At 35.8% G+C, this 72,089-nt stretch overlaps 2 long non-coding RNA genes and 1 other non-coding gene across 4 annotated transcripts; 2 read left to right on the top strand and 1 right to left on the bottom strand.

Annotated features, from left to right (window-relative positions):
* The first annotated feature begins 41,798 nt into the window (after nucleotides 1-41,798).
* Nucleotides 41,799-47,316, top strand: LOC145576702 (uncharacterized). Of its 2 annotated transcripts, none has more exons than XR_014098526.1 (5): nucleotides 41,799-42,117; nucleotides 42,197-42,244; nucleotides 42,510-42,588; nucleotides 42,888-43,004; nucleotides 46,671-47,316. It is a non-coding gene; the product is annotated as an uncharacterized LOC145576702 (long non-coding RNA). The 2 variants fall into 2 exon arrangements; XR_014098525.1 differs by having other exon boundaries at nucleotides 42,878-43,004.
* Nucleotides 47,317-48,731: 1,415 nt separating this feature from the next.
* LOC145577210 (small nucleolar RNA R71) lies at nucleotides 48,732-48,840 on the bottom strand. Its single transcript, XR_014098680.1, has one exon. It is a non-coding gene; the product is annotated as a small nucleolar RNA R71 (small nucleolar RNA).
* Nucleotides 48,841-63,630: 14,790 nt separating this feature from the next.
* LOC145576701 (uncharacterized) lies at nucleotides 63,631-65,810 on the top strand. Its single transcript, XR_014098524.1, has 2 exons — nucleotides 63,631-63,790; nucleotides 65,583-65,810. It is a non-coding gene; the product is annotated as an uncharacterized LOC145576701 (long non-coding RNA).
* The last annotated feature ends 6,279 nt before the right edge of the window (nucleotides 65,811-72,089 follow it).

Raw genomic sequence — 72,089 nt, 5'->3', positions numbered from 1 at the left:
TGCTTCTCTCTTTTAAACTCTTTTTTTGTTTATATTTTACTCTCTCTTTTTGCTTTTACATTTTTTATTTAGATAAGCGTGGAAAATCTCGATCATGCGGTCTATCACTCACTTGACATTCATGTTTCTCAGGCACGGTATTGAGCACTCAATAAGAGATGTAATCTGAGACGTGTTCATATCCAAGATATGTTCATATTGGAACAATTGCCCTTTTTCACAATTTATTGCTATTTTGCTATTTTAATCTTTGAAATTTTTGTAAAATCTCTCAAGCTTTTGTATTTTTGAAGATTGCATAATTTGCACACCGTCCCATCCCAAGGTTAGGTAGATGTGGGTTACAAAAATATGAAGGTCTATCATTAGACGAGGCTCAAAGTGTTTTATCATGAAAGGATTGTATTTTTGAAAGGTAAAAGTGATATGATATGGCTACAAAGGGTGCCTAAAATAATAGGTATACCTTGTGCTTAGTCCAGCATGTTTTTTTTTTTTTTTTTTTTTTTTAATGCAATGTAATGCGATGATCATATGCAAGAAAAAGAAATTCTCATTTTATTAAAGGATAAAGAAAAACCTATGGAATAAATCTAAAGAAAACAAAAGGTTCCTATGTTAAACTTATTGGGGAAAGGAAAATCAAAAAGAAGAAAAGAAGTCACGAAATCTTTTTGTGGAAGCTCGTCTTACGCTTATCATCACTCGATCTTCTTGCCAGCTGGAGGGAATGGAAGCTTGTTTGCATCGATGAGGTCTTGAATGAGATTTTGAAACTTGCAACATTGATTTGTAGTATAACCGTTGCTTTGATGTTACTTGCAATAGGAGTCTTGGTTCCATTCGGGTGTTCTCCTTTCAAGGGGAGGATCTTGTACGGGCCCAATTGGATTTATGATTCCTTTAGCAAGGAGTCGATCAAAAGCAATATTGTAGCTCATCCCAATTGAGATGAACTTTCTTTCTGGTTCTTGGCCTTTAAAGCATTTTTATTGATGCGACTTCCATTTTGATAGGAAGAGGCGGAAGAAGGATTGTCGTTCTTCCTTCTCTTGCCATCATCGTTATTGATTTCGACCTTCGTGTTGTGTGGAGGAACACAAAGGCAATTTAAATCAACAAGATCTTGAATGCGATCCTTAAGGGTGAAGCACTTTTCTGTGGTGTGACCATGGCTTCTATGATATCTGCAATAAGAGTTTGGATCCCGATTGGGAGACTGTTTCTCAGGTGGTGGGTCTTGACTTGGACCGATAGGAGGAATAAGGTTTCGACCGTCAAAATAGTCAAAAGCTTCATTATAAGTCATTCCTATTGGTGTGTATTCTTCAATAGTCCGTTTTGCCCGTGGCTTAAGAGCATTGAATTTTTCCTTAAGTTCTTGATGGGAAGAAGAAGAAGGAGGATGCTGGTCTTTTTCATTCTTATGGTCCTGGTGATGATAGAGTTGTTCAATGACTGACATCCGATTTGCAAGGCTTTCCACCATACTAAAGAGCATGGCATTGGTATCTTACAGTTTTCGAACGTCTTCTTTTAGACTTGACGAGTTTCCCTTGGTATCATCTAAGAAAATTCCTTCATCCTCCTCAATCATGGACACGTCATCGATAGAGGTTATATAGACTGCCTTTATCATGGGCTCACCTACAAGTGTTATAAGGAGCGAAGGATCAAAGGATATTTGATCTTCTGCGATGGCTAGAACTTCGAAAGTTTTATCATCATCGATCAGGTCTTGAATAGCTTCTTTGAGTTTCCAACACTCCTCAGTATCGTGACCCTTTCCTTGGTGATATTTGCAGTGTTTATTAGGATCCCACTTAGGTGTTCTAGCTTCTTGAACTGGGTCTTTGATGGGTCCTATGGGCATGACTAGTCCTTTGTGCTGTAGCTTTTCAAAAGTTGTCTAGTAACTCATACCAAGTGGAGTGAACACTCTTTTCGACCTTTGGATTCGTTGTTTAGAGGTGTTTGTAGCATGTACTTCATTAATGGGAGAGGAAGAAAAAGGATGGTCGTTCTTCTTTCCTTTCGCATTATCAACTTTCAAAAGGTCGTCTTCGATATCAATGCCTACATTGTAAACAACTTTGAAGGTATTTAAATTTAATTGTTATTTCAAGTGCTTTTGGTATTTGTCTTGGAGATTCTTAATGAACATCCTTACGGACTCTTTTTTGGTAGGAACATCGACCATCTTAGCTGAAGTTTCCCTCCACTTGTTGAAGAAGGAAGTAAATCCTTCGTTTTCCTTTTGCTTTAATATCTCAAGTTCCCTATGGTTAATTTCAACTTGAATGTTGCATTTATATCTATCAATGAAAGCGTTTGTTATAGAATCCCAAGAAAAGATCTTCTCTTTGTCTAGGAAAAGAATCATTGTTGACAAACGGTTTCTAGAGATAGTGAAAATAACGAGTGGAAAGCTTTCCTATCGATTCCCTTAATATTCATTATGGTTTCGAAATCGCCCAAATGAAAGTAAGGGTTATCTGTTGGCTTCAACTTAGGGATGTCATTGGCATTGAACTTCTGCGGAAGAAGTTCCTTGTCCACCAAGACCCCTTGTCAGCTAATCCCTTGAAATTTGTAGTCATTGGAGATTTTTCTCAAGCTCTTTTCCTTTCGCTCAAACTGTTGTTGTTTCGCAGGGTCATTGAATTGAAGAGCGAGAGTTTTAATCATCTCGGTCAAGCTAGCCACGTTTTTCCTTAGTTCATTAACTTCTTCTTGGGATGCCATTTTCTTAGCTTTCCTTTTTTGTCGAATCTGTTTATCAAATAGTAATACTTAAATGAAGGTGTTGTCCTTGATTAACCGCCCTTCTCTCCTTGACAAAGTGCTGTGGAAGGGGAAGTCATGGATTAATTATTTGACTCAAACTCAATTCAACATGCAATGGATAGGAGGAGATCATGGAAGAATGTGGAGAATAAAATGTATGGAGAAAGCATGTAGGAAGAAGGTGATGTAGATGGAGAGATATGGAAAAATTAAGAATAGAGTGGACCCTCAACTCAAAGGACGGAAAGAGCGACTCATGCATGAACCTAAGACATGGTCATTGTGTGAAAAGAGTATGTATAAAGTGTGTGAATACTTGTGAGTGTAAGTGATATTTTCAAGACTCATGTCATGACCATGTGACCAGACTATGTGACTAGACTCAATTAATGGACTAACTAAAGCTTTAGTTATCAATTAACTGATTAATTAGACTCGGCGTGAGGACTTAAGCAGAAAACTAGACCATCGGTGAAGCAACAGAACTGTCGCAAAACGCTAGTGGCCATCGCGGCGCGATAATGTTATCGCGTCGCAGTGGACACTTCCGTGTCGCGCCACAGGTCCAACCTTCGCATCATTACTGATACATTGGTCTGGGCCTGTTTCCAGCGTTCTACCTTAAAAGGACAAGCCTAAAGTCGTACTAAGTCAAATGTAGTCAATTTAGTAGAGTTTAATTAACTATATTAATTAATTAATTAAGCAAAGTTTTGTATAGCCATTAAATTAGTTTATTTAAACTTATACACAAGTCAAACAAACGGTAAGTGTAAACACATATAGGTTATGCACAAATAGTCAAGTAAGCACAACATGATGCAATGAGTTTGCAACCTAACCATGGCTCTATTTCTCTAAAGTTGAAGGATAAAGGTTAGTCAAAGAGGGTCCATGGTTATGAGTCCGAATGCATCGCGTGAAAGCCTTACCTTTGGAAGGGTTGGCGCGTATGGATGGGACCCCACAAGTTAAACTTGTTTCCATGGTTTGGTGAATTCACAAACTCGGATGTACCCTTCGTTGTAATGAGCGTTCAATTGGGTAGATGGAGCGTGAATTCCTAGAGGGTTATGGCCATATGTAGAACACATCTGGGTTTAGAAAAGTGAGAAAAACTCAATCCAAAAGTAGAATCGAGCAAACAGTACTAGAACTGATCAAAACAAGAACGCAGGTTTCTGGCTCGGTATTAGAAGAACTTAGCGCGAGACAACAGGGACCATCGCGAGACGATACCCCTGTCCCGTCGCGATATTGCTAACGCGCCGTGTCAGAGCCATCGCGCTGCGATGGGCACTGTTTTCTCAGCACCAGTTCCAACATGCCTCAGCAGCTCTCTTTGTTCTTAGAATTTTCTAGTTTTCGCGGCGTTTTTTTCGATTCTAGTTGTGAAAGATATTTCCTAAATTTGCTATGTGTAAAAATCCTATGTTTTTTACGCATTACGGATGGTATATCCAATGCGGACCTTTTTATGCTTATGTCAATAATGTCAATAAAAATTACGCACATGAATACTTAGAACTTTTCGAGTCTCATCCACTCATTCTAAATTATTGCCAAAATAAATTTTAGGAATTAAAAAAGAAATCCGTCCCGGCGGAGTCGCCAAAAAAATGTAGGGAATATTTCAAGCATCCCACACTTGAGCCCCACTGTGATCATACACTCAAGTATGGTGGCGTCCAAAGGGAAGGAAGCTAGAGTAAAAGAGTCGCCAACGAGTTTTAGGAACTTGTAAACCGTTCACAGGGTGAAGGTTACACCCCTTCACGATCCATGAGATCGCTAACTTCATAGTGGTCTGGAACCATGAATGGATATTTAGGGATGAAGGTAAAAATCCAACCTAAAAGAGATTGAACCTGCCATATAAAATAGGCCTTTACTTTATTCTTCTCATATTCATGTGTGCTTTCTGACTAACATGCAATCATTATATTAATCCTAAACCTGTTTAATCTATGTTGGTTAAATATTAATGCATCTATGTTGGTTGAATATTAATGCACAAACAAAACTATTATTGGCGATCACTTGAATTAAAATCATATTAGCCTAAAAAAGATTATTAATTATCTTATTAAGCGTGATTTCAAGTACAAATTCCCTTTAAACCTGCAAGAGAGGGGCGTGATCAAGCAATAACAATAATATATCAAGCAATATAATAATAATAATTAATACAACAAATCATCATCATCATAATCTCAATCTTAACAAAGCATAATAATATTAGCAAGATCCTAGACATGATACTAACAAGATTAGTAAGAAATCCTAGCATGTCACTAAAAAAATCAAATCTTTAAACTTAACATGATATTAACATGATAGAAGAAATAGAAAGCAACCTAAACATGATACTAGAATGCAATAAATAACATCCTAATATGATACTAGGAATTAATATAATTTAAGCATGCTTTCTATAAAAATATAGCAATAAAACAACTTACTTTATTTTTCCTCGTATCTCTTACTATCAAAACAATACACACGTTAGTAATTTCAATGAAAATATTAAATCAAACAATTAATTTAAATAATTGAAATAAGGATTTGGGACCAAACCCTCAGAAATTATCAACCTTTCACATTTAGGGCGAAGGCAACTTTGAGCTTGGCTAGGTGTGTCTAAGTCTCGTGAATGAAGAATATTGTATTTTAAAAAGGTTTGGCTTAGAAACCAAGAGAGAAGGAAAGAATAAGCTTTAGCTTTTAGAGAGAGAAGAGATGATGATTGTTGATGATTTGAAAATGGGGAATATCGATCCTATTTATAGAGAAAAACATCTGAAAACGATCAGAAAAGATCGAATTCGATTCGGAGTAAAATTGGTTCTGTCGTAGAGCGATGGCTCCATCGCGATGCGATGGGGCCATTGTTTTGCGATGGAACAATTTTTTGCGGATTTTGTTTTTATCATATCTTTTGATCTAGAAGTCTAAATAAGGCATATAATATGTCGTTGGAAATATGTTGAAGTTTTCTTTCTAACCCAATTGGAATCAGATTAAAATATTTTGTAGAATAAAGATATGGCCGAAATATTAGAAGGGTGTCTGTTTTGGATAGAGTTTCGTAATTTATTCATATCTTTTTCGTTATAGCTCGTAATTAATATTATAATATATCATTTAAAGATAAGTTCAAGATCTATCCAACCATATAAAATTTGGATAAAAATTATGAGGCACGAAAAAAATATCTGATCATCTTTGAACGTCCTTCATTTCGAATAGAATTGGGACTTAAAAAAGGAAAATTTTATTCAATTTCAAACTCGTTGATCTTATCTTTTCAAAAAGGATAATTAAGATCTTTTAGAAACTAATAGAAGCTTCTAATTAATCCTAATTATTTTAGGAATGTGATTAAATCCTTTGGACCCTCCACATGATCATTGGGTCATAGGTAAAATCCGGTTTGGGCTCAGGTTAGTATTTTGGCCATAACTTCCTTGTTATAACTCGGAATTGGGTTTATAATATATCGTTGGAAAGGTATTTTCAAGCCCCATACAACTAAACAATTATTGGACCTGATTATTGACTATAATTAACTGGATTGGACATTTTTCATAAATAGGATACTAAAAGAAAGATTTTGGAAAACAGAAATGAATTATTTTTATTAAAACATTTTAGAAAATAGAAGAATTCACGAGACTTTTCAACAATTCACCTTGTTCGATACCAATGACGCAAAAGGTAATCGTCACTTGTTTTGGTTTTTTGGGAGACACAATTAGGTGTCTATACAACCCTTCTCTAATCAAATGATAACCTTCCTAATCATAGCGAAAGCTACCGAAGACCGCTTCATCTCGAACCGTCCTTCTCAAATCAAATGATAACCTTCCCAATCATAGCAAAAGCTACCGAAGACTACTTCATCTCGAACCGTCCTTCTCAAATCAAATGACAGACCCCTTAATCTAGAGCATCCTGTCGAAGACTTCTTCACCTTATGTCTTCAAATTTTCTTGTCTTCACTCCGAGAAGTAATAGACCTTCCATCTTTGGAAAATCCACTACAAGAATCATATCTTAAGATTCTCCGAGCTTTATATTGATTTCCGTAGAAACCTTCCAATTTTAGGAATCCTTTGTGATCATAATCAATACTCAAATGTTTTTAATCAATAATGTGATCGTCATCAAGCCGATCGTCAATCAAAACTACAATTGGGTCGATTACTAGTCAAAGGTGTGATTTCAAAGGAGTTTGTTCAATATGTAATCAAAATGTGATTGTCATCAGGCTGATCGTCAACCAAAACTGTAGTGGAGCCGATTACTAATCAAATCATATATCGGTCAGTTACTAATCGATAATTGCAATTCCTAAATCAATTGGTCGTGCCATTAGCAATTATAATGCAATCTAGCATAATTCTCAAGGCCTAATCAAATTACACACCTACAAACTTACATTAATCACTTTAATCTCAACAATCAATCAACACAATTCCCAAATCAATCACAGTCAATCAATCATACAAATTTCACCCAATCCCTAGCCAAACAACTACTCAAGAATCATCAACTATCAACAAACAACTAAAGAAATTAAGAATCAACAAAATATGAAGAACAATTATACTAATCAAGAATCAAACATCAAAATCAAATCAAACAAACATGAAATTGAACAAAGCAATAAGATGAGATAGAGTTAGAAATGCTCATTAATAATAGAGAAGATCTTTAACAAAATTGTCACCCTTGTATCATCAATCTATCAAATCACCATTAAAATCTTTCACTTTCTCTCTCTAAATCTACTCCTAAACTAACCCTAAAACTAGAGAGAGAAACTCTCAACTAAGCTAAAATTATGATGGAAATTATGTCTAAAATTTCTTACAAAAATCGGATGTTAAAAGGTATTTATAAGAGGCGCGGAAACGAAATCGAGCGAAGCCGGAAAACAGGGAGGAGAGCCCGTGCGGGCAAGGGTGCGCGACTGCGCACGCACCATGCGCGCTCGCGCACAGGGGTTGTGTGCCCGCGCGGATGGGCAGCGTGCCCGTGCTCTTCTGGGTTTCTTCGACTTCTTCACCGCTTCGTGCACTCGCAAATGGGTCTCGTGAGCTCCACCTGATACATGTTGGGGGTGGAAGTTTCTAAGGGCCTCCACAATGGGTTCAACACCATCTTTCATGAGAACACGACTTTTAGAGCGTAAGAGCTGAACTTGGAGCATCCACTTCCTTGCATCTTGAGCTTTCCCAATGCTATGAGCTTACTCCAAAAGCATCTTCCAACTTAACGCTCCTCCATTTAGACAGAATATGTATTCCAAATTGCCTCCTTAGCTGCTTCATAAGCTGCCAAGTATTCGGGTTCAGTTGTAGAATATGCAATCATGCTTTTCTTAGAACTCTTCCAACTAAACGCTCCTCCATTTAGACAGAATATGTATCCTGATTGCGACTTGAGTCTTTTCTATCTGTTTGGAAGCTTGCGTCGGTGTAACCTTCAACAACCAAATAATTACTCCCACCATAGTGCAGGAATTTATCCTTGTTCCTTTTTACGTATTTTAGGATATTCTTAGCTGCAGTCTAATGCGCCTCTCCTGGGTCTGATTGGTATCGGCTCGTAGCACTTAAAGGTTACGATACATCCGGCCTAATATATATCATGGCATACATGATCGATCCAATAAGCGAAACATATGGAATCTGATTCATCCTTTCTCGCTCATTAAGTGTCTTTGGACACTGCTTCTTGCTTAGGGTTATGCCATGTGACATGGGTAGGTGAACCTTCTTGGCCTCCTACATATTGAATCATGCCGGTACCTTATTGATGTAAGTACTTTGGCTCAATCCAATCATCCTCTTCGATTTATCGCTATAGATCTTGATTCCCAATATGTACTGCGCCTCTCCTAAGTCTTTCACTGAAAAACATTTTCCAAGCCAGGCCTTTACAGACTCTAACATTGGAATGTTGTTTCCAATGAGAAATATGTCATCGATATATAAGACGAGGAAAGCGATGTCACTCCCACTAACCTTCTTGTAAACACAAGACTCACTTGGATTCTTGATAAAACCAAACTTGCTTATGGCTTCGTCGAATCGCAGATTCTAACTTCTGCATAATTTGACCAGTGTCAACAGATGCTGTTTGAGCACTTTACTGTCAAATTGAATTTGTTGCTCTTCCTCTCGAACTTCATCGAGTTCGATTTTCTTCCCACTTGTCATTTTGGAAAGATATTCCTTCTCCAAAAACACACCATCACGAGCAACAAATACTTTGTTCTTGGATTTGTTGCAGAAATAATACCTCTTGGTTTCTTTTGGACATCCGACAACGAAACACTTGTCAGATTTAGGGTGAAGTTTATCAGAAATTAATCTTTTGACATATGTTTTGCAACCCAGAATCTTGAGAAAAGACAACCTTGGAGGTTTCTATGTCCATAGTTCATATGGAGTATTTTCAACAGCTTTTGACGGAGCATGGTTCAGTGTTAGTGCCGCGGTGAAAAGTGCATGTCCCTAGAAAAAGATAGGAAGTTCACTAAGACCCATTGTTGATCGTACCATTTCTAGCAAGGTTCGGTTTCTCCTTTTAAATACTCCGTTCCATTGTGGAGTTCTTGGAGTTGTCAATTCTGAAAGAATACCATGTTCATTCAGGTGATCATCAAATTCATGGCTTAAATACTCACCACCTCGATCTGATTAAAGGAATTTGATTTTCTTGCCAAGTTGGTTCTCAACTTCACTCTGAATTTCTCAAATGATTCTTTGAATTTCTCAAATGATTCAGATTTGTTCGACATAAGGTAAACATATCCATATCTACTATAGTAATTTGTGAAGGTGATGAAATATCGATAACCATTCCTTGCGAGTGTGCTCATTGGTTCGCATACATCGGTGTGTATTAGGCCTAATAAGTCACCTGCCCTTTCTCCCATCTTGGAGAATGGCTGCTTTATCATCTTGTCTAATAAGCATCCTTTGCAATTATCAAACATTTGTAAATCGAATGAGTTAAGAATACCTTCATGTAGAAGTTTCTTGATGCGCTTGATGTTAATGTGGCCAAGACTACAATGCCACGAGTATGTCTGATTTGACTCAATGGTTTTAGCTCTTTGGGTTGGATCATTAACATTATAAACTTGTTCGTCTAAAGAAAGCACATTTGGATACGTGTCATGCCATAAAACATATAAACAAGAATTTCAAAACAATCACTTGTTATAGTCTTGTGATCAAACAACTCGACGTCCAACATCAAAAGATCAAAATATGTTCAACAATAAAACTAGAATAAGTTCTATTCCAAGATAAACTATGTGATTACAAGCTTGATGGAAAGATTATCTTCTTTTTTCGCTTATAAATGCACATCCACTTGTGAACCTCTTCTCACTTAGTTCCTGAAATAGGAGCATATAGTGAGTCATTTATGGTATCTAATACCTTATGAATTGCTTATATTCAAGTGTTGGATTATAAGAAGATACCTGAGGTGAAAGCTACTTTTCCCTTCTCCTCATCTTCTAGGTACTCGCTACATTCCCTGTTATGTAGCCTTGCCTATTATAATAGAAGCACCGCATCTTTGCCTTGTCTTTGAACTCCCTCTTCTTAGGCCTTAGAGAAAACCTAGTACTCTTACAAGAATTGGCTCTACGAAGCTCTTGAACAACCTCAATCAACAAGAGCTTGTCTCAATTGGCCGTTAAATGCATTTTTAATGCAACACAGCCTGAGTGGAGTGAGCTTAATTAGCAGCATATAAGCCGCTTGTTCATCCTCCAAAGGCTTCCCAATGAGCTCCAAGTGCTTGAAAAGCCTTGTCATTCGAAGCATATGAGGTTGAAGGGGCATTCCGGGTTTAAGGCCCCGTTCTTTAGAGCTGCTCTGCTCTGCTTTGCTCTGCTCTGCTCTGCTGAACCATGCTCTGCTCTGCTCAAATCAAATCTGCTCTGCTCAAAAGAAATCTGCTCTGCTCTACTCTATTTTCAAATAATAATTAATAATAATAATTAATATTTTATTGATGATAATAATTTATTATTTTGAATAATTATAATAATTATTAATAAAATAATTTTAATAATTATTAATATTAATGATAATTAATATTTATTAATCATAATAATAATTAATAATAATAGTTATCATTATTAATATTTAATAATTCAAACTTTTAAGAATTAATATTTAATAATATTATTAATTAATAATTTCTAATAATTATAACAATTCTTTCAAAAAAATAAATAATAATAATAACAATTAATAAAAATTTCTTTTATAAACATTTGATATTAGAATCACAATGTGTAGAAACATTATATGTATGTGGGTATTGATTGTTAGTTCATTGAGTTGAATTTTTTTTCAAATCTTTCCAAACAATTTAAGAATTAAAAAAAAGAGGTTGTTTTCAAGTAGTACTTTGTATATCATTATTATATTTAGGGTATAAAATATATGATTAAGACAAATTTATAAGTAAAATCATTATTACTCATTAAATCATTTTATTTTAAAATTTTTGTGAAATAAATATAAGTAAACTGTTGTCTTTTATCTTTCTACTATTAACATATGTTAAATATGGTATATATATATTTATGTTTTCACTCACCTAAATCAATGGTATATGCACTTAGTAATAGTAATAGTAATAGTAATAGTAATAGTAATAGTAATAACAACAACATTAATAATAATAACATTAATAATAGTATTAATAATAATAGTAATAATAATAATAATAACAACAACATTAATAATAACAACATTAATAATAATAACATTCATAATAATAATAATAATAATAATAGTAATAATAACAGTAGTAGTAGTAATAATAATAATAATAATAATAATAATAATAATAATAATAATAACAACAACAACATTAATAATAATAACATTAATAATAGTATTAATAATAATGTTGAAATCTGCTCTGCTCGGCTCGGCTCGGCTCGGCTCTACTCTGCTATCCTGAAATCTGCTCTGCTGAAATTTAATCTGCTCTGCTCTACTGACCCCTGCTCTGCTCTGCCCAGAAGCTCAAAAGAACAGGGCCTAAGTCTAGCATTGTAGACCTTAGTCAACACTTTATGCCTTTCCTTAGCTAAGTAACCTTCCTCCGGGATCTAGATCTTCATGTTCATAAATGACTTGGTCAAGTTATGAACATTCAACTCCCTAGTCTCAGAAGACATAGTGACCAGGATCTTGATCTTCATGTTCATAAATGACTTGGTTTAGTTATGAACATTCAACTCCCTAGTCTCAGAAGACATAGTGACAAGCTCCTTAAGACTATTAAGAAGCATGTTTGGAAGGTATGAGGTGAACCTCCTCTTCCAATCCTCCGGAAGGGAATTCCTCATCAATAGTGTGACCTTGTCACAATCCAAGGACCAAGTCTCATGAGTCTCATCACTCATGATCCCCTTGGAGAAAAATCTTGGAATGGGAAAGTCAAGAATGTAGTCCGTGGAACAATTTCGAAGAGTTTTTCGGAGTTCTTCTTCCCATTCCTTGAAATTAGTCAAATTGAGATTAAATGCCAATTTCTCCAGGAGTTCCGGGCACATGTAGTTGTTGTCGGTATTAGTTGAAGACATGTTTCTACAATTCAAAGAATTTGAAATGAAAAACCATTCATGAAACAATAAGTTTGAATTTTAAAGCATTTGTGCAAATTTCAAGCTTATTAAGCGTTTTATCCACACATTAAATTTATCCCCATTTGGCGAGAATAAAACGATTCAAAGATCCAAAGAATCAACAAGCGATTAAGCATGCTTTAGCTTGTCTTAACACTTATTATTCTAAGGTAAGCAAATCCATGCTAATAGCTCTAAGCTATTCTTGGTTCGATAATACGTCGCATCTAATGATTTATGATGTTAGTCTCCATTGCCACGCCATCTAAGGACTTCTTACTGATATCGTTGAGTTTAACCAAAATCAACTTGTATACCCGATATACCTTACATCCCTAGGAAAGTAGTGATGCCTCGCTTTAGCGTAGCCCATCACTATTCTCATTAGCTCGGTAAGTGTTATTTTGGAATGACAAATTTGACTCAATATTTTAGGGACCTAGGGTTTCTATGTTTGGTTGATTAAGTGAACTTAATTAATCATCGTAACATTTGAAATCCTAAACATGCATCTAACATATCATTCTTAAAAAATTAAACATAAATATATATCGAAAACATAAGAGTAAGATTCATTTGGCAACGAGCATGACCCCTTGAGTCCTTAAGTATTCAAGGGTCTTCATTGCAACTTTATGGCTTCGTCTTCTTAGAAACGCTGTCTTCGAGACATCACCATCATTTTTGCAACTACTAGTAATTACGACTAGGACTAATCTAAATATTAAGGTACAAACATACGCAACGGTTCGCAGACCGTATTTAGATTTACAAAAATACATAAAGGATCGCAGTCCGTATTTTCTATCCTAATCGGGACTCACTAGTTGCCATTTTCATAAATCCTATGATAGAATATACATTCCATTTATCCATTCACTATTTATGAATGGCCCATGCATTTTATAACGAAAACAAGTAACAATGCAACATTACGTGTAAACTAGTAACTAATTTAGGTGGTTAATCCGATTAACGCATCTAATTAAAAATAGTCAAATTTGTAAATCAATTATGTGATTAAACGCGATAAAATAGCTCAAATAAATAATGAACTCCCACTAAATTCCGCATCCAACTTAATTAATCCGATTAATTAAGCCTCTAAACCCATAATTTTGCCAAATAAAAATTTTGCAAATGCCGCTTACAACCTGTAAGGAATGTTCAAGCATCCCACACTTGAGCCCCACTGTGATCATACACTTAAGCATGGTGGCGTCCAAAGGGAAGGAAGCTAGAGCAAAAGAGTCGCCAACAAGTTTTAGGAACTTGTAAACCGTTCACAGGGTGAAGGTTACACCCCTTAACGATCCAGGAGATCGTTAACTCCAATAGGTCTGGAACCATGACTGGAAGTTCGGGGACGAAGGTACGAATCCAACCTAAAAGAGATTGAACCTACCCTAAAAAGGCCTCTACTTTATTCTTCTCTTATTCATGTGCGCTTTCTGACTAACATACAACCAATAAGATTACCTTAAACTTGTTTATCTATGTCGGTTGAATTTAATGCACAAACAAATCTATTATTGGTGATCACCTGAATTATAATCATATTAGCCCTAAACAAGATTATTAATTATCTTATTAAGCGTGATTACAAGTACAAAAATCCCTTTAAACCTGCAAGAGAGGACGTGATCAAGCAATAACAATAATAATCATCAAGCAACAAGATAACAATCATCATCAAAATAATACTCTCAATCTCATTAAAGCATAATATTAGCAAGATCCTAGGCATGATACTTACAAGATTAATAACAAACCCTAGCATGTCACTAAGCATTAAAGATCAGTTAGCCCTAACATGACACTAACATGATATCAGGAAAGAAATAGGAAGCATCATAATAATATACATGATATTAGAAATTTTATTATCCCTAAACATGATACCGGGAAGCAATATAACATCCTAACATGATACTAGGAATTAACAAAATAATCTAAGCATGATTTCTATATCAAAAGAATAACAATTAAATTACTTACTTCGATGCCTTGTATCTCTTTCTAATAACAAAATACACACGTTAGTAACTTCAAGGAAAAGTAATCAAACAATTAAATTATATAATTGAAATAGGGATTTAGGACCAAACCCTCAGAAATTATCAACCTTTCACGTCTAGGGCGAAGGCAATTTCCAACTTGGCTAGGTGTGTCTAGATCTAATGTGTGAGGAATTTTGTAAAAGGGAAGGTTTAGAAAAAGAAGAGAGAGAGAAAGCTTCTAGCTTTTAGAGAGAGAGAGAAGAAAGATGATGATTGTTGATTAATTTTAAAACAGGGAGATACGACCCCTATTTATAAGAAAAATAACATGGGATCGAAGAAAATCATATTCGGAATAAAACTCCTCCTGTCACAAACGACAGGATCCAGCGCCAAACGACGAGCTTCGTCTCCAGGCGATGAAGGCCAACGCCTGGCGACGACGCCGTTGTCTCGCGCTGGTCTAAAAGTCTACGCGCTTTTCCACGCGTAATTACCTTTAACACCAGTTGCAGGTAATTAAGCGTCCGAGCAGTTTTCAAAATCAGATTTAATATATTTTATTCTAAATAAAACATTCTATCTTTATTTAATAGTTAATAGGCCCTCCTCAAAATCATTGGGCCTAATTTGATTTAATCCATAACTTCCTCATAATTCATCGGAATTGGGCCTATAATATATCATTGGAAAGCGTTTTTCAAGCCCAATCCAACTACACTATTATTGGACCCTTATCATGGACCAAACCAAATTGGACTGGCTATTTTTATATAAATAGAGTAAGAAAAGAAATATTTTTGAAAACAGAAAGGAGAAATATTTTAATAAAAATATCCTCATCACTAGACCTTTCACACTTTCTCCTCGTTCGATAATCAAATGACGTGAAAGGTATTCATCATTGGGTTTGGTTTTGGGGAGACATATTTGGGTGTCTACAGAAGCCCCCACTTTGACTGAGTTTGGAGAAACGCAAGTTTCGAAAACGAAAGTCAAAGTAGCGATAGGGACGCAGAATGATTCAGAACGTTCTGCGATCCTAAATCATTCTTGTAACGCCGATACCTGCAAACTAGCGTTAGTTAAAACAGATAAGAGAGTTAAGAAACGCGTATCTTGCACCGTTGAGCACACGTCTCTAGAGTAACCAATTTTGTTGGACGATCTTCCTCAAGCTATGGGATATCGTCTGAAGACTGCTATGCTTGCAACTGCCTTCAATTTCTGTTATGTTAGTCTTCCGCAAGCTAGGGAACACTATCGAAGATAACTTCGCTTGAAGTGATCTTCTGCTGTTTTGTGACTATCTTCCGCAAGCTAGGGAACATAATCGAAGATAACTTCGCTTGAAATCACCTCCTATTTCTGACAACCTTCCATATCCTAGGGAACGTCGTCGAAGATAACTCCGCTTGAAGCCATCCTCAGTTTTCTGATAACCTTCCACATCCTAGGGAACGCCGTCGAAGATAACTTTGCTTGAAGCCATCCTCAGTTTTCTGACAACCTTCCACATCCTAGGGAACGCCGTCGAAGATAATTACGCTTGAAGCCATCCTCAGTTATTGCGATAAAATTCCGAAGAAAATTATTGAAGACCAACGCTTGTCGATCCTTAAAGATCGCTTGAACTTTGCTGCTGTGATATTTGCTGAAATTACCGCGGTGTCAGTACGTCGGCGTATTTTGCGATGAGCCAATGCTTAGGCGCTTTAAGCTAAGTGAGACGATCTTTTATTAGGTCGATCACCTGCTATGATTGTAATCGAGCCGATTACTTAATCATGTCAAATTGCTTATAGGGGCTAACTGGCGTACCAAGGAACCCAAAATTGCGGCATAAGGTCCATATAGTCATTTATGAGGGCCACATATTCTGTCGCCGTACCAGCGCACGCTGGAATGCACTGTCGCCAGGTTCTAGCTCTGTCGCCAGGCGACGAAGGTCAGCGCCTGGCGACTAACTCGTCGTCTTGCGCTGATGTCGGGTTTTCAAAATAAAACCCCCTTTTTTCTTCATTTGTCGTGACTACTGCTGCTGTTCGCTGCTTGGTTTTGCTCCAAATCTTCAACTTGGTCGTTTCCTTTCAACCAAGTCCGCTCAAGTCTTTTGCAAATTAAAGCTCTTCATCTCTAATTTACCGATCCATGTAAGTTTTGCTTAAAATCCTCTTATCTCGGAAGAATTTCATGCGTTTATATTCACGGTTTTTCACAAAATCCGGGAATGTTCTTGCTCGCTTGTTCTTTGGAAACTCTGTCGAAAACCCTATCCTTTAAGATTTTACCAAGTCCAAGTTAATTTCCGTAGAGATCTTTCATCTTGGGAAATTCGCGATTATGACCAATTACTATTCCAAACGAGGTGCTTGATCAAAATCCGGATGTGCTCAATTAATCAGGCTGATCGCCAATCTAACTGCGATCAGGCCGACTCTAGTTGATTTGCTAAGCCATTTGCGTCCTTTTGCTTCAAATCTTTTGTAAAGGTTGCTCGTACCTGCATTTATATTTTGGACTATAGGACTTTGCTCATCTTTTTCTTTTATCTTTTAGGGTTAACCTAAGGCTTAGTGTTGCTTGACTCATTGTGTAATACTCAATGTGTTTTTGACACATATGACTTGTCATGACTCGACTCAAAGCGTTTTGACATGCATAGCTTGACACGACTCAAGGTATATACGTGACTTAATGTGATAGACCGACTCGAGGTCGACTCACTTGGTGTGACTCGTGTGTGCAAAGGATTGACTCATGAGACTCGATGTGTACATGACTTATGTGTGCATTCGACTCGAAAATGCAGAAAAACAAAATTTTCTGTCATTTTTGTAGAAGGTACTGACTTTCTCCTGAAAAAGAAAGACTCGAAAGGGAAGAAGTGAAGTGTTTGATGATGCATGTTGAACGAGCTTTAACAAATGTATGGATCCTAGGCTATCACCATGGTTGATTTTGGATGAAAGTATTTAGGCAACTTAGGCACGGAGGCTAAGCACTTCATACTTTGTGATGCAATAAGAATTATGAAATGGGTGATCTTGATATAACAAGACGTGCTTCATCGTTGTGTTAAGATTTCATGACAAAGGGTTCCTAAAGGTAGGATTATTTGTCTATGTATCTGTGATGTGTGTGAAAGTGACACTAAAGCTAGGCTGCAAAGGCTAACGGTATGGAGAAATATTATTTTAAAAAAAAGTCAAATGATGGTGACTCTTAGGTTAGGTAAGCTAATGATGTAGGGATCAAGCCCCCAAGTCTAACTCTAAATGGATAGGGATGAGCATTGGAGATCCCTTGATATGATTATGCACGAATGTAAATATGAATGCATTCTTATTACGACTGCACCTCGATGTGAAGTTGTCTATGTATCCGTTAGGAATCAGGCCGAACGTAGCTCTAGCCGAACCTCATACAAGTGTGTGTGTATACCTCAAAGAGGTCGTGGTTAGGCTAAAGGTTAGAAGAAAAAGGGGGATAAAGGCTCAAGACCCTAGATAAGCCCCCAAGGTGTGTGTAGACACCCAAATGTGTCTCCCCAAAATCAAACCCAGTGATGAATACCTTTTGCGTCGAATGATTATCGAACGAGATGAAAGTGTGAAAGGTCAAGTGTTGCGGTTAGTTTTTATTAAAAATTCTTTCTTTCTGTTTTCGAAAAACAACTCTATTTTATGAAAACAGCCAATCCAATTTAGTTTGGTCCACAACAAGGGTCCAATAATAGTGTAGTTGGATGGGGCTTGTAAAGATCTTTCCAACGATATATTATAAGCCCAATTCCGATGAATAATGAGGAAGTTATGGCCAAAATACTAAACTGGGCCCGGTTTGATCTTTACATGCGGCCCAATGATCTAGGGGAGTGCCCAATGTTAATTATTATTCCTAAAGTTATTAGAATTAATTATACTCTTCTAGAATTCTCTAGAAGGTTCTCTTTAGTCCTAATAGAATTAGAATTAATAATTAGATTTTGATGAGTTTTATTTGGAATAAAATATTATTTTATGAAAAATACGATTTCGATTTTCATACGGACTTTACAAGTCAATTTTGATTGATAAGTGGACTTCGTGTTTGAAAGCGCGTAGGAGTCCAGGTTGTCGCCAAACGACAGGCCTGTCGCCACGCGATAGAGTTTGTCGCCAAGCGACAAGGTCGGTTTTGCAGCGATAGAGTGGAGTTTTATTCCTTATCAAATTCTACCTATTTCCGGACTGTTTTCTTATAAATAGGGTCCTAAACCTCCGTTTTAATTCATCTAGAATTCACAATCATAATCAACAATCCACAATCATCAATCATCTATTCTCTCTATGCTCCCAGCTCTCTAGCTTTTCATAAACAAAATTCCGCATTCACGAGATCTAGAAACACCTAGCCGAGTTATAAGTTGCCTTCGCCCTAGACGTGAAAGGTTATAATTTCTGAGGGTTTGGTCCCAAATCTCTATTTCAATTATTTAATTTAATTGTTTGATTTTATTATTTTCCTTGAAGTTCTAACGCGTGTATTTTGTTATTAGAAAGAGGTACGAGGCATCAAAGTATGTAATCTTATTGCTCTATTCTTGTAGAAAGCATGTTTAAATTTGTTTAATTCCTAGTATCATGTTAGGATGTTATTATTGCTTTCTAGTATCATGTTTAGGGTGCTTCCTATGCTTTCTAATATCATATCAATATCATGTTAGTATCATGTTAGGGCTAAAGCTTTGATTTTTATTGTTTAGTGACATGCTAGGATTTGTTATTAATCTTGTTAGTATCATGCCTGGGATCTGGCTATTATATTTAAGCTTTATTATTAACATGATTATGATTATTATGATTATTATTGTTATAATTCTTGTTTTTATTATGATAATTATTATGTTGCTTGATATATATATATTTGTTATTGCTTGATCACGCCTTTTATGCATGTTTAAAGGGAATTTGTATTTGTAATCACGCTTAATAAGATAATTAATAATCTTGTTTAGGGCTAATTTGATTATAATTCAAGTGATCGCCAATAATAGTTTTGTCTGTACATTAAATAGGTTTAGGGTTAATTTGTTGTTGCATGCTAGTCAGAAAGCGCACATGAATACGAGAAGAATGAAGTAGAGGCCTATTTAGGGCAGGTTCAATCTCTTTTAGGTTGGATTTGTACCCTCATCCCCGAACCCTATTTGGTTCAGGACCTTTTGGAGTTGACGATCTCATGGATCGTTAAGGGGTGTAATCTTCACCTTGTGAACGGTTTACAAGTTCCTAAAACTTATTGGCGACTCTTTTGCTCTAGCTTCCTTCCCTTTGGACGCCACCATGCTTAAGTGTATGATCACAGTGGGGTTCAAGTTTGGGGTAAATGCTTGAAATATTCCCTACAGTGTGCAACCTTGCTTTTGAAATCTTTATATTTTTATGCTTGAGTTCTCTCACTTTTGAACTCTTTTCTTTTATATTTTTTGCTCTCTATTTTTTATTTTTTTTGCTTTTGCATTTTTGATAAGCGCGGGCAATCCCGATCATGCGGTCTATCACTCACTTGGCATTCATGTTTCTCAGGCACGGTACCGAGCACTCGATAAGAGACGCAATTTGAGACGTGTTCTTATCAAAGATATGTTCATATCAATGACATTGGAACACTTGCCATTTTGCACACTTTTATTGCTATTTTATTCGCTTGAAATTTTCATAAAATCACTCAAGCTTTTATTCTTTGAAAATTGCATAAGTTGCACACCATCCCATCCCAAGGTTAGGTAGATGTGGGTCGAAGAAAGAAAGGTCTATCGTTAGACGAGGCTCAAAGTGGTTTATCAAGAAAGGATTATATATTTGAAGGGTGAAAGGTGATATGATGTGGCTACAAGGGGTGCCTCAAATCATTGGAATACCTTATGCTTAGTTCGACATGGATTTTTTTTTTCATCTAATGTAGTGCGATAATCATATGCAAGAAAAGAAATGTTCATTTTTATTAAAAGGTAAAAAGGAAAAAACCTACAAAATAAGATCTAAGGAAAAAACAAGGTGCCTATGCTAGACTTATTGGGGAAAGGAGGAACAAAAAGATAGAAAAAGAGGTCACGAGATCTTGTCGTTTAAGCTTGCCTTGTATCTTTTACTTGATCAACACCCGGTCTTCTTGCTAGCTAGAGGCAACGAGATCTTGTTTGCTTCTATGAGATCTTGAATGAGATTTTGAAATCTGTAACATTCATTCGCGGTATGACCCTTTCCTTGATGGTACTTGCAATAAGAGTTGGGATTCCATCTTGAAGATCGCCTTTCTGGCGTGGGATCTTCAGTGGGGCCAATAGGTTTGATTAATCCTCGATCATGGAGACGATCGAAAGCAGCATCATCAGTCATTCCAATAGGCGTGAACTCTCTTTTTGGTTTCTTTTTAGATCGTCGATTATCCATGGCTAAGACACCATAGGTACTAACATTGTTACTAAAGTGGGAGTTTTCGGAAGAAGAAGGATGATCGTTCCTCTTTCCTTTCCAGCCACTGTTGTTATTGCTACTAATCCTTGCCTTCTTGTTGCTCGGAGGAACATGAAGGAGATTTGAATCAATGAGGTCTTGAACACAATCCTTGAGGGAAAAACATTCTTCAGTGGTGTGACCATGGCCTCTATGATATTGACAATATGATTTTGGGTCCCAATTGGAAGACCGTCTTTCAGCAACTGGATCTAGAATTGGACCAATTGGGTGAATGAGACCTTAGCCCTGGAGGTAACTGAAAGCTTCGCTATAAGTCATTCCTATTGGTGTGTACTCATCAATGGTCCATTTCGCCCGCGGCTTAGGAGCATTGAGTTTTTCATTAAAGCTTTGAAGGGAGGAAGAGAAAAAATAGTGATCCTCATTTTTGTCCTTTCGGTTTTGACAATGAGAACCTTGTTCGATAACTATTATCCGGTTTTCTAGTCCTTCTATTGCACCCATAAGCATGACAACAATATTGCGTAGTTCATGAACGTCCTTTCCCAGACTTGACGAGTTTTCCTCGGTATTACTTAAGAAAACCTCTTCTTCACTAGCCATTATTACGACCCTTTTTCTTCTATCAAAGAGTGATACTTTAACAAAAAGTGTTGTTTTGGTTAAACACTCTTCTCTCATCAATCAAGTGCTGCGGAAAGGGAAGTTAGGGGTAAATTTTTTATTTTTGACTCAAACTCTATGCAACATGCAGTAGATGGAAGGAGGTAGGAAGAATGAAGGTCGTGATATGGAGAAAGCATGTAGAGAATGGAGAGATATGAAAGAATTAGGAATAGAATGTACCCCCAACTCGAATGACGGAAAAAAACAGACTCATGCATGAACCTAAGACATGGTCATGATGACATGTACACAAAGTGTGGGCTTTATTGGTGAATGTGAGTGACAAACTTTGACTCTTGTGTGAGACAATGAGACTATGTGCCTAGACTCAATTAAGGATTGATCATGATTACTGCCATTGACAAAACGATTAAACTGTTTTAGCAAATTGATTAATCAGACTCGTCGTGAAGATTCGAGCAAAAATACAGGCTGTCGTCAGACGACAGAACTGTCGCCAGACGCTAAGGGTCAGCGCCAGACGACGGGATCGTCGCTTGGCGCTAATCTCTAGCACGTGGCGCCACAGTCCAAATCTCTGCGCCATTCTAGAACATCGATCTGGGACTGTTTCGAGTATTTTGCTCTAAAGGGACAAGCCTAAAAGTCGTGCTAAGTCAAGTTTGATCAATTTAATAGACTTTAATTATTTATTAATTAATTAATTAAATTAGCAAAGTCCTTTATTCATTAATTAATTAATTTAACTCATTCACAAGTCAAAAAAACGGTTAGGGGAAAACATATATAAGATATGCACAACAAGTAATGCACAAGTAGTCACATAGTCACGATATGATGCAATGAGTTTGCAATCTAACCATGGCTCTAGTTCTCTAAAGTTCGGGATATGGGTTAGTCAAAGAGGGTCCATGGTTATGAGTCTGGATGCACCGCGCGGAAGCCTTACCTTTGGAAGGGTTGGCGCGAGTGGATGGGACCCCGCGAGTTAAACTCGCTTCCACGGTTTGGTGAATTCAACAAACTCGGATGTACCCTTCGTTGCAAGGAGCGTTCGATTGGGTAGATGGAGCGTGAATCCCCAGAGGATTATGGCCATATGTAGAACACATATGGGTTTCAGAAAAAAGAGAAAAACTCAATCAGGAAGTAACATCGAGCAAACAGTACTAGAAAACTAGTCGAAACAAGAAGGTAGATTTCTTGCTCGGTATTGGAAGAATTCGGCGCGAGAAAATAGCGTATGTTGCCAGACGCTAGCACCGTCGCCAGACGACAAGGCTGTCACCAGGCGACAGCGCCATCGCTTGGCGCTGACGCTGTTTTCTCAACGCTAATTCCTACATACCTCGGCAGCTTTCTATTCTTAAATTTTCTAGTTTTTCTGTAGCATTATTTCGACTTTATTTGTGAAAGATATTTCCCTAGATTCCTACGTGTAAAAATCCTATGTTTTTGACGCATTTGGGATGGTCTTTCCAATGCGGACCTTTTTATGCTATGCCAATAATGTCAATCAGAATTACGCACATGAAATACTTAGAACTTTTCGAGTCTCATCCACTCATTCAAAATCATTGCCAAATAAATTTTAGGAATTAAAATAGAAATCCTCCCTAGTGGAGTCGCCAAAAAAACTGTGGGGAATATTTCAAGCATCCCACACTTGAGCCTCATTGTGATCATACACTTAAGCATGGTGTCGTCCAAAGGGAAGGAAGCTAGAGAAAAAGAGTCGCCAACAAGTTATAGGACCTTGTAAACCGTTCACAGGGTGAAGGTTACACCCCTTAACGATCCAGGAGATCGTTAACTCCAATAGGTCTGAAACCATGACTGGAAGTTCGGGGATGAAGGTACAAATCCAACCTAAAAGAGATTGAACCTGCCCTAAAAAGGCCTCTACTTTATTCTTCTCGTATTCATGTGCGCTTTCTGACTAACATACAACCAATGGGATTACCCTAAACCTGTTTATCTATGTTGGTTTAATTTAATGCACAAACAAATCAGTTATTGGCGATCACTTGAATTATAATCATATTAGCCCTAAACAAGATTATTAATTATCTTATTAAGCGTGATTACAAGTACAAATTCCCTTTAAACCTGCAAGAGAGGGCGTGATCAAGCAATAACAATAATAATCATCAAGCAACATGATAACAATCATCATCAGAATAATAGTCTCAATCTCATTAAAGCATAATATTAGCAAGATCCAAGGCATGATACTAACAAGATTAATAACAAACCCTAGCATGTCACTAAGCATTAAAGATCAGTTAGCCCTAACATGACACTAACATGATATCAGGAAAGAAATAGGAAGCATCATAATAATATACATGATATTAGAAATTTTGTTATCCCTAAACATGATACTGGGAAACAATATAACATCCTAACATGATACTAGTAATTAACAAAATAATCTAAGCATGATTTCTATATCAAAAGAATGACAATTAAATTACTTACTTCGATGCCTCGTATCTCATTCTAATAACAAAATACACACGTTAGTAACTTCAAGGAAAAGAAATCAAACAATTAAATTAAATAATTGAAATAGGGATTTAGGACCAAACCCTCAGAAATTATCAACCTTTCACGTCTAGGGCGAAGGCAATTTCGAACTTGGCTAGGTGTGTCTAGATCTAATGTATGAGGAATTCTGTAAAAGGGAAGGTTTAGAAAAAGAAGAGAAAGAGAAAGCTTCTAGCTTTTAGAGAGAGAGAGAAGAAAGATGATGATTGTTGATTGATTTTAAAACAGGGAGATACGACGCCTATTTATAAGAAAAATAGCACGGGATCGAAGAAAATCATATTCGGAATAAAACTCCTCCTGTCGCAAACGACAGGAGCCAGTGCCAAACGACGAGCTTCGTCGCCAGGCGACGAAGGCCAACGCCAGGCGACGAAGGTCAACGCCTGGCGACGACGCGCACTGGTCCAGAAGTCTACGTGCTTTTCCACGCATAATTACCTTCAACACCAGTTGCAGGTAATTAAGCGTCCGAGCAGTTTTCAAAATCAAATTTAATATATTTTATTCTAAATAAAACATTCAATTTTTAGTTAATAGTTAATAGGCCCTCCTCTAGATCATCGGGCCACCTTTGAAAATCATTGGGCCTATAATATATCATTGGAAAGCATTTTTCAAGCCCAATCCAACTACACTTTATTGGACCCTTATCATGGACCAAACCAAATTGGACTGGCTATTTTTATATAAATAGAGTAAGAAAAGAAATATTTTTGAAAACCGAAAGGAGAAATATTTTAATAAAAACATCCTTATCACTAGACCTTTCACACTTTCTCCTCGTTCGATAATCAAATGACGTGAAAGATATTCATCATTGGGTTTGGTTTTGGGGAGACACATTTGGGTGTCTACACAACCCGAGGCCTAGCCTGTATTTTTAATTGAAATAATTAACTTGGCAAAAACGCAAAATACAATAAAACCGAGAGAATTATAGTGTGTCGGGTTTGCCAAGGCTAGCAGCCCGAGCCCTCGTACGCACGCATGTGCTGCGCTCTTCCTAGCAGCTCCAGCCATGCATGCCGAGCTACTCCTGGGTGCTGCTTGCCAGCCCGCACTCTATTGCGTGCCAAGGCCACAGCTACTATGCTGCTGCCGCGCCATGGCTATCTCTCGCATAAGCCTTACACACCAAGCCGCACCAGCCCCACGTACACCTTACACGAGCAGCGCACTACCGAGGCACCACCCCGCATTCGTTGGCATCCACATGCTGGCTGCGCAAAGAGCCCAGCTAGCTGAGGGGTTTGCGTGGGTTGAGTGCTTCGATTTACGTGCTCTTGCCTTGGGATTTTACCCTAATTTTTTGTGACGTATGTAATTAATTCTAAATAATTTTAGAACTAATATTGGGCAAAAATGAAAGTAAAACAAGTCTAACTCAAATAAATTCAATTTTAAGTGCATAACCAAAAATTAATTCAAGAACCAATCTTTAAGTAATTTTGGTTCAACTTGATGCTACAAAATCAAAAAGGGCTAACCTCATAATTAATTTAACCAAATATAAATTAATAATGAGTTTTGACAAAATTAAAATAGGTTGGAAATAAAATGATCATCTAATGAAAAATAATTCCAATACTAACTTGTGTTCATTTGTAAAAATTACATCTTCCAATATGAACACTAATTATATTTCTATCACAAGTTTGAAACTTTATGTCTTTAATCAACTTGGATAAATGATTTTCAATAAACAATCATGGAATTTAGTAATATAAAGTCCCAACCAAGTAAAATAATTAAAGGTTAGATATTTGATACTTAAAGCTTCAAAGTACAAAATTTTCACACTCAAAGCAATTAATTTGCAATTTTGTGAAAAATGAGTTAACCATTTACGCACTAATTATAACTTAATAATCATGCTCAAAATAGGCTTATATATGCAGTAGGTTAATTATAATAACCATACACACAATGAAAAATTAATATGCCATAAAACAATCAAGGTTTAAAGATTTAAAATCTTTCAATAAAAAGAAAAATGCCTTGAAAACAGTGTTTCCGAGCAGAATTTGGCTTCTAGACATTCCTTAAAGAGTCAAAATTGTTCAAGAATAATGTTTCCACCCAAAATTCACTAGTCTTTAGTCGAAATCTGGGTTTTGGAGCCAAACGTTGATTAAAATCAAGATTAAAATAATCAAAATGAGCTTCTAATCTAATTAGCAAGCATAACCAGAATTTTAAGTCATTTAAATCACCTTGAAAAATATAGTTACAAAAATTAAATGAGCAAGGCTCTAATACCACTGTTGGGTTTCGTGATGTCCAACACCACGCAGAACTAAAACCTGACCCCAAGACCCGCACATAAATTAATGCAACTAAAACATGCATATTAATTAACAACATAATTAATAACATAATTAATAAACAAGAAAGGGAAAGACGAAATTACCCTCGACGCGTGCTTCGCTCTGAAAAAGCTTTTACTTGAAAACTAGTCGAGCTTCGCAAATGCGAGAGCCTCCTACGTTTACACCCTCAAGCCCGACCCGTGCGCCCCATACCCCGGAGTCAGCCGGGGCTAGACCAAAAACTTAGAGTATTATGAGCGAAAGTGTTTACGCCTTTGGTGATCCTATCAAGCTTTCAACTCAAAAGTGGATTTTCTCAATTCCCAAGGTTGGGTATTTATAGAGAAAATCTCTTGAACATTCCTCCCTCCCATCAATGTGGGAGAGTTGGTAAAATCCTTTTTTTTTTAATTTAAATCAAAAATCAAAAAAAAAAAAGGAAAAACAATCAACAAACAACAAGTGTCATAATATGACCAAGGGTAGGTGGGGACCACCAAGGGGAGGGGACCAATTTCCCTTGCTCCCCAAGGCTCCTCACCAAAATCGACTCCCACATGGTACACGCACAAGCCGCCAGCTGGCCACCCGATGTAACACCCCCAAATCTCCCTCTACGAAAATATAAGTATAATACGTATAATTATACCGTAGAGATAGGCTTGGGATATTACCGCCGCGTAATTATGCAAGACTACTCAAAATACTTAACTCAATAACAAAACTTGCAGCGGAAACGCAACTTTCTTTTATTAATACTTATAAAAATAGTAACATTGTTATGAGTACTCAAAATAAAACATAAAGACCAACATTCCTAATCTAGGTGAAACCATTCCCGGGACTCCACATACTCAATCATTGAATCCACCTAAAATTAGTCAACACTGCTTCCCATTAAGGTAAACAGGATGAACCAAAACAAATAAGAAATACGGACTAGCAAATAATGCCAAGTACGATAAGTGCAAGATAATGTAAACCCAGTTTATTTGCAAACATGCTTTCAAAATCAATTCCAATAATTAATCCAATAAATTCCAAACTCATTATTCCAAAATTAATTTCAATGATTCAATATTCAAAATAATAGTTAATAAAACCAATTCCTTTATTAAGAACCAATTTCTTTTAATTCAATTACTCACCCAAGTGTGCACACCTTCCAAGCTAGTCTCCTTATATTACAAGGCTATTATTGAGGAAAGACTCAGACATACAAAGTCCAAGGCCTTATCAATAAACCAAATCCGCATAGTGGGATTATCAACATGCTTATAAAGCATTAATAGTAATAATATTTCAATGGTTCAATAAATCCTTTAATATCCAATAAATTCCAATATAATTCAAACTCCTTTTTAATAATTCCACATACTTTCAAAATCAAAACCTTTTAAATAGATACTTGAGAATAAAATCTCATATTAATAACTTTTCAAAATCAATAACTCTTCCTTGAAAAACCTTTTATTTAATTCAACAAACCTTTTAAAATCAAATCCTTTATTTAAACACCATAAGTAATTCAAACCATTCAAAACATAATTTAAAAATTAATTTTTCAAAATACTTTTATTAAAATCAATATCTTCAAACATAATTTATTTCAAAATCATAATTCAAATCAATGTAATTCAATCACCAATCAAATCATGTAAAACATGTTATTCAAATTAAACCAATCACTTTCAAAGGTATCTAGCCACCTAAACGTACCTTTATCCTTGCTAGAAAAACAACACAAAAAGAACCTCAAGAACCTTGATTCCAAATATCAATCAATACTTCGCACTTTCAAAATTCAATCACGAATACACCTTGCAAATAACATAACCATAAGGTTATCACAACATAAACTCAAATCTAATGTGCATGGACTATAAAACTCTTTTAAAATAATACTTTAATATAAAATTATATCTTTAAAATAGGTATTTGTATTTTAGAAAACTAACCATGAAGAAGACAAAGGAATAGGATTAAAGAGAATTGAATTTTCGTAGGAAAGAATAGGCAGAACTTGCAGAGGTCATAACTCCTCCAATATAACTCCGAATTGGGTTATTCTTGAGCCTAACCTCAAGGATTTTTCGAGAGGAACAATCTTTTGTGAAACATCAATACCCCAAAAACTGACTAGAAGTGGCCGAAAACTGGTTTCAAAGGTATACGGGATAATATTTGTGTAAAAAGAGGAGAAGAAAAGTATGAAAAGGTTTAGGGAAAAGAAGAAGAAGAGAGAAGAAGAGAATTGGGTTTTGGTGTGAAGAATATGAGAGGTATAAAGGGGTATTTATAGGCTACCTCATGCAAGAATTATGGCAAGAGAATGTGGGAAGAATTATGGTAAAAAGAATTAAGGAAATTACTTGGAGAAGTGAATAAAGAAATATGGAAACTTTTGATATTAAGGTGATTAAGAATAATAGAATTTAGGAAAGTGTGTTGTCATGAAAATAATATGGCAAAAGAGATTACTTGGGGAATAATCAAAGATGAAATAAGGTAGGAAAATAAGATGATCAAATCTTTATGAGATGGAAAATAGGAATTAAGGAAATAAGGAATTTGAGGAAGATAATTAAAATACAAAACTAACAAAATAATTAACCTAAAATTAGTATATGGTGGCCGAAATATTGAGCATATCTATGCTCATATTTTCTGACCTCCACTTATAGTTTTAGGGAAATATTTGCTAGATTTTAAGGATTAAAAATGACTGCGTAAATAATTTATTTTGTATACAATAATTAATTAGGAAAATACCAATTATTCACTAAATAAAATAACAAAGAAAATCATATTTTCTGCACATAGAAAATCCGAAAATCATAGTTAATAATTTAGAATTTTTTGGCCCTTTTAAATAAATAATAAAATATAATTTTGCTTAATTAAAATATCCAAAATATATATAAATAATCCGGTTTTTAAAATAAAATAAATGGATAATAAATCTTATCTAAAATCCAAAAATAATAATTAAGTTTTAAAATACTTTAGGTGCCGAAATTCAAATATCATTTTGGCTCCAAAATTCAAATAGTAAAATAAATTACTAAAATACCCCTTTTAAGAGAATACTAATTAGAAAATACGTTTGAAAAATACGGGGTATCACACCCGAGCTTGGGCACCAAGGCATGCCTAGCTGGCTTCCTTGTGCTTCGGTTGGGCCTGCCAGCTCTGCATTATGTGCAGGTAGCCCAGCAGTCATGCCGTGCACGCATACGGGCTGCTGCTGGGTGCTGCTCTTGCTAGCGAGGCCCAGCGTGTTATGCCGCAGTTGATGCCTTGCTTTGTCAGGACTGTTGCTAGCCTACCCCTTGCGCGCTAGCAGCGATGCTTGCGGCAAGTGCTTGCTAGCCACCGGACGAGCGTAAGGTACACTCGACCAGCATGCTCGGCCATGCTGAGCTTGCGGCTAAGCACTACCTTGCGGCATTAGTCTAGGCTAGTTATATTACCCTAGCCCTCGGATTTTCTTGGGGCATTCCGATGCTAGGGATATATATTTATTACTTGTTATTTGTTTTATTTTACCGTCTAGTCGTTTCCTAAATTCGACTCGACTTGAGACGCTCGGTTTCGACGCTTCTAGCTCGATATCCGACGTCTATGCTCATAATACTCTAACGACTCATTAATTCCTTTGGTTTAATTCGTTGTCATGGATCAGTTACTTGATTGGGTGTGACCCGAAGGGTTCAGTCAAGATTAAGCTGTAATATTAATTATACATTAATATTACTAATTGGAAGCGGCCTCTAGCTAGGCATTCCGATCACTTGACCTCACTGAATAATTAGCTTTCTAATAATTCCGAACCCTCTATCGGAATAATACACTTGTTTGAAGGACACCATTCCTATCACTTGAATGGGTCTGATAGGAGTGATAAATCCATTGTTTTCAAAATCGCGATCCGGATCGTAGGATTGTGCGATCCTACGATCCCATTTTAGCCAAACGATTCGGATCGGATGCAGAATCGCAAAGCAAGCAGGATCACTATAGGATCGGTCATGATCGTACAGGATCGGACGATCCTGTTTTTCGCTTAAATTATTATAAGGTTGTACAGGATCAGTCAGGATTGGACAGAATCGTGCAGGATTGGTCAGAATCGAGTAGGATCGGTCAAGATTGTACGATCCTACTTTTTACTTAATAAAATGAGCCTAAAGCAATTAAACTTTTCTCTAAGCTAGGAAAATTACTATCTAACTACTAAAACTATAAATTTTACCATTTTTATGGCTTAAAAAATGTTATCTAATTATGTAGCAACCTTTTTATTACTCTTTTTTTATCAATTTTGTAGGATATTACGATTCTACGATCCAATTTTATCGATTCGTTCCTACTTCTCTCACCGATCCAAAGTAGGATCCCGATCCTGACAACCTTGGATAAATCCCTTGGCATGAACATGATCGAAGGCGGTATCATCCCAATCAATGTATCAAAAAGCTCAAGCCACACTAAAGCGAGAAGGGTTTTACTGCACCTAGGTGCGCCTCAGTGCGCCTCTTTGAAGTGAGGTGCACTATATGGGCAGTTAAAAAAAATTTGGCTGAAATACGCCTCATGTGCGCCTCGTGCGCCTCGGGCGCTTTTTGTGCGTCTAACCCAAAACGCCTCGCCTAGACCAAAATAAGCGCTTACCCTTGATAGCCTTACGCCTCAACGCCTAGGCGCGCTTTTTGAAACACTAATCCTAATAGGGGTGAATTATTTCCTTAGTTGTTTTTTTGGCCCTTGATGATTATCCGTGGCTAAGACGTCATTAAGGTAAAAGGTACTAACATTGTTACTAGAGTAGGTGTTTTCGGAAGAAGAAGGATTATCGTTCTTCTTTCCTTTCCAGCCATTGTTGTTGCTATTGTTAGCAGCTTTCTATTTTGCGAGATCATCTTCAATATCAATGCCTATGTTATAGACAACTTTGAAGGTATTTAAATTGCATTGATATTTCAAGTTCTGTTGATATTTTTCTTGGATATTGTTAATGAATATCCTTACAGATTCTCTCTTTTGGAACTTCAATCATCCTAGCGGAAGTTTCTTTCCATCTGTTGTAAAATGCGGTGAAACCTTCATTCTCTTTTTGTTTAAGCATTTCAAGTTCCCTATGATCAGTTTCAACTTGAATGTTACACTTATACTTATCAATGAAAGCATTTGTAATAGACTCCCAAACAACGATCTTTTCTTTATCTAAAGAGAAGAACCATTGTTGACATACAGTTTCAAGAAAAAGTGAGAAAAGTGAAGGAAAGACCCTCTTATCAATTACCTTAATATTCAGAATTGTCTCAAAAGCCCTTAAATGAAAATAAGGATTGTCAGTTGGCTTGAACTTAGGGATGTCATTGGTGTTGAACTTTTGCGGAAGAAGTTCTTTGTCCACCGAGACCCCTTGAGAGCTAATCCCATGGAACCTGTAGTCATTAGAGATTTGAATGAGGCCATCCTCGATATGCTTGATGGTATTAACCGGCACTTGTCTGCTAGGGTCATTGACTTGCTAGTGAGTGCTATGAGCATTCAGTGACTTCATTGATAGTTTGTTTGAGTTCATCAACTTCTACTTGACCAGCCATTATCACAATTTTTTTTTTGTGTCGAATCGGTTTATCAAAAAGTAGTACTTGAACAAAGGTGTTGTCCTTAATTAGACGCCCTTCTCTCCTTTACAAAACGCTGTGGAAAGGGAAGTCATGGATACTTGTTAATTATTTGACTCAAACTGGACTCAACATGCAATAGATAGGAAAAGGTCATTGAGTATGAGGGGAATGATATGTATGAAGAAAGCATGTAAGATGAAAGTGGTGCATGAATGTAGAAAGTGTGAAAGAAGGAAAGTGTACGTGGAAATATGTAATGTATGGAAAAGTGATGTAGATGGAGAGATATGGAAGAATTCAGAAATAGAATGGACCCTCAATTCAAATGACGGGAAAGATGACTTATGCATGGACCAAAGGCATGGTCATGGTGACACGTATACAAAGTATGTGCATTTGACTAGTGAATGAAAGTGACATGCTTGAGACTCGTGTAAAGACCATGGGACTATGTGACTTGACTCGAACAAAGACTAAGTTAAGACTTCATCTACATACAATAAACTGGACAGGCTGTAGTATTTCAGTCATAACTTTTAATTTGTGACTCTGAATTGGACGAAACCAACGCTAAATGAAAGATAAAATCCGGGGCTATAGATCTGTAGAAGGCACGACCTTCGGCTATGATCAAAACAAGTTAACGCTTGTGCAGGATACGGGAATAAAAATTCAGGTTGACTCAAAGTAAAAAGGAACTATGACTTGATCTTAGTCATATTTATAAGTTCAAACTAACTAATCAATTAATTGAGCAAAGTCCTTTTTAGTCATTGGTTAGTTTATTTAGACTTTATTTATGAACACAAGTCAACACAAACGGTTAGTTTAATCACATATAAATATGCGCAAGCAAGAGATGTATAAATAGTCAACTAGTCAAAACTTGATGCAATGAGTTTGCAACTTAACCATGGCTCTAGTTTTCTAAAGTTAAAGGATTATGGTGGTCAAAGAGGGTCCATGATTATGAGTCCGGATGCATCGCACAGAAGCCTTACCTTTGGAAGGGTTGGCGTATGTGGATGGGACCCCGTAAGTTAAACTTGCTTCCATGGTTTGGTGAATTCACAAACTCAGATGTACCCTTCGTTACACGAAGCATTCGATTGGGTAGATGGAGCGTGAATTCCCTAGGGCTAAAGTCATATGTAGAACAAATATGGGTTTTAGAAAAGAAGGAAAAACTCAATCAGGAAGTAAAATCGATCAAACAGTATTAGAATCGGTCAAAACAAGAAGGCAACTTTCTGCCTCGGTGTTGGAAGAACTCGGCGCGTGAAAACAGGTCCATCGTGCAGCAATGACTCTATCGCGTCGCGATGGACACTGTTGTCTCGCAACAGTTCCTACACTCCTCGACAGCTTTATGTGTTCTCGGGATTTTTCGATTTTCATTGTATTTTTTCGATTCTAGTTGTGAAAGATATTTCCCAATTTTCCTACGTGTAAAAATCATATGCTTTTTACGCATTATGGATCGTCTTTCCAATGAGGACCTTTTTATGCTTATGCCATAATGTTAATCAAAATTACGCACATGAATATTTAGAACGTTTCAAATCTCATCCACCTATTTTAAATCAATGGCCAAAATAAATTTTAGGAACTAAAATAGAAATCCTCCCAGTGGAGTCGCTAAAAAACTGTAGTAAATATTTCAAACATCAACTTTGAGTCTCACTGTGATCACGCATTTAAGCATGGTGGCGTCCAAAGGGAAGAAAACTAGAGCAAAAGAGCCGCCAACAAGTTTTAGGAACTTGTAAACCATCCACGAGGTGAAAGTTACACCCCATTCACGATCCCAGAGGTCGCTAACTCCATAGTAGTCTTGAACCATGACTGGATATTCGGGGATGATGGTATGAATCCAATCTAAGAGATATTGAACCCGCCCTAAATAGGCCTCTACTTTATTCTCCTCATATTCATGTTCGATTTCCAATCAACATACAATCAATAAAATAATCCTAAGCATATTTAATTTATGTTGGTTGATTATTAATGCACAAACAAATCTATTGTGATCACTTGAATTAAAGCGTGATTTTAAGTACAAATTCCCTTTAATCCTGCAGAAGAGGCGTGATCAAGCAATAACAATAATAATATGAAAATAATCAAGCAAGGTATAATTAAAATATTGACACAACAAATCATCATCATAATATCAATCTCATCAAAGCAAAATATTAGCAAGATCCTAGGCATGGTAATAACAAGATTAATAACAAATTCTAGAATGTCACTAAATATTAAAAATCAAAGCTTTAACCCTAAGAAGATCTTAGAAATCAATAAGACATCCTAGCATGATAATGGGAACCAATAAAAGCATTCAAACATGATACTAGAAATTAAAATAACATTATAAGCATGATTTCTATATCAAAGGAATAATTAAGTAATTAAATTACTTCTTTTGAAGCCTCGTACATCTTTCTATTAAAAGAATACACACATTAGTATCTTCAATAAAAATATTAAATCAAATAATTAAAATAATATTAATCGAAATATGCATTTATGACCAAACCCTCAGAACTATCAACCTTTCACGTCGAGGTCTAAGGAATATTCGAGCTTGGCTAAGTGTATTAGTGTCTTGTGAAGGACGTATGGTGTATGTTGATGGAAAAAGGTTTATTAAAGATTTAGAAAATCAAGAAAGAGGGAGAGAGAATAAGCTATGTGGAGAGAAAGAGAAGATTGATGATGATTGTGGATGATGGAAAACGGAGAAAATCGCCCCTATCTATCTATAGAGAAAAATGACCGAAAAAATCAGAAAACAAGTCAAAATCCGACTAGGAGTTAAATAGGTTTTATTGCGGCGTAATAGGCTTATCGCGACGTGATGACTTTGTCGCATCGTGGCGCAATAGGCTTATCGCGACGCGTTAGATATGTCGCGGCGCGATAAACTCCGCACGATAAGATTTCGTACGGAATCCGACTTCCAATCAAATGGGTTAGCCGATGTCCGTAATTATATTTTCTAAAAACACTTGTTTTATTTTAAATCAGATTTAAATCTTTTGAAAACACTTGTTTTATCCGATGTAAAATTTTTAATCATTATCTTTTCTAAAAACCGGGTAATTAGAATTTAATACAAATTTTTAGAACAAATTACGTAAAACTTATTCATTAATTAACAAATTATGAAAGCTTATTTGTGAATTAACAAATTACATAAAACCTATATATATAACAACTTAAGATAAATCTTAATGGGGTTTTAGAAATATAATTAACATTAATGGACCATCCACATGATCATTGGGTCCGCATATAAAGCTCAGATTGGGCCCAGTTTAGTATTTTGACCATAACCTCTCATTATAACTCGGAATTGGGCTTATAATTTATTGTTGGAAAGCTCTTTTCAAACCCTATCCATCTACACAATTATTGGACCTAGATTATGGACCAATTTAAATGGATTAGACTTTTTTTTTAATAAATAGGATATAAAATGAATGATTTTGAAAATAAGAAATGAATTATTTTTATTTAAAACATCAAAGAAAAGAGGAAATTCACGAGACTCTTCAACATTTCACCTTACTCGATATCAAATACGTGAAAGGTACTCATCATTGGGTTTGGTTTTTGGGGAGACACAATCAGGAGTCTACAGAAGTCCCCACTTTGACTGAGTTTAGAGAAACATAAGTTTCGAAACAAAGGTCAAAGTAGTCGATAAGGACAGAGAATGATTCAGAACGTTCTGCGATCCTAAATCATTCTTTTAAACGTCGATATCTACAAACTAGCGTTAGTTAAACAAATAAAGGAGTTAAAAACGCGTATCTAATAATATAGGATATTTAGATATACAATATTGATTATGGAGTGTACTTTTTGTGCTCGGGCTATGCCCAAATTGATAAAATTTTAAGATAATATTTTAAATTGAATGTTAAATAAGGTCAAATAATATTTAATATTAAATATATTATAAATGTATCTATTTTAAAGAACTTTTTAAGATGAATTTGATAATGGAAATAGAATAAAGTAACAAGATTTTTATTAAAAGTTATGATTAATTTTGTATATAAGAAATATTAGAATTTTATCGATAATAAAAACTCTATACAACAATTTAATCTTAAAAAATTTATCCAAAAATCGCTTACTTAGGAACATATGTGTCACAATAACACCTGTTTTACTGTGGCACGACACTTGGCGAAAACCTAGAATGTCAAGTGTCGTTGTCTCGTGGCATGGCTGCGAGAGGCTTTATATATTAATGATATGATATTTAAACCCAATTCACGATCTTTTAGAGATTAGCTTTCATTAATTAGCTTTATCTTTATTTTTATTAAATTTCTTTTAGTTTAGCTTTTACGTAAGTAGTTTTAGTTTTACTTTTAGTTTTTTAGTTTTTAGTTTTTAACTTGTTTTCCGTAGCTTTTCGTTTTCGTTGTTTTTCGTTAGTTTATTATTTTAAGCTTATAATCTTTGTTACTTCTTTAGTTAAGTTTATTAATTGTTAGAATCTTTATTGCTTTTATTAATTTAGCTTTTAACTATAACTGTTTTACTTTAGAATTGTTACTGTTTTCATATGAGTTTTTATATTATTGTTTTTATTATTATTAATTCAATTGATTTGCTTAGTTTAGTTTTAATTATGTGTGAATAGTTTAATTCTAAGGTTTTTGGGGGATCCATAATTAATTTGAAGAGATAAATTATTTTGGTTGACTATTGATGTTGCATGTTAATTAATTTCTTATTGAATTGTTTTAATTCTTTACAATTGGATTATGAATTGAACATATGTGATTTGATTGTAAAAGTATAGCAATATTGAATTGATGAATCAAGAAAATATTAATTTAATATTAAAGATTATTTTCAATAGGAACTTAGATCTAGTTGTTACACCCCATATTTTTGAGCTGATATTTGTCACCGGTAATTCTCCTTGGTGATTATTTTCTGATAAATTGTTTTCTTTAATTATAAAAAAATGTAAATATTGCTGTATTTTCTCTAAATAAGTCTTAAGCTTATTTTTGTATTTAAATGATAAAAGTAATATATTATTTTGAATATCAATCGTTATAGTCTAGTTCGTCGCATTAAAAATTTTGTGTTATACACGCGAATTAGTTTAATAGAGTATTGGACCGACCAAACTATAATGCTCTATTTGTTGACAGATTCTATTAAGTCATGTAAGTGGGGAAGTGAATCGTTTTGCCTGCTCATTAATCCTTGTAACCCACACTTAAATCATCCATAATGACGATTATAACCCCCAACCCTTGAATTTTGCCTAACTCTTAAACTCCTCTCTTTCCCCTCTATTTACTCTCACGTTCTTAACCAGCTTCTTTCAATTTGCTGCTGCATTTTTCTTAATATCTAAATTCACAAAAATATACTAAGTGTCGTGTTTCCATTTGTGGGCGTATGTGTAAGGAGGGTGTGCCCATTGTAGGGGATCCTTCTCCTTTATGCCCATGACCCTTTAAAAGTCTAGGACTTTACACTTTTTAGGGTGTGTTAGGATTTGAATTCCTGACTGTTTGGGGGACCTTGAATTAGAATTGATCCTATCATTACGCTTTTTTGTAAGAAACTAGTAAGGAGTCCCCACTGAGTTTTGGGAAAACTCATAAACCTCCTTCATGTCTTTCTCCCAAGTAGAGTTCAAGGGATATTTAGCACGAATCATAAGTTTACCCATGCCCAAATTGATCTACTTGTACCAGAAATGAGTTCGGGAGTGAGGATACTGAAATAACGTTCCTTTTAGGGGGGAATCGTTATCCTAGCCCTAATGCAGCCTCTACTAGCTCTTTCTTTTTCACAATTTCATCACCAAACAATATATGCAACGTGATACCTAAAACTAAGTTAGTTGATTCTATTTACAAGCATTAATCACGTAGGAATTACATTACAAAGTCGTTATTCTTTATTTAATTCAAATTTGTGAAATGGAACAATAAATAAGCAAGGTTCGCCTTGGCTTAGGTAATAAAACAACAATTAATTATTCCAATTCTATCTTGATTAACGCAAGAAACTATATGAAATTAATTAATTAAAAGTTTATTTAAAGTGATCAAACAACACTAATTAATCGATTTAAAGTTATTTAAACAATAAAAGAGGGTGATTTATCTAAGTGCTCGGGAAATCAACCACTATTCTTTGCTAGATCTTCGTTTAGAACACTTATGGACTCTTTGTTCGGGAACCTCCACCGTAAGGACAAGTAATAAGAGGGGTGAGTGTTTAGGACAAAAGGGTTGATAGTACACAAGTTCACAAAGTTCCTACCAGCTTTTTAGGTTAATTTATGTGTCTTTAAGCTTTGTATTAAGCCCCTATTTATAGGGAATGAGTGCATTTTAGGGTTTGAGAATTCTGTCGCAGCAGGTGGTGCGCGCATCTCAGAGAGTCGCACGCGCCTGTTGCGCGCAAATGATTTGGATGCGCTGCCAAGGGTAACGCGACTAATTTTCATACGCGCGGTATTATGGTAAGATTCGATTTAGTATTTTCGCAAAATTATGAATCTTCCGTGGGCGCATCACAGGAGAATGCGCTGGGTGACACGCGCAACCTTGTGAGTTGTGCGCGCCAGGCTAGCGCAACTCGTTGAGTTGCGCGTGGATTTTCCTGCGACAGCTTGGTTTTTAACCTAGGCGCCCCTAAATCCGTCAAAATTAGGTTTTAACTCCGAGTTTAGGCCTAATTATTTACAGGGCTTAATTAATTGGACTTTGGTTCATTTCGTTTTGAGTTAGGCTAGTTATTTTGTATTCTCATGACTTAATTAGTAGTCCATAAGTATTCTTCACATTGATCCAACACAAAGATGGTTCTATTTATCGTCATAGCACTTTCGGTTGGGACAGGAGACTAAAAGTAGATGTCTAAAATATGAAGCTTTAATCCTTGTTCATTGGGCTCGTTTGCACTCGCACTTGTAGTATACTTTCATGGTAAGTAGTACTATCTCTTAGACTTGATTTCACTTAGTTTAGAATGCATGATTTAGGCTTAGAACGATTGAGAAAGTTGTATGACGAAAATCAGTACGATCATTAGTTTCCTCGTACAAAATGGATTTTATTTTGACAAAACCTTGATATGATATTAGCTTTAATTGATTTCGTATGACTTTGGTACATGTTGGGCTGACATCTTTTCTTATTTTATAAGTGGAGACCTTGAAAATTATATTTCATGTATAGATCATCATCATCTTTAGTCGTTGGTTTCGTTCGGCTTGATTATATTCTTAATGTGCGTGTCTTGCTAGAACTTGGTATAATGTGGATATACATCATTAGACCTGCTAGTTTCGTTGGGTTTATGTGAAAAAAGGGAGTTGACTTTCATAGTTTATAAGGATTAAATTTATTGCTTGATCTTAGTTTATTTGGCTCATGGTTTGAATTAGTAGAATTGATTGTTTCGTGAAGTAACGTTCAGTTTCGTGGAGTAAATGGAGCAAATTGTTGCCTACTGTTTGTGGGGAAATAATGTGAGTATAATACTCTGACTATTACTTAGAATTCATGTTAGGAGTCCATGTTGTGTGATGTATTTTCAAGTAATTAATTAATTTGTACAATAACTAGCGATTAAAATAGGTGAATTTTGACATGATTATGTTGGATTAAAATCTAAACTTTTATGTAAAGCTTCTGGTTGGACTTAGTTTAGGGTATATGATCATGTTTAAAACCTTGTTTTTGGCTCATACTATGCTTATTGTTACTTGTGTCAAGGTGAGGATCAATGTGTGCAAGATTGATAATTTTCATAGCAATATTCCAATAATTCTGATTATTAGAAGTATGTATTTATAACTTGTAAAATTTGGACAACATGTATATGTATATGTATAGTGTGCGCATTACCGATTAAAAGACTTCTCATGGTGTTGGTAACATACTATTTAACCTATGCATATTGGGGTGTTGATTTGATAATTTTTTAGTATAAGACCATATGTGGCATCTCTGCTGATCATTATTGTTAATTTTTTATTTAAAATTATATTATTCTATCGATTCTTATGTTTACTGTAAGTTAGCAGCAATTGGACAGCGGGATTCCAATGGTTAGAACATGCCAACTACTTGGCTGCGGGATTCAAGTAGTATAACCTGGGTTAATTGTTGTCGTCCGGGAGGTTCGGAGGTGTAAGACCATATTTGGCTTCTATCTGGCACCTGGAGTTTGGCCATTCTTAGACAGTCTCCGGTCAGTTAACTGGAGGTTCGCTTGACAAACCTTAGGAAGTGGACTGCGGGCTTCCACTGGCGTTCGATCCTACTTCAGTCAGATTATTATTTCTATGATATAAATATTATTTCTAAATTGTTTTGCTTGTTTGAATTATATGATCTTTAATAATTATTTAAATATGTTCTCAGGTTCTGATTTACTACGTACCTTATTTTCTGTTAAATAATTTCTTTATCATATCTTTTCTTCTAGTTTATGTCTTGTGACTTTGTTTTCTTATGCCTTTTTCTTTGTTCTTACTTTATCTTGATTCTTGCTATGTGATCTCCTTTTCTTTGGGAGAACTGCGAGTTACTCCCCACTGATTGTGGAACCTAAATGTTATTTGCGGGTGAAGAGTAGTTCCTGTTGAGTTTGGGCTGAGAGCAAAGTGTTTAAATTTATTTCATAACAATATTTAAACTTTCTTTTGTTGTCTCTACACCTCTTTTTGGGATATTCGGATTTGAGGTTATTATGCCTCGTTGAAATTTAAATTTTCTATGTTCAATTGAGTTTTCTTTCACTTAACCATTTTTTTCTATTTCAGTTATTTATTTCTTTCCTTTATTTTAAGTAACCTTTAGAGTGACATTGTCGTCTCGATGTTATTTCCGCTAACGTCTCGCCTTCTGTTTTAGATGGGGTGTTACAATAGTAAATCGCGAGAACCTGTTAGATTTATGTTGATTAATAAATTATGAGAGCCGGCCTGTTAATCATGTTAATAGTAATATCGATTGTTGATTGTTATGTTTTATCCCGCAGTATTAATTATTGGTGAACCTGTGACCTTAGGCTTTTTATAAGTGATTTCTCCCTTAGTTTAATTCATACAAATCTTATTTATTTCTTGATAATTTAGATTATAATAGTTAATTAAGAATAGAAGAACATTGTTTTCCTGTGGATTCGACCCTACTTCCCAATCTATTTTAGTTAGTGGTTTTAGGAATTACTTTTGATTAGGTGATACGACTTAAGCATGTCAGAAGTATATGATTTTGAGAATTATGAATAATCAAATGTTAATCCTACATACTTTTCTAAAAAAAAATGTTAATCTTGCTTTCTTACACATTTATTTTCCATAATTGTTTATTATATCCCTAATCGCTAAATCTATAAAAGCACCAAGACACAAAATAAAAGTCACTCCTTATGAATAGTGTACTGCCCACATTAACCCTAAAATTTGCCTTTGATTTCCTTATAAATAGTGCGTTCCCTGATTTGCCCTCCATTTAATTTACATGTGCACATGGGTATACCTTTGGTTTTATCTTTGGTCCAAATTGTTCTTTACTAACCTAAAATTTTGCCACTCTCTGCACTCACTCTCAAAGTATACCCCCATCTTCTCCATTTTCATCTTCTTCCATTCTCTCTCCACGTTCACCATTTGTCCTTTAGTCTACAATTTCGCGCTTAATTTCAAACTAATTCTATACCTCCACAACCTTGATGATGTTGCCTGTCAGAAAACTAGGGTTTCTGATTGTTTCAACAATCTTCATCAACTAATTAAGCAAATTATTCGTTAGGGTTTGTAATTTTAATGGGGGAAAAGGCGTAATGCTATTGTTGTTTTATAATACGACGACGATGATGAATTCACCACTGGTAAATTGCTCTGCTTCAAATTCTAAGTCGAATCGTCTAAATTTAAAGTCTGTATCGAATTCAAATTAGAGGAGAACTTTTTCTGCTAAAACGACAACAAAGAAGGCGCAACTTTCTCATTCTCTCTCCTCTTCGTTCGAATTGCTCCAAAATTTTGATGAGGTGAATTTTTTTTTATTAATTTGGCTGTGTTTGTTTTTCCATGAATTGAGAGTTGATTTTAAGGTAATTTTAAATGCAGTTTAAGTTTCTTTCTAGAGATTTGGCCGAGGATTTTTCTGGGTGTAAGGTATCTACTGGTATGCCTATTACATTTATTTGTTCCTTAATTTTTCTAAAAATATTAATATAATTGGTCTACTGTTTATATTGTGATTTTGCTGGAATAACACAAGTTATATAACATAACATAAAGAAGGAAATAGGTTAGATTTATGTAGTTAAGCCTTACTGTGGGATTCTTTAAATTTTTTTTTTTTTTTTTTTTTTTTTTTTTTTTTGGTCCTGGGTTTGATGTTAATTAGTTTTATATCTTTGAATTTTTGATTTTGAAGTTAGACAGAGAAAATAATGGAGTCATTCTTCCAATCGCAATTGCACCCTGGTTATGGAAGCTCGTGGCATCTCAAACAGGTACCATCTCATCTCTCTCCATTTGTGTATTGGCTTGATTAAAACGAATTAATTTGGATGGGTGATTGTTGAATTTACCAAATTATGGTATGAGATGTTAATTGTTGAATTTATGTCTTGGAAAATGTGATTAAAATGTGTCAACAAACAAAGAACAAGGAAGTATTCCAGTAAGAAATTTCATAGATTAGTCACCTAACCTAACAAAGACAGAATTAGTTCTTAAAACAATTACCAAATTTAGTTGCATTACCTTGATTCCTATTAATCCTATAACAAGGTAACTTAGATTGCTCCAGGCACTTCTCCAAAGTTCGAAGAAGAAAAAGCGTCGGAATATAGGAAGAGCTGCAACTAAGGATCATGCATTGCTTTCTGCATTATAGCAAGCTTATTTCTGAGGAGCTTACTGCTTTGTAAGAACAGAACCCACATTTCTTTTTATATTTCTATTGAATTTCTTATGTTTTCAGCTTGATTATTGAATATTGATGTCAAATAAGAACCCCACGGAAATTGTTTGATGGATTGATGTGTGCAATTGTGCATCGTGTTAACTACTACAACGGGACCATGTTGCGTATCGTGGTTCTAAATGAATTTATAATTTTTAAGGATTATGAAAACATAGCTCATATTATTTAAAATTTATGAACACGGAGTCATAGAGTTTATAAATTATAAACATGTAATTCGAGGATCATGGTTTGTCCCTCCATCTCCCCCAAGAGTAACCTAGTTGGGTTCAATCCTCACCCCGCGCCTCCTGTGAAAGGAAGGGCACTTCCTGAATCTTACCATTAAAAAAAAAATTTAATTCTTGGTGATATGAACATACGTGGGAATATGGCTTGAATTAGTTTGTCAATTTGTCACTTCAAGAGTTCAAGTGAGTCGCCACAAGGGTCTTGCTTTGATGGGACATACACATTATATTATTAGGCCACGGTTTTTTATTCAAGCTTATTTTACAAGCCTATTCTGATTCTATTTTGGAAGTACTTTAATAACTCTATAGAGTTGATTTTGTGTGTTGAAGCTTGATATTTGCTTGTTGGTGGATGTATGAAGGAATTTTCAATATCAAGGAGAGTTACTGTAGCAAAAGATGGTTTGTTCGTGGTAGAATTAGTTCCTATGGGGGTGAGGTTATTAAGGATTTGATTGTTTAATTAGGAAAACAGAATCGAGCAGCAATTTTTGGATAGATTGGCTTCAATTCTTTTGGAGAAGAATAGTTGAAGTAATTAAATTAATGTTCGCAAAATTGCTGGTATAAGTAAGGCTGATTATAGAATTTAGTACCATTGTCCTCAAGGTCCGATCATTGCTTTCGAGAAATTATAAACATAATATTTGTTTCTCAGCCTTTGTGTACTTTACAGGTAGTTAGTAGCCTGTTTTGTGTGCTTCTTGACAACTGTTTTTGTGTAGAACTACTAATGTTTACTTGTTCAAGTATATTTCTTGGCTACTCTATGTAACGTATTTGAGTTAAGTTAATTTGTGCGGCAACTTTTCTTAGCTGTTATAACCTTTTGTTCTGAATTTGTGATTTTGAGCTCATATGTGCAAATGAGGGCCAATGTGGAAATTATTCTTCTTAGAGTGTTTGATTATCATGTCTTGTGAATCATGTTAACTCAACAATCTCCTAGAAAATTCGCATACTTAACCTATAAATATTTAACATATTACACATCAAGTTTTCCATCTTATGTGTTCAAAAGTCCATGGTCTCATTCTGAACAAATTTTGACTGTTGTCTATACCATAAAAGATTAATAGGCAATACGGGAACTATTTTTTACTTTGTTTTTACTGGATTCATTGTGTTGCCCCTGGAACCATTAAACTAAATTAATAGGCAACCTTGTTGCTATACCTGAGATGTTGATTTGGACTTGATTAAATACTTGATGATATTATTGTACCAAATATAGGTTCATTGAAATCTTAGTTTTTTGCCCTCAGGTCTACAATATTTCAAGAAGACTGTCAAATAGTTTCAAATTCTCATCCGCAAAACCATAAAAGACAAGTAAGAATGAGGGCATATTTTACTCGTCTTTTATAACATAAAATTATAAAATATGCAAAACCATAAAAGACGAGGAAGAAGGGGGGAAGACGAGGAAGAATGAGGGGAAGGAAAAAAAATTCATATTGAAAAGAGGTTTTTTAACTTTGTAAAACCATAGAAGATGGGAAGAAGTTAAATAAGAAGGAAAACAATGAAATAAGTGAGAGATGAGGTAAGGTGGGATCAAAAGACGACAAAACTATCTAATAAGAGTTTTTTGTATAATCATTCTAGATTTATACACAAGTGCTTCTTATTAGATAGAAGATTAATTAGAGCTTTAAGACCTCTTTCGTAAATAGAACAAGCTATCTATGTTATAATAAAGAAAAGCCTTTAAGATAGTTGTTCAACATTTAAAACTTATAATAATTTTGATAAATCTATTGATTAGTTCGTAATCAATATGAATTATAAGCACTTTTAACAAAGACTTTGTGCTAGATTACTAGGGGGGAGACAAGAGAGTGACAGAGTGAGAAGAACAAGTACAACATATAATTTTTACATCCATTATAAAAAGAGGGAACAAGGAGAAGAAACATATTTAGTAACAAAAGAAAGAAGGAGTTTGGTCCAATGAAGGGAGGAATTTTTTGAGAAGTGAGCAAGCGTACGATTGCCTATAATTTTCAGAGAAAGACTAGGTAGAAAAGGCCATGGGAAAAGAAACACATAAAGAGAGGAGAGGTTTGGTACAATAGAGGAAGAAATAGGTGAAAACAAAGAACTTTAAAAGACCATTTTTAGTGTTATATTGTAGAAGAGACACAACCCCCAAAAAGGAGATAAATGAGAGAAATTAGGAATGTGAAAATGAAGAAAGAAAAACAAGGAGGGGATTCAAGGAAGGAAATAGAGATGAAGTGCACTTCAATTAAAAAAAGACTATATTTTTTAGAATGTAATCAAAAACAGATAAAGAGTACTGTTTGAAATGATTCTAAAATTTAATAAACTATACTACCAAAGTTTTTTTTATTTAGTTCACTCATTTTGACTTTAGCATTAATCACACACTTTCCTTTAACTGTGTTTTGTGCTTACGTAATGAAAATATAATCATATAAGATCTTGTTAGATTTGTCATGATATACATTTTCAAAGTATCAAATTTTAATAATTTTTCCTTATCGATAATTAAAGATATTAATAGTTGAATTTGTGTATAGGAAAATGTGAGTAAGGAAACATGTTAACTAAAAATTAACGGAGGAAGTATAAGTTAAGTGTAATCCTGTAAAGGAAGATGGAAAGGCAGAGGAGAGCAAGTGGAAATAGGAAGGGTGGATTGAATGCAAGATTTCGGTGCTCAAAACTCAATCTTAATGTGTCGCTTTGTGTAAAAAGTTCAATTAATTTAATAATATCTATAGAACAAAAAATTCAACCTCAAGGTAAAATTGTGACACCAGTAAAAAAAAAAAGGTAAAGTTGTGATAGAAGGGGGGGGGGGGGGAGAGAGAGAGAGAGAGAGAGAGAGAGAGAGAAAGGGCGAAGATAGAAGGATGCGTCAAGAGAGAAGAAACCAAGTTCAAGAAAGGTCGTGGAATAATATTGGGTACGGGAGAAGAGAGAGAAAAAGAGTGATATAAAAAGGGACTAAAAGAGGGGAGTTAAAGAAGGGAAAGGGAGAAATAGAGGCTAGGAAAAAAGTGAGATAGAAAAGGAAGAGTAAGAGAGAAAAGCCAAGAGAGATTGATAAAGGTCAGAAGAGAGGAATAGATAAATAAAGGGAGGGAGGAGCTGGGAGAAAGGAGAAAGATAGAGTGATATAGAGGGAGATGGGTTGAGGAATGATGAGTGTCATTTATGGCACTCATTTAGCCTCTTTTAGGATGGTTTTTAATTGCTTTTATAACTCTTTTATCTCTTTTTCTTTAGTTTTACTTGTTATTTCTCTAGTTTGTGTTTTTCTTAGTTGTTTTCCCATTTTCTTGCATTTCTTAGTCTATTTTGCCTTTTTCTCCTTTATTTGTTTGCTCCTCTTTGATTTCAGGTGATTGGTGATGTTCAAGGAGCTTAATGGCTTTTTCTCAGGGTTTATAAAGCTCAAGATGCAAGCCGGTCTCTCCCCTTGAAGCTCAAGGGCTAAGGAGTGCAAATTCCAAGTCTTCTAGACCGCGCTCTCATGCGGCGTGGACATCAAAAATGGTGTTAAACCCACCGTGGAGTCCTTTGGAAACTGCCACCCCCAACATGTATCAAGTGGAGCGCACAAAAGCATCAACGGACGCACGAGAAATCCTCCCCTGCTCCCAGGCGCGGGCGCGCATGGCCTGTGCGCAGCCGCGCAGCTGCTCTCCCCCTGTTCCGTACCCACTTCTTTGCGGCCGCGGATTTAGAGGAGAGGGCGCGCCTATTGGGGTTCTTTTTGGACGTCTAACTAACTTCTCCTTTGTTAGTTTTATTATATATAGATTTTTCTTCTTTTTAGAGAGAAAAGGAAGGAGAATTAGACTAGAATTTGTAATAGATTGGATTTTTAGAGAGAGAAGCTCAAGATTTTGGAAAACTTTGTTCTTAGATTTTAGAGAGTGAAACTTGGTAATTGATGATTGCTACATTTTCATCTTCATTCACTTTGATATTAATCAAAGTTTTGTAAGCATTATTTCCTTTTAATATAATTTTAGTGTTTGATTCTTGATATATTGTTGAATTTCTATAGTTTGTTTGATTTGATTGTTGATATTTGGATTGCAATGTTGATGATGAAATTGATGATTAGTTTAGTTATGCTTTTCAATTTTACAATGTGCATTGAGTAGTTCCTTTGCTAGGGAAGTGGTGAAACATGTATGAATGATAAGCTATTGCTATTTTGGGGGTTTTTGATTGATTGGATGATGTGATTAAATTGGTTGTTGGAATTTGTGCATGTGTTTGATTTGATGAGGAGTAGCTAACCTTGATTATCAAGCTACATTGCATAGTTTTCAATGACACGACAAATTGATTTGGAAGCTATTATTATCGATTGATCTTGTTTTGCGATTTTCCTTTGAAGTCAATCCTAAAGACATCTAGCTTGACCCTAGGAAATAGCTCTTTAAGTGATTTTGATTGCAAATATCGTTTTCCCTCGCATTGCTTGATTCATCAATTTCCCGACAAATTAGCTTGTTTATCGTGAATGCATGTGGATCCTAAATCCCTAGTACTTTGATATTAATTTCTATTGTTAGCTTTGATTGTGTTGACTTGCTAGTTTAGACCAACCCATTTTCGTAAGACTTCGGGATAACTTAACTTGAGACTTTAGCTTATACCTCATTCCCTTGGGTTCGACCTAGACTTACCCATATACTAAGGGTTGGGTTTGGTTATAAATTTGGTTTTGATCGGGGGATACTTAGAATCCAATGACCTAGGTTTTCCTCCTGTGAAAAATGGCGTCGTTGCCGGGGACTGGCATGGTTATTTGCTATTCTTGATTGAGTCTATTCCATTTTATTTGAAAAATACAAAAATATTTTTTTTCTTTTAGGCTACATTTGTAGCCGTGCTATTGATATTTTCCTTTGAGATTTGTATGCGTAGGGCATGAGATCAAAATTTAGTGCCATTTGATCCGAAAATTGAGAGGACCATAACAAGGATAAGGGTTGCTAATCGTTTCCTCAAGCTCAAGTCCCTCAAGAGAGGAAAACCATCAAGAAGAAGAAGAACGAGAAAGCATGGGTGCTAATTCGAGAATAGCATTGAAGGAGTTGGGAACTCTGGGAGCTTATAGGTTTGGAAGCGGAATTGCTCCTCCCACGACACCGGCAAATGACTTTGAGATAAGACCGGTGATGATTACTTTGATAGAGAGGCATCAATTTAGTAGAGCCAAACATGAGAGTCCCCTCAACCGTCTTAAGGAGTTTGAGAAGTATTGCAATACCATCAAGGTGAATAGGGTTACTCAAGAGTTTATTCGACTTAAACTTTTCCCTTTTTCTCTTATTAGACGTTCTCTAGAGTGGTTGGACAAATAGGTGAAGCCAAACTCTTTGAGGACATGGGATGAAGTGACTAAGGAGTTTCTATCTCAGTTCTACCTACAAAAGAAGACAGCCGTAGCAAGAGCTCTCATTCAAAGCTTCAAGCAAAAGCCAAATGAAAGTCTTTATGAGGCATGGGAGAGGTATAAGGAATACTAAAGAGTGCCCACACCATGGGATTCCCACCTATCAAATCATCCAAATCTTCTATGGAGGTCTAAGCCCTCTAGGAAAATCTTGCTTAGATGTCGGTGTTGGAGGCCCTATCATGAACAAAACGGAGGATGAGGTGGTGAACTTAATTGAAGATGTGGTAAGGTATCACATGGATTGGCAATAAGGTGAGAGAGAGTCAACAAGCAAGAGTGGTTCCACGGTGTATTCAATCGACCATCTCAATGCTATCAACAAATTGTCCTCACAAATTTCAAACTTGGGAAGGAGATGACCTCGATCAAAGCAAAGCTTGAGAGTGATTCATCACAAGCACCAATTCTTACCTCCCACAATAAGAGGAGAGGTACATCTTCTAACTCAATTCCTCCTTCTACTTCAAACAATATGCAAAATGGATGTTTGTTTTGTGATGTATATGGATCATATGACCATGATTCTTCTAATTGTTTACATGCATTTGATAATTGTGATGATATTGATAATAATGATTGTGAACAAGAGAAATTTGTTTCAAACAATAACTATGGGCAAAGATTTGATGGACAAAGGAATTTTGGGAATAGAAATTTTCACTAACAAGGGAACTTTGATAATTATAACCAAAATGGTGGTTATAGGAGCCAAGGAAATCAAAATTTCCGAGGTAACTATAATAATCAAGGGTATAATAATCAAAGTCAAGGCCAAGAGTATTGAAACCAAAGCCAAAACCAAGGCTATGGTAACCATCACCAAAACAATGGCCAAAATCAAAACCAGGATAATTGGAGCAACCAAAATCGGGGTGATTTTCAAAACAACAATTAAAGGGGACCCCACCCAAATTTTCTCCAAGGACTCAAGGTAATGGTGACAATTCTTATGCTCAAACTTCATCTTCTAGGACTACTTTGGAAGAAATCATTGAGAACCAAACCAAGATTTTGAACACTTACATGTCGGTGAGTGACAAGAAGTTCAATGAGATGATGACACACAACAAAATGCTTGAAACACAAATCACCCAATTAGCAAAAACCTTGAAGGAGAGTGTGAATGCTAGCCTTACTTCTTTACCCTCTTAAGGAGTTGATCCTAAGAAATCAGTGTATTCTATCATCACAAGGAGTGGTAAGGTGCTTGAAGAGAGTGTTTCTAGGAAGAGTAAGGAGGGTGAGAAGGTGAGTGATTCATGTGAAAAGAAAGAGCTTGATGTATCAAGGAAGGTGAGTCAAGATGCCAAAGAGGAAGAGAAAATTGATGAAAAATTGCATGAGGATGTGATCAAACCCAAACTTCCATATCCCCAAAAGTTTTGAGAAATAAGATTTATGAGCAATTCGGGAGATTTCTTGATATGCTTAAGGAAGTTCATCTTTCAATCCCTTTTACCGAAGCTTTGACACAAATGCCAAGATATTCTAAGTTCCTTAGGGAAATTTTGAGTGGCAAGAAAGAGTGTAATGAAGTTTACTCGGTAAAGGTTAGGGAGTGTTGTAGTGCTTTGATTCACAATGACTTACCCAAAAAGAAGAAAGATCCGAGTAATTTTTCAATCCCTTGCAAGATTAATGGAAAAATGTTTTAAAATGCTCTTTGTGATCTTGGTGCTAGTGTTAGCATAATGCCTTATTCGGTTTTTAAGAAGCTTAAGCTAGGAGAGCTTCTCCCAACCAACATGACCTTACAATTGGCCGACCATTCTATTGAGTTTCCTAAGGAAAGAGTTGAGGATGTCTCCCTCAAGATAGGTGAGTTTATAATTTCCGTTGACTTCATTGTGCTTGAAATTGCGGAAGATGACAATATACCTATCATCTTAGGGAGACCTTTCTTAGCTACTTCAGGTGCTTTGATTAATGTGAGAGGTGGCGTTATTACTTTGCATGTTGGTAACAATAAGGCAAGTTTTGAGCATAAGTCGATGCATGAATCTTTGTCTTTGTGAAAGGGTGTGTATCAATTCACCTCGCTCCAATGATAATGTATGCATGTTTGTGTCTTCTACTAACGATGTTCTTGAATTTTGTGATGAAGTTCCTTTAAGTGTTGAAAGCAAGATGGTTAGTGAGGATAACATGGAGCCTTCAAAGCTTGTGGATGAGGATGTGATTGATATACCTTCATGGTTTGATCTCTATCCGAGAGAGGTTGAAGATGACTCCAAATGTGTTGATGGTGAGAAGTCGTTCACTACAAGGAGCAACAAGACAAAGAAGAAAAAGAGAGCTTTTATGAAGAAGAAAATGAAATTGAAACAAAGCAAACTTGATTCGAAATTTTTAAAACAAGAGAATGCATCCAACAAGGAAGTGGAGTTGTCAAGCAATGGCATGAAGTTTGTTTCCTCTACCACTTTGGACAAAGTGGTTGACCCTCCGTGATTTGGGGTCAAGCTTAGGCCCTTAAACAAGTGGCTCCCGGGAGGCAACCCGGATTTCTAACCTTTTCTTTCTTTCTCTTGTTTTGTGTTTGGATTAATAGGTTGTTTTCATGTGAATCAGATCCCTCAAACGAGCCTGAGCATAATGGGAAGGAGTTTTGTGATTAATGATGAAAGTATGCTCGATTTTCTTAAATATCGAGTTAAAAGGTAAGGTAATCAAGGAGGTAAGAGTGGAAAATTTGTGCTTAAATGAGAAGGGAATTTGTGCTTGGTGGGTTCATTATGGTGCTCTCATTAATTTGGGATGTTGAACCCACTACCAAGGCGTTTTGAAATTGATTTATTTAGTGGGTTCAATAATCCCAAGATGATAAAGATGCATAGAGCCCAGAGTCGAACGCACCAAGAGAAGAAGCAAGCAAAGAAGGGAAACAACAGGGGCGCGGGCGCGCATCCCTGCTACGCGGCTGCGCAGTAGCCTAGTCGAGGTATTTCTTCTTCTTTTCTCCTTTCTTTCCTTATTTCCCTCATAACCTCACCCTCGTCCGCACCATTTGCTCTCTACCCTCGAAACCCTAACCTTCATACATCAATTCTTTCACTCAAATACTCATAATTCCTCACAAAATCACCAAATTCCTACTCAAATTTCATCAATTTCACCAAAATTCATACTACTTTCCTCCATTTCATCTTCTTTATTCACTTTCCTCCATTGAAGAGAAAATTGGGCATTTTCGTTTTGGTGGATTTTGGAGCTCGAAAGTTGATCAAATTTGCTTCTTGTATGGTATAATCATCTTCTCTACCTTTATTTTACATTATTACATCAATTTGTAGTGAGAATTTGATTATTCATATTTGTGAATAGTAGTAGTATTGATTTTGTTGAATATGATGATTGTATGGATAATTTGGATGTAGTAGACACCTAAAAATGTCTCCCCAAAACCAAACCCGATGATAAACAACCTTTCACCGCCGTTATTGGTTGAGCTGAATGTTGATTATTTAATTTTGGAGTGCCTAAATCCATGTTTCCATTCAATACATTTCATAAACCAATCCAATTCCTAGTTCATTTCTCTGAACCATAACTTACTTCCCACTTTTCATGTCCACATCACAAAACTGAGAGAAGCTAATTTTGTGGCCCTATAATTTTAATCCAATTATTATTTTATTGGATAGGCCTTGAAATAATCTTTCCAAATATATATCATAAGTCCAATTCCGATTTAAAACGAAGAAGATATGAAGAAAATACTAAACTCTGCCTAAAACCAACACCCTTTCAATAAAACTACCATATCTTAAAATCTACAAATAAATTTGACCTGATTCAAATGGGTTAGAAAGTAGACTTGATAAGCTTTCCAATGATATATTATATTCCATATTCCGAGTAACGGATCAAAAGTTATCATAGTTTTAAAAACACGTAAAAAACTGGAATTACCGCGCAATAACTAAATTGCAGCGTCACGGTAACTGCTGACGTGTCACGGTGCCTAGTACCGTGACACGGTATTCTTCATAGTGTTGCGGTACACATACCGTGAAACGGTGCTTTCCCGTGTCTTTTCCGCGTTTCTTTTCTCACGCGCTTATGAACTTGGACGCAAATCTAGAAAAATTGTACACCGTGACACGGCGCCATGTGCCGCACCACGATGGACATTGCCGCGTCGCGACACCCTTTGCCGTGTCACGGCATCCTTTTCCATGTCAAGGCACACATGCTGTTACACGGGATTTTTCTGTGTTTTCTCCGCATACATAACTGCACGTGCTTTATCATTTTAGGGCAAAATAGTGCACCGCGACACGGTAATCTGTACCGTGTCACGGCAGACACTGACCGTGTCACGGCGCCCCAAATTAAGGTTTTTATCTTTTCTAGGGTTCCATGTGATCCCCTACTCATTTCCTCTATAAATACGAGCCTCCTTTCTGCAGTTCGGGGCACCAAATCATTCTCTCTTCCTCTCTTCTACACCAAAAATCATTCTCTTCTCTCTATCTCTCTCTCTCACTCCAAGCCTTAAACCTATATTTGTAATTACATCATTATTTCCTTAAGCACTCCAAGGAGTCCATACAACACCTGAGGTTTCGTCCTTAAAGCAAGGCGTGAAAGGTAGAATTTCCATTTGATTTATATTTTTATTGAATTTACTAATAGTTTATTCATGATGTAGAAATTTAAAGGAGCGCGCAAAATGTGAGTTATTAATTATTTTAATTACTTATTTTATTTTAATATTGCTAGTATCATGATTAGGTTTATTTATATTTGATTAGACTAACGATATTATTGGTAAATTGCTTCTAATATTAATGTTTATTCTATTATTATTATTGATCACCATATTGCATGTTTAAAGGGAATATGTAATTCGAAATCACGCCTAATAAGATAATTTGGACAACCGATTTAGGTTCCTCTTTAATCTTGTTATTAAATAAAGTGATCATAATATTTTAGAATTATGTGTTGCATTAATATTCAACCAATTTAGCCTAATAATAGTTTGGAGCGAATTGAATATTTTGTTTGTATTCCTTTGAGATCGCAGGAATAACTTTTCACTATAAGAATCGAGTAGAGGCCAATACGGACGAATGTGACTCCATGACTCACTTCGTACCATCATCCCCGATCCTCCTTTCATGGTTCCGAACCATATGGAGTTAGTAATCTAATGGATTATGAATGGGGTTGGCACTCATAGGAAGTGGAAATTGATGTATACCATTATCGTGGTTGCCTTTTATGATCCGTGAACGGTTTACAAGTTCCATAAAAATTTATTGGCGGCTCCCTACTTTATTTGTCCCAAATCGTATACATCAATTCCCACTTCCTATGAGTGCCAAGCATATTTACACATGCTTAACGTAGGCACACTTCAAACGACACCTACAATTTGGCGACTCCACTGGGGAGGATTCTTGGTTATTTATCAATTTTAGTGATCGGTTTTTAATTAAGATGAGTGGATGAGACTTGAAAGATTCTTGAAAAGTATTCTTGTGATTAATTTGGAATTTTTGCATAGCATAGACGTTTTTTAACGTCGTATTCAGGTCTTTCCCGTAGGAAACATTGGATAACTTGATCGTGAACGAAGAAAACAGAGGCACCAGTCAGATTTTCTGACTGCCGCGCCATGGCAGAGCATGCCATGTCACAGCGCAGGGCACCGTGACACGGTATATTTTGGCGTGTCGCGGCAGTCCTAAAATCTTTCCAGTGGCTTTATTTCTCTTCTCACAATCAGCTTCCTTCGATTTTTTTGAAAAAAACGTGTGTGTTTTACATACGTCTTAGCCCCGGGGAATTTAAGCTCTATCAACCCAAAAACGCTCATGGCAATAAGGGTTCATCCGAGTTATTAAATCCACCCTAACCATGAAGTCGAGTTCGATTTAATCACGAACTTGCGGAGCCGTACGTTGGCATACACCCTCAAGGGAGGCTGCCTTGCTAATGCGTCCAAACTCTTAACCATGGTACCCTTTTGACACCAAATAAACTTGACCATAATGGAACATAGAACTTGACCTTAGGTTGTGAACTCTTCTTTGCATCATTGTGCCTATGTGCCCTATATGCGATCGTTTTGATCTTAACCTTAGCGAGTTTTCTTTGTCTATGGTGGTTTATTTTATGACTTACTAATGCCAATGGACCGTACTCACTTAGTAATTAGCACAAACACTAAAATAAAATAAAACTGGAAAAAAACACACAAAAACACCTGGAACTGATAACCGCGCCACGGTAGAAATGCCGCATCACGACAATCAGTGCCGTGTCACGGCAGATTGTACCTCGACACAGTAAAGTTCGCCATGTCAAGGTGCCTAGGGAATAAGTCCAGTCAGCTTTTTTTTTTTAGTCTTCCATGCTAATTTGGTCCTCGCGTCAGTCATTTTGGTTACTGTTCACATGTCTAGCCATACGATCATACCACGAGTCTTATAATATCACTTAATCACTCACGAGTCAAGTATAGTCCACACACTTTCTTTATTTTCCGATTCGAGTCGTGCACCTTGTCGTTTATGATCATATACTAGGTTCATGCACCCTTTTTTTTCCGTCATAATAAAAAATGAGTGGAGTTTTTCTCACCTGTTTTCAAATGTCTATTTTTTCCCCTTCATTTCCTATCTTGAGCAATGAGTCAAACAATTAAGTGAATTGTTTTATTTTACAATACTTGGTCAAGGAGCAGGGCTAGATTAATACGGTTCGGGTCATTACCACAACAATCTCTTAGATCTAAGAGGTGTTCAAAGAAAACTTTGCCTTTAAACTACTTTCAGTTCGTTCCAATGGTCACTAAGGAAGATATTGGGAACATCAACAAATCCATCGAGGCACTATTTTCCATGATGCAAACCCTTACCAATAGGGTCACTACCATGGAACAAAACAAGGTCACTGTTGCTACCCTTGACAAATTAAAAGAACAAATGAGCAAGATTTCTTAGGATTTCACCTATGTGGAACAGCCTCCCACTCCTTTAAATATGAAGGACAAACTCCCTAAAAAATTCTCCACTGCTGATATTCCAAAATTCAAGCCTACTGACAATCCAATATTCTATTTGAAGGCGTTCTCTGCAACCATGGCTTTCAAGGGATTGGACGTAACACTCTTCCCTACGGTGTTCCCTCTCTCCTTGGAACGTGCTTGCCAACAATGGTTTTATTCCCTAGATGCCAAGCATACTGCAACTTGGAAAGATGTCACTGAAAGTTTCATAAATCGTTACAAGTGTAACATTCAAACCAAAACTTCTGAACGTGAACTCTCCATTCTCAAACAGAAAGAGAAAGAAGGCTTTACTGCTTATTTGAACTGGTGGAGGGAAACAACTGCACTCTTAGTAGATCCCCCCAAAGAAAAAGAGATGGTTCGCCTCTTCATCCAGAACCTAACTTACAAGTACAGGCAACATCTCAAATTTCTACCATTGAACACTTTCAAAGCGGTATATGATATCGGCATCAACATCGAGGACGAGCTAATAAAGACTGCTAGTAGTAACAATAACAAAACTTGGAAAAAACAAGAAGAAACAACAAAAAAAAAAAACAACACTTGGAAAAACAAGAAGAAGGACCTTCCTTCTTCTTCATCTTCTAAGCACAAAAATACTGCTAACAATATAAGCCAAGTTGATCTCAATGAAGTGTTAGCTCTTGATGCTCCATTGCACAAGAAAAGGAGAACTTACACTCCTTTAGGAATGGCTTATGATGCGGCCTTTGATCGCCTCTATGGTCAAGGTTTGATCACACCTATTGGGCCATTTCCAAAACCAAAACCTGAAGAAAGGAGCGCCAAATGGAATCTTAATGCCCATTGCAAGTACCATCAAGGAAGGGGTCACTCTACCAAACAATGCTGGAATTTAAAGGACGTCATTCAAGACTTAGTTGATGCCAACAAACTTCCCGTCCCTCCAGGTGGTAAGAAGTGACAAGCAGCAATGAAGACAAGGCACACGACGAGCCCTTCGCCCGAGATTTCATGATTTCTTCTTTTTATTAGTTTCCATTTCCCCAATTCAAGTCTAGCATAGATTTCCCTTTCTATAATTTGATAATTTTGTTAGCTTATTCACCATTTTCATCAATTAATTGAGTATTCTTTACATCTCGATCATTTTCACAAAAAAAAAATAAAAATAAAAATTAAAAAAAAAAATCAATTTTCGAACCAAACACAAGGTACACCAATGATTTGAGGCACCTTTGCAACCCATTTTTTCCACTAACCATTCAAACACACACTCCATTTCTTGACACAAACCATTTTAAGCCTCGTCTAACATTTGGCCTTCATTTCTTCAACCCACATTCACCTAACCCTGGGATGGGAAGGTGTGCAATTTGTGTAACATTCAAAAATCAAGTTCAAATAAAAAAAAAGAATAAGTAAATAAAAATAATGTCTAAAGGCAAGTTTTCCAATGTCTTGGATACGAACACCTCTCGAATTGAGTCTCTCATCGAGTGCTTGGTACCGTGCCTGAGAAACATGAATGCTAAGTGAGTGAAGGACCGCATGATCCGAGATTTCCTACATTGATTCAAAAGAATGAAAAAAAAAGAAAATAAATTCAAAACAAAAAAATATATGAAAAATAAAACTTGCAAAGTCCAATACACAATTGCATATCTTGGGGCTTCTCTCGGGTCTTGAGCCTTTTACCCCTTTCTTCCTTAAACCATTAGCATAACCACATTACAACCCTTGAAAGACCTCTTTGAGGTGTACATACACTTGTGCAAAGTTCGGTTAGAGCTACATTCGGCCTGATTCCTAACGGATACGTAGGCAACCTCACATCAAGGTGCGGCCACATTCATATTCATATCCACACATGACCGAGTCATTTCCAATGCTTATCCCTACCCATATAGAGATAGACTTGGGGCTTTGAACCCACATCACTTAGCTTACCCAGCCTAAAGAGTTATCATCTTTAACTCTTCTCACATCTATTTCCATCACCACAGCCTTTGCAGCCTCACCTTAGTATCACTCTCATACACATCACACATACATTACCATATCATCCTTCCCTTAGGAACCTCTTATCATGAAATCTTGTTTCATCAATGCGCGCGCTTCATAATTTTTCAGGACCACATTCATTATGCAATACTCAGCAATCACTTCACCTATATAAGTTCTTAGCTTCCAAACCTAAGCAACGTTCATCAAGATTGTATTTTCATACACTATATGATGTTTAGCTCCCAGATCTAAGCAACATCCATTGACGATTCTACTGTGCTTAGCTTCCAGACCTAAGTGACGTTTAAGATCGTTTCTTTACACCACATATGATGCTTAGCTCCATGACCTAAGTTCATTCATTTTTCGTGTCACATGATGTAATTGTCCTTAGCCGCCTGGCCTAAGAACATGCATCATGCATACATTATTTTCAGGACAAGCAATTCAATCCATGCAATTCATTTCGTCTTGCTCAACGAGGAAGTTCAAAACTTCTTCCCTTTTTCATCTTTTTCTTTTAGGGAAGTTCAAAAACTTTTTCAAAATTTTTTATCAAGGGAAGTTCGAAAACAAAACTTCATTTTCACGTCTTTCTTTTTCGGGAGAAAGTCGGTACCCTCCACTCATGACAAAAATGACGGAAAATTTTTGCTTTTGCATTTTCGTTTTCCTGTGTCCGTGCACACACTCACTCAATACACATACACACAATCACAAGTCATACACATGTAATGTCATGGCAAGTTAAGTCAAGCTTGGTCAAGTCAGTTGGTCAAGTCGATCACAATATATATAAGTCCCTTGGCATATTTATTTTTGCAATTCTCATCTACAACCCACGTTCGGGGACAAGCGAACCATCTACAGCCCACGTTCGGGGACAAGCGAACCATCTACAGCCCACGTTCAAGGACAAGCAAACCATCTACAGCCCACGTTCGGGGACAAACGAACCATCTACAGCCCACGTTCGGGAACAAGCGAACCATTTACAGCCCACGTTCGGGGACAAGCAAACCATCTACAGCCCATGTTCGGGGACAAGCGAACAATCTACAGCCCACGTTCGGGGACAATCGAACCAACTACAGCCCACGTTCGGGGACAATCGAACCAACTACAGCCCACGTTCGGGGACAATCGAACCAACTACAGCCCACGTTCGAGGACAATCGAACCATCATCATTTATTGATCATCTCCCAAGCGAAGACGATTCACAGCGCAAGGTTCTCAATACACAGAGACTTTCAATCTCATCATCAGAAAAGTTTATCCTCAAGCATGGAAAATTTTCGGTCATTGCCACCTCTCAAGGCGAAGAAGTCAGCGATTATATCACAACAATCTTCCTCCGGTGGATTTCTTCAAGCATAGAAAGCTACCAAACTCATTTGCCACCGATACACTGGCATCAGATACTATCGAACATATTTGCCACCGATACAATGGTGTTAGATAAGCATTCTATCCCTTTACTCTTTTATCTGTGGAACTAACATTTTTCTGCAGGTATTAGCGTATAAAGAGTGATTTAGGATCGCAAAACGTCTTAAAGAATTCTCCGTCCCTATCGATTACTTAGACTATCGTTTTCAAAACTGACGTTTCTACAAACTCAGTCAAAGTGGGAGCTTCTATAGACACCTAAAAATGTCTTCCCAAAACCAAACCCGATGATTAACAACCTTTCACCGACATTATTAGTCGGGTGGAGTATTTAATTTTAGAGTTCTTAAATCCATGTTTCCATTCAATACATTTCATAAATCAATCCAATTCCTAGTTCATTTCTCTAAACCATAACTTACTTTCCACTTTTCGTTTCCAAATCACAAAATCGAGAGAAACTGATTTTGTGGCCCTATAATTTTGATCCAATTATTATTTGATTGTATAGGCCTTGAAATAAGCTTTCCAACGATATATCATAAGTCCAATTCAGATTTAAAAAGAGAAGATATGAGCAAAATACTAAACTTGATCCAAAACTGACACCCTTTCACTAAAAAGGCCATATCTTAAAATATACAAATGATTTTGACTTGATTCAAATTGGGTTGAAAAGTAGACTTGATAATCTTTCCAATGATAGATTATATTCCTTATTCCAAGTTATGGATAAAAATTTATCATAGTTTTAAAAATACGTATAAAACAGGAATTACCGCACAATAACTAAATTGCCGCGTCACGGCAATTGCTGATGTGTCACGGTGCCAGGTACCGTGACACGTTATTCTGCATAATGTCACGGTAAACATACCAAGACACGGTGCTTTTCTGTGTCTTTTCCGCATTTCTTTTCTCACGCGCTTATGAACCTGGACGCAAATCTAGAAAAATTGTACACCGTGACACGGCGCCACGTGCCGCGCCACGGTGGAAATTGTCGCATTGCGGCATCCTTTGCCATGTCACGGCACACATGCCGTGACACGGGATTTTTCCGTGTTTTCTCCGCGTACACAACTACACGTGCTTTATCATTTTAGGGCAAAATAGTGCACCGCAACACGGTAATCTGTACCGTGTCACGGCGCCCCAAATTAGGGTTTTTATCTTTTCTAGGGTTTCGTGTGATCCCCTACTCATTTCCTCTATAAATACGAGCCTTCTTTCTGCAGTTTGGGGCACCAAATCATTCTCTCTTCCTCTCTTCTACACCAAAAATCATTATCTTCTCTCTCTCTCATACTCCAAGCCTTAAACCTATATTCCTAATTACATCATTCTTTCCTTAAGCACTCCAAGGAGTCCATACAAAACCTGAGGTTCCTTCCTTAAAGCAAGGTGTGAAAAGTAGAATTAATTAAGGGTTTGGACCAAATCAACTCTACTTTTAATTTAATTTAATTTCCATTTGATTTATATTTTTATTGAAGTTACTAACAGTTTATTCATGGTGTAGCAATTTAAAGGAGCGCGTGAAATGTGAGTTATTAATTATTTTAATTACTTATTTTATTTTAATATTGCCAGTATCATGATTAGGTTTATTTATATTTGATTTGACTAACAATATTATTGGTAAATTGCTTCCAATATTAATGTTTATTCTATTATTATTATTGATCACCATATTTCATGTTTAAAGGGAATATGTAATTCGAAATCACATCTAATAAGATAATTTGGACAACCGATTTAGGTTCCTTTTTAATCTTGTTATTAAAGCAAGTGATCACAATATTTAAGAATTATGTGTTGCATTAATATTCAACCAATTTAGCCTAATAATAGTTTGGAGCGAATTGAATATTTTGTTTGTATGCCTTTGAGATCGCAGGAATAACTTTTCACTATAAGAATCGAGTAGAGGCCAATACGGGCAAATGTGACTCCATGACTAACTTCGTACCATCGTCCCCGATCCTCCTTTCGTGGTTCCGAACCATATGGAGTTAGTAATCACATAGATTATAAATGGGGTGTAACCTTCATGGGTCAATTGTTGATGCCTATCGTTGTCCCTTTATCGTGGTTGCCTTTTATGATCCATGAACGGTTTACAAGTTCCTTAAAAACTTGTTGGCGGCTCCCTACTTTATTTGTCCCTAATCGTATACGTCAATTTCCACTTCCTATGAGTGCCAAGCATATTTACACATGCTTAACGTAGGCACACTTCAAACGACGCCTATAGATGCTCATATTTGTTGTTTGTTGATTGAAATTGCCTCACATTGTGTTGTTGTTGATTGTATAGCTTGATTGTGAAATTTGGTGGCTCTTTGTGGAAGATTGAAATTTGGAATTGTTGTTAGTAAGTTGGTGTTTGAGTGGTGGTTTGCTTGAATTAAGTTGTGTGGTAGTGTTGTGGTTGATTTTGTGATTGTGGTGGATAGTGGAGTTTGTGATTTAATTTTGGTTCTGATCTTTGTGAAGCAAACATGTCGAAAATCATAAAAGCCCTCACTTCCAAAAAGAGAAAAACTCAAGTGACAATTGAAGAACCTTCACCCACAATCACAACCGAACAATGATCCTCTACCATTGCCAAAAACACGATTTGCTAATCCAAGTCATAAACCTCTTTTGCCAACTTTAAAAAACGAACCATTCTGTAGACACTTGATTGTGTCTCCCCAAAAACAAAACCCAGTAATGAATACCTTTCACGTCATTGATTATCATCGAACGAAGTGCAAGTGTGAAAAGTCTTGTGAAGCGGTTGTTTTAATAAAAATACTTCCCTTTCTGTTTTCGAAAATGTACTCTATTTATGAAAATGTCCAGTCCAATTTAGTTTAGTCCATGATAAGGGTCCAATAATAGTGTAGTTGTATTGGGCTCGAGAAGAGCTTTCCAATGATATATTATAAGCATAATTCCGATGAATAATGAGGAAGTTATGGCCAAAATACTAAGTTGGGCTCGAAATGAGTTTTATATACGGCCCAATGATCTAGTGGAGGGCCCATTAATTATTATTTCTAAAGTCATTAGGATTGACTTTAATCTTCTAGAATAATATAGGAGGTTCTCTTAAATTCTAGTGGAATTAGGATTAGTAATTATATTTTTAGAAAATAAAGAATTTTATTTGGAATAAAACAAGTGTTTTTAAAAGAATTAAATCTGATTTTAAAAGATAAGTACAGACGTTAATTAGTCTAATTTAATTAGATTAAGGACTTTGTACGGATTTTAGAAAACGCGTGAACCATCGCGAAACGACAAAGCTGTCGCGCAGCGACAAAAGTAGTTTTTATTCCAGATTGGATTCGATCTCTTTTCTAATCGTTTCCGGATTTTTTTTTCTATAAATAAGGTCCTTATTCCCCGTTTCCAATCACCAACAATCATCAACAATCATCATCTTTTCTCTCTCTAAAAGCAAAAGCTTATTCTTTCCTTCTCTCTCTTGATTTATAAGCCTAGCCTTTTCAAAATACAATATTCCGTATTCACGAGTCTTAGACACACCTAGCCAAGCTCGGCCTTCGTCTTAGACATGAAAGGTTGATAATTTCTGAGGGTTTGGTCCCAAATCTTATTTCAATTCTTTGATTAGATTTACTGTTTAATATTTTTCTTGAAGTTACTAACATGTGTATTGTTTTGATAGAAAGAGATACGAGGCAACAAAGTAAGTTGTTTTGTTGTTTTATTTATGTAGAAAGCATGCTTAGATTATATTAATTTCTAGTATCACGTTAGGATGTTTTTATTGCTTTCTAGTATCATATTTAGGTTGCTTCCTATTTCTTTTATCATGTTAGTATCATGTTAGGGTTGAAACTTTCATCTTTAATGTTTAGTGACATGCTAGGATTTGTTATTAATCTTGTTAGTATCATGTCTAGGATCTTGCTAATATTATTATGCTTGTGATTGAATATTATTATTATGGTGATTGTTGTGTCAATATTGTTATGTTGCTTGATATTACTGTTATTGCTTGATCACGCCCTCTCTTGCAGGATTTAAAGGGAATTTGTACTTGTAATCACGCTTAATAAGATAATTAATAATCTTGTTTAGGCTAATATGATTTTAATTCAAGTGATCACCAATAATAGATTTGTTTGTGCATTAATATTCAACCAACATAGATTAAACAGGTTTACACTAGTAGAAAAAATGCTATTTATAACGCCCTATTAGTAACTGACATAATTTATGTTAGTTACAAAAGAGTATTAGTAACTGACGTAGATATTGCGGGTTACAAATAATTAGTAATTGTAAATGGCGTAACCAAAGTCAGTTACAAATATTATGTCAATGATAGACTGACCAACTACTAGTAAGGGACATAAAAAAGGCTAGTTATAAATAATAAGTACAACTTTATTGACCTTATTAATTGTAATGGGCTTTATTAAGATCAGTTACTAATGTTAGCACACACCACTCACACTTCACTCTTATTCTTATTATTATTTTTTTTTAATAAGAAATTAGTTGTAGTCTGCCTTCTTTTACAGTTTTACTTAACTCTTTCTATTTCCCACGCATAAACCCCCAACTTTTATCTCTCCTCTAAAAGCTCTAATGATTCTCCAAATTAAAACTATTTCATCATCAAGAATATTAAGGTATGCTCTCGATTCGATCTCTTTTCTCTAGATGTCCACCTAATTTATGTATTTTGATTAATTACAAGCTATTATTTGATAAAAAGAACTTTAGGGTTTGTTTTGAATATGCTCTTAATTAGTTTGTTTAGTAGTTTACACTATCCAATTTCCATGAATTTAAATCTAATTTAGCTATGAGATTGTCGAATTGGATGAGTTTCTTGTTGAATTTGTTTTGTCGTGAGAATTTATTATCCTGTGAAATCAAAGTGGTGAGATAGTCGAATTGGATGAATTTTTAATTAAATAATCAGGGGTAGAAACTTTGTTAATGGGATTAGAATTGATTCAATGTGTCAGGGGCGGAATGTGATATGAATTCTCCAATCTAATTCTTTTTAATGGAAATTAATTAATCTCTTATTTCTAATATAGAGTAAGCTATCCCTTTTCCTTTTCATTTTTGATTTCTTGTTGCTGCACTTGATTTTCGTGGGAATGGATGCTCATAAGGAAAAGGTATGTTCTTTTTTCTTTTTTAAGTTTTGATGCTAATGTTGGATGCTCTTTTATTTCTTGGGATTAGGTGGGTAAATGATGAGTGGGCTGGACTTTATTTTTGCTTTGTTTGCAAAGCATTATACCCCAGCAATTAACCAAGAACATGTAATTAACTAGTATACTTTCTATAAAATAAATTATACTCACGACAAAACGCGTAACCACATAATATACATACTAATTACTTTGTATGATTTACATTTCTACTATTTATTTTTCTTGAAGTGGTATAAGGAATTAATTGTAATTTGTTGATCTTTTAAGCATTTCCTTTTGTTTACAGTAGAGTTTCTTATGCTATTAACATTTTTAGTGATAATCTTCTGTGTTCGAATAATTTTGAAAAAAATTGTGCAGCTGAAATTAAGAAAGATTTCCTTGAAGTCTAAAGGTATTTGAAAAATGCTTTTCTCACTGAATTAAAAAGGATGCACAATACAAACTCATTTTGGCTCTATATATGGAAGAGTCTATACTACTTATCCTTGAAATCTTTACTTTTTTTCTTAATTTTCTTATGTTAATTATGTGAATAATACAATCTAGTTTATTGAAATGTAGGATCCATTGGGTACTATATGTGATTGATTTGCGTATGAGTCTTGTGTATGAGTTTGATTCTATTATTCAATCGCCTCCGAACGCTCAAAACTCAGATTCATCTCGAATAACAATAATTAGCTTTATATATATTGTGATTGCTCTGTTGTAACTCTTGTACGAGTCGTTATATGTGGTGGTATAGCTTTTGTAAGGTCGATTTGAGATTATATGCTTATCCTAGTACATACTTGGTTGTTGAAATTGGTCGGTCGTATAGTCATCAGACTAATGCTGTCAATGTTTCTCTTTCTAGTCCTAATGGGCATGTGATTGAATTGGTGATGCAGCTCCTCATTTTCTGTATGCATGATTCACTTTGATCATTTCTAGTATTCCCAATTTTAAATTTTGTAATGTGATTAGAGATCCATAGGGTAGCATACCATTAAAGAAAATGCCAACTCTATTATTGATGAATAATTCCAAAGCCAGAAAAAGGACCATCATTAACTTAATAACTTTGTAATATATATATATATATTATATATTATTATGTCTTTTTTCATTTTGGCTTTTTATATTCGAAGATTAGTGAACTTTCCATTTCCTTAGATTGCAAGTTAAGATAATCTATACACGTATTTTGGTTAATGTTTTATTTCGAAAATTTGTAATGTTTTTTTTTTTTTTTTTTTAATATTTGAAGGAGTATTTGGCAAGAGATACATATGGCCTACAACGATGTAGAATTGGACGAGATTTGAGAATGATGTCGTAATTAACCGCTTTTATTCTTAAGCTAATTAGAACATACTTTGTACATTATTTATATCTACTCTTGTTTATATTTGTTTATCTACTGATTTTTGTTATTGCTTTCTAAATTTATAAATTAATAATTTATTATAATCAAGTTGTTTTTGTTTTGTTGAAATTTTAAGTGTTATGTAATAGATGAATCGGAGTTGTGTGGAATTATTTAGAGTGTTTTGTTGGTTGAATTTTTACAGGCTTTATCCCATTTGATGGGTCATTAGTTTGGTGCACTACCGAGCTTGTATTCGAATCAAATATTTATAAAAAAATTTCTATATTCATTAGTAACTAGCATAATTTAATGCGAGTTACTAATAGATTTTTTTTTAACAAAAAAAAGAGCTATTCGTAACTGCCGTTAGGCTATGTCAGTTACAAATAATACACTTATCGTAACCGGCGTAACTCAACGCTAGTTATGAATAGTATGATTTCTAACTTGAAAAATAGACTATTTGTAACTGGCGTTAGGTTAAATAAGTTACAAATAGTATAATATTAGTAACCAACATTAGCCGGTTACGAATAATTTTTACTAGTTGTAATGGTGACAACCACAACCAACAATGCCAGTTACAAAAAGTCTATTTTGCCAGTTACAAATAGCATTTTTTCTATTAGTGTTAGGGTTAATACATTGATTGTATGTTAGTTAGAAAGCGCACATGAATATAAGAAGAATAAAGTAGAGGCCTATTTTTAGGCAGGTTCAATCTCTTTAGGTTGGATTTGTACCTTCATCCCCAAATATCCAGTTATGGTTCCAGACCACTATGGAGTTAGCGATCTCATGGATCGTGAAGGGGTGTAACCTTCACCCTGTGAACGGTTTACAAGTTCCTAAAACTTGTTGGCGATTTTTTTGCTCTAGCTTCCTTCCCTTTGGACGCCACCATGCTTAAGTGTATGATCACGGTGGGGCTTAAGTGTGGGATGCTTGAATTATTCCCTACACCCTCACGGCATTATCATCGAGAGAGTATGATCAAATTGGGGATCGATGACGACTTATGGGTTTTGTTTGATAACCTTCAGTTAGGTAGCTTTGTTAACACTTGTACCTAACCTACCTTGAGCCTACTAGGGAGTTTCTAGCTTCATTAACTTCCACTCCGGTTGGTGACAAGGATTTCCAAATTTCTTTTCAACTCTTCAATGTTTTGAGGACTATGTTTTTGGCCGAATTCAATGCGGCCCTTGATTTCAATCCGAGAGCGGATATCCTTTTTCCTGAGCATGAGTTCTTTGATGGGTGTAGTCGTCGTTTGAAGTGCGCCTACGTTAAAGCATGTGTGAATATGCTTGGCACTCTTATGAAGTGGAAATAGACATATACGATTAGGGACAACGATTAAGGACAAGGAAAGTAGGGAGCTGCCAACAAGTTTTTAAGGAACTTGTAAACCTTTCACGGATCGTAAAAAGGCAACCACGATAAGGGACAACGATAGGTAACAACGATTGACCCGTGAAGGTTACACCCCATTCATAATCCATGAGATTACTAACTCCATATGGTTCGGAACCACAAAAAGAGGATCGGGGATGATGGTACGAAGTGAGTCATGGAGTCACATTCGCCCGTATTGTCCTCTACTCGATTCTTATAGTGAAAAATATTCCTGCGATCTCAAAGGCATACAAACAAAGATTCAATTTGCTCCAAACTATTATTAAGCTAAATTGGTTGAATGTCAATGCAACATATAATTCTAAAATATTAGTGACCACTTGAATTAATAACAAGATTAAGAAGGAACCTAAACCGATTGTCCAAATTATCTTATTAGTCGTGATTTTCAATTACATATTCCCTTTAACATGCAATATGGTGATCATAAATAATAATAATAATAGAATAAACATTAATATTGAAAGCAATCTAACAATAATAGCGTTAGTCAAATCAAATATAAAATAACCTAATCATGATACTAGCAATATAAAAATAAAATAAGTAAATTAATTAATTACTCACATTTCGCGCGTTCCTTAAAATTGCTACATCATGAATAAATTGTTAGTAACTTCAATAAAAAAATATAAATAAAATGAAAATTAAATTAAATTAAATAAAAAGTAGAATTGATTTGGTAAAAACCCTCAATTAATTATACCTTTCACGCCTTGGTTTAAGGACGGAACCTCGGGTTAAGTATAGACTCCTTGGAGTGCTTAAGGGAAGAATGGTGTAATTAAGAATATAGGTTTAAGGCTTAGAATATGAGAGAGAGAGAGAGAGAGAGAAGAGAATGATTTTTGGTGTAAAAGAGAGGAAGAGAGCAGGATTTGGTGATCAAGCTTGTTGATGATTGAAAAAGGGTAGATATGACCTCTATTTATAAGGAAAAAAGAGGGTCGAAGAATCAAGAAAAGATAAAAATTCAAATTGAAATAATACTCTTGTGATAGACAACGGTTTTTGTTTTTATCATATGTTTTGATCCAGAAATCGGAATAAGATAAATAATACATCGTTGGAAAGCCGTTGAAGTCTAATTTCTAACCCAATTGGAATCAGATTAAAATCCTTTGTAGAATAAAAGATATGCCTGAAATAGTGAGACGATGTCAGTTTTGGATAGAGTTTGATATTTCATTCATATCCTTTCCGTTATAGCTCGGAATTGATATTATAATACATAATTGGAAAGATAATTTCAAGGGATATCCAACCATCTAAGATTTGGATAAAAAATATAAGGCACGAAAATAATATCTGTCTATATTTGAACGTCTTTTAATTCGGATAGAATTAGGACTTTCAAAAAGAAAAGTTTTATTAATTTCAAACTCTTTAATCTTATCTTTTCAAAAAGGATAATTAAGATGTTTTAGAAACTTATAGAAGCTTCTAATTAATCCTAATTGGTTTAGGAATGAGATTAAATCATTTAGACCCTCCACATGATCATTGGGTCGTAGGTAAGGTGGGCTTAGGTTCGGTTTGGGCTTAGTTTAATATTTTGGTCATAACTTATTTGTTATAACTCGGATTTGGGCTTATAATATATCGTTAGAAAGCTCTTTTCAAGCCTCATCCAATTATTAAATCATTGGACCCAGATAATGGACCAAAATAAATTGGATTAAACGTTTTTATAAAAAGGACACGAAATGAATGATTTTAAAGGACACGAAATGAATTATTTTGGGTTTAAAGGCACGAAAAGAGGAAAATAAGTTATGGTTTGGGGAAATGGACTAGGAGTTGGGTTGTTTTATGAAATGGAAATATGGATTTAAGCACTCCCAGATTAAATACTCAACCCGACCAATAATGACGGTGAAAGGTTGTTCATCATCGGGTTTGGTTTTAGGGAGACATTTTTAGGTGTCTACAGAAGCCCCCACTTTGACTGAGTTTGTAGAAACGTCATTTTCGAAAACGATTGTCAAAGTAGTCGATAGGGACGGAGAATGATTTAAGACGTTTTGTGATCCTAAATTACTCTATATACATCGATACCTGCAGAAAAGTGTTAGTTCTACAGATAAAAGAGTAAAGGGATAGAATGATTATCTGACACCAGTTTATCGGTGACAAATGAGTTTGGTAGCTTCCTATGCTTGAAGGAATCCACCGGATGACGTTTTGTTGAGATACTTTCCATGCCTGAGGAAAGTTGACAGATGAGTTTGGTAGCTTTTTATGCTTAAAGAAATCTACCGGATGATACTTTCCATGCCTGAGGAAAGTCGACATATGAATTGATGGTTTTCTATGCTTGAAGAAACCCACCGATAATACTTTCCATGCTTGAGGAAATTCGACTGATGATTTTGGCAGTTTTCTATGCTTGAAGAAACCCACCGGTTGAGATACTTTCCATGCTTGAGGAAAGTCGACATATGATGTAGTCGCTGACTTCTTTGCTTTGAGAGATGACAACGACCGACAATTTTCCATGCTTGAGGAAAAACTTGTTTAATAAGATTGCAAGTCTCTGTGTGTATCGAGAACCTTGCGCCATGAAATGATGGTGGTTCGATTGTCCCCGAACGTGGGCTGTAATTGGTTCGCTTGCCCCCGAACGTGGGCTGTAAATGGTTCGCTTGTCCCCAAACGTGGGCTGTAAATGGTTCGTTTGTCCCCGAACGTAGGTTGTAGATGGTCCGCTCGTCCCCGGACGTGGGCTGTAGATGGTCCGTTTATCCCCGGACGTGGGATATATATGGTCCGCTTGTCCCCGGACGTGGGCTGTAATTGAGACCTGCAAAATAAAATTTGCCAAGGGACTCGTATAGACTATGATTGACTTGACCAACTGACTTGACCAAGTTTGACTTGACACGACATGAGATGTATATAACTTGTGGTTATGTGTGTGTGTAGACACAAGCAATCGAAAATGCAAAGGCAAAAATTTTCTGTCATGAGACGAGTGGAGGGTACCGACTTTCTCCCGAAAAAGAAAGACGTGAAAAATTAAATTTTATTTTCGAACTTCCCTCGATAAAAGATTTTGAAAAAAGTTTTTGAACTTCTCCAAAAGAAAAGGAAAGAAGTTTTGAACTTCCTCGTTGAGCAAGACAAAATGAATCGCATGGATTGATTTGCTTATCTTGAAAATAATGTATGCATGATGCATGTTCTTAAGTCAGGAGGCTAAGGACGATTACATCATGTGACACGATAGATGAATGAACTTAGGTCATGGAGCTAAGCATCATATATGGTGTAAATAAGCGATCTTGAACGTCACTTAGGTCTAGAAGGTAAGCACGTATATAGATGAAGTAATTATTGCATAATGAACGTTGCTTAGGTCAAGGAGCTAAGCACGATATGCTTTGTATGATTACAAATCATTGATATAAATGTTGCTCAGCACATTATGCGATCCGTGAAACAATGAATATTGCTCAGGTCAGGAAGCTAAGCAAGTATACAACGTTTCTTCTAATGAATGTTGTCTTGAAAGATGATGAAGCATGCGCGGTAGGGAAACAAGATTTCATGATAAAGGGTTCTTAAAAGGAAGGATGATCGATATGGATATGGATGTGTGAGTGAAGTATGTGAATGTGATACTAACGTGAGGCTGCAAAGGCTATGGTGAGGGAAATAGATGTGAGAAGAGTCGAGATGGTGACTTTTTAGGCTAGGTAGGATAAATGATGTGGGTTCAAGCCCTCAAGTCTAGCTCTAGATGGATAGGGTCATATGATTAAGCATTGGATATTCTTCGACTCGATCATGCATATGAATGTGGCCGCACCTCAATGTGAGGTTGCCTACGTATCCGTTAGGAATCAAGCCGAACGTAGCTCTAACCGAACTTTACACAAGTGTATGTACACCTCAAAGAGGTCTTCCAAGGGTTGTAATGTGGTTAAGCTGATGGTTTAAGGAAGAAAGGGGTAAAAGGCTCAAGACCCGTGAGAAGCCCCCAAGATATGCAATTATGTATTAGACTTTACAAGTTTTATTTTCAACATTTTTTTTTTTGAATTTTTTTTTTCATTCTTTTGAATCAATGTAGGCAATTTCAGATCATGCGGTCCATCACTCACTTAGCATTCATGTTTCTCAGGCATAGTACCAAGCACTCGATAAGAGACGCAATTCGAGACGTGTTCGTATCAAAGACATTGGAACACTTGCCTTTAGACATTGTTTTATTGTTGCTTTGCTGCTTTTTTTTTACTTGCTTTTTTAAATGTTAAACAATTACACATCTTCCAATCCCAGGGTTAAGTGAATGTAGGTTGAAGAAATGAAGGCCAAACGTTAGACGAGGCTCAAAATGGTTGATGAAGAAATGGAATGTGATTGAACGGTTAACAGGGAATAACAGGGTTGCAAAGGTGCCTCAAGTCATTGGTGTACCTTGTGTTTAGTTCGGTAATTGATTTTTTTTAGGATGAGTGAATGAAAAATGCTATGATTGAGATGTAAAGGAAATTTGCTCATTTTATTAATGGAAAAGGTGAACGAAACACATTAAACATATACAAATTCGAAATGAAAAACCTATGCTAGACATGAATGGGGGAATGGAGATGAATGATAAAGAAAAAAAAAAAAAAAAGAAATCATGAAATCTTGCACAAAGGATCTGTTGTGCGCCTTGTGTTCATTACTTCTTGCCGCCTGGAGGGACAGGAAGTTTGTTTGCATCCACCAAGTCTTGAACGACGTCCTTCAAATTCCAACATTGCTCCGTAGTGTGGCCCCTTCCTTGATGGTACTTGCAATGGGCATTGGGATTCCATTTGGCGCTCCTTTATTCAGGTTTTGGCTCTGAAAATGGCCCAGTAGGTGTGATCAAGCCTTGACCGTAAAGGCGATCAAAGACCGCATCATAAGTCATTCCTAAAGGAGTGTAAGTTCTTTTTTTCTTGGGCAATGGAGCATCAAGAGCTAATACTTCATTGAGATCAACTTGGCTTA

Source organism: Chenopodium album, chromosome 13, assembly GCF_948465745.1.
Source record: "Chenopodium album chromosome 13, dcCheAlbu1.1, whole genome shotgun sequence".
In the NCBI taxonomy this organism is placed as follows: Eukaryota; Viridiplantae; Streptophyta; class Magnoliopsida; order Caryophyllales; family Amaranthaceae; genus Chenopodium; species Chenopodium album.
This window is presented reverse-complemented; position numbering and strand designations above follow the sequence as displayed.